We start from the raw sequence: 71,873 nt of genomic DNA, 5'->3' as shown, positions 1-71,873 counted from the left end.
AAAAATTTGCCGGGTGTGGTGACACATGCCTGTAATCCTAACTACTCCAGCTGAGGCACGAGAATCGCTTGAACCCAGGAGGCAGAGGTTGCAGTGAGCCAAGATTGCACTGCTGTTCTCCAGCCTGGATGACAGAGTGAGGCTGTCTCAAAAAATAAAAAAAAAATAAAAAAAAAAAAAGGAAGAAAGAAAAAAGAAAATCATTTAGTTTGCTAAGAGTTTTTTTTTTTCAATCATGAATGTGTTGAATTTTTTCAGATTTTTCTGAATCTTTGAGATGATAATTTTTCTCCTTTATCCTATAAATAAATGTGGTTAATTACATTGATTGATTAAATGGTAAACCAACTTATTTCTGGAACAAATGTAATTCAGTTGTGCTATATTATTTTATGAAATAATTATTAAATTATTTTATTATTAAATTGCGGGATTCTGTTTGTTAATATTTAGGATTTTCAAATTCATGTCATCAGGGCAATTGGTTATAATTTTCCTTTCTCATAGTTTTTTCAAATCTTGGCTTTGTAAAATGAGTTAGATTTCATTTTCTCTTTTTTTATTCTCTGGGTGAATTTATGCATGCTGATTTTTTTTCTTCTTAAGTGTAAAGTGAAATTCACCGGTGAAGCCACACTGGCCTAGAGTTTTCTCTGGAGAGAAGTTTTAAAATTATGACTCAATTCCATATATAGAATTTTTTATAATTTTATTTCTTTTGCCCATTTTGGTAGATTATAGTTTTCCCAGTGATTTTCCATTTAATCTAACTTTCCAAATGTCCTGACATCAAATTGTTCACCATATCATTTAAACATTTTGATGTCTACAGAGGTGTTCCCTTTTTTATTTCTTACATTGCTTTCTTGGTACCTTCTCCCCTTTTTTCTTTTGATTAGTCTCACCAGGGATTTATCAATTTTACTAGTTTTTCAAAAGTAACAAATTTTGGGCCTTATTGGTGTTCTCTATTTTTTATTTATTTTTTATTTCATCAATTATTATTATATTTAGTATTTTCTTCTGTACTCCTTGGGTTAATTTGTTCTTTTCTTGACTTCTTGAGATGGGTAATTCTTGGAGTGTTGACCATTCTCTTTTCTATTTAGCATTTAAGGCTATAAATTTTCCTCTAAGAATTGCTTTAGCTTCATCCCATAAATTTTTATTTGTAGTGTTTTCATTTTACTTAGTTCAAACTATTTTCCAACTTTGACTATGCTTGTTTTTTTTTTTTGACCCATGAGTTATGTACAAATATACTTCCTTATTTCCAAACATATGAGAATTTTGTATTGATCTTTAAGTTTTTGGTTTCTGGTTATGCTGTATTGTGGACACAGAACATATGTATTTTTTCACTTCTTTGAAATTTGTTTAGACTTGCTTTTTGGCCCAGAATTTGGTCGATGTTTGGTCAAATTTTTTCTGTACATTTGTAAAGAACATGTATTATGCATTGTTGAGAACAGTGTTCTATGTACATCTATTTGTTAATTATTTTATTTAACTCTTCTATATTCTTACTGACTTTCATTTTGGTTTGACTGAATTTTAATAATATAATTCTTTCCTTCTCACCTTCTGTCATTACCTTGAAAGTCATGTACTCCTTTTCTGTTTTTAGCGATTACTGTAAAGATTTCAACTTGCCTCCTTGATTTAGCTATTAATTTTTGTTTATGTTGAGCCTGCATCTAGAAATCTTCCTAAACTCTCTCATTAGACTAAGGAGTTATTCTACAGATTTACTTACTACACTGACTACACTGGTTAGGCTCTGCGGTATATTGTTAAATGGAAGCAATGAACCGAAGGCATTTTTGTTTAATTCCAGGCTTTAAAGAAAATGCTATCAATATTACATCATTAATATGATGTTCCTGGTAGGTATTTTGCTAGATTTTCTTTGTTGAGTTAAGGAAGTTTCCTAGTTTTTGTTAATTTTTAAAGTCACAGGTGTAGGCTGAATTTTAGTGAATGCTTTTTCCTGCATTAATTGAGATAATTGTAAGGTATGTCTTCTTTAATCTATGAATATGATAAATTATATTAGTATAGATTTCTGATATAGGATGATTCTCATATTCTTTATTTACTTGTTTTTTAATGGGCAGGAGACATCTTTTTCTTTTTGAGCTTAGTTTTTTTGGTATAATTTAACTTTTATTTTAGACTTGGAAGTACATACGCAGGTTTATTACCTGGATATATTGTGTGATGCTGAGGTTTGGGGTATGATTGATTGCATCACCCAGGTACTGAGCTTAGGACCCAATAGTTGGTTTTTCAGCCTGTGCCCTTTTCTGCTGTGCCCCCTCTAGAATTCCCCAGTGTCCATTATTGCCACCTTGATGTCCATGAGCACCTATTGTTTAGCTTTCACTTATGAGTGAGAACAAATGGTTATTTGGTTTTTTGTTCCTGCATTAATTTGCTTAGGATAATGACTTCCAGCTGCATACATGATGCTGCATAGGGCATAATTTTTTTTTTTTTTTTTTGAGACAGAGTTTCACTCTTGTTGCCCAGGCTGGAGTGCAATGGTGTGATCTTGGCTCACTGCAACCTCTGCCTCCCAAGTTCAAGAGATTCTCCTGCCTAAGCCTCCCGAGTAGCTGTGATTACAGGCACCTGCCACCACATCCGGCTAATTTTTGTATTTTTAGTAGGGATGGGGTTTTGCCATGTTGGCCAGACTGGTTTCAAACTCCTGACCTCAGGTGATCCACCCGCCTCGGCCTCCCAAAGTGCTGGGATTACAGGTGTGAGCCACTGCGCCCGGGCATGATTTTATTTTATTTTTTATGAATATGTAGTATTCCATGGTGTATATGTACCACTGTGCCCAGGCATGATTTTATTTTTTATGAAAATGTAGTATTCCATGGTGTATATGTACCACTGCACCCAGCCATGATTTTATTTTTTTTATGAATGTGTAGTATTCCATGGTGTATATGTATCACATTTTCTTTATCCAGTCCACCATTGATGGGCACCTAGGTTGATTCTATGTCTTTCCTATTGTCAGTGTTGCTGAGAAGCGCATATCAGTGCATGTCTTTTTGGTAGCATTTATTTTCCTTTGGATGTATGCCTAGTAATGGGATTGCAATGTCAAATGGTAGTTCTATGTTCTCATATGTTTGTTGGCCACTCATATGTCTTATTTTGAGAGGTGTATGTTTATATCTTTTGCCCATTTTTAATGGGGCTTTTTGGTTTTTGCCTGTTTAATTGTTTGAGTTTCTTATAGATTCTGAATATAAAACCTTTGTCAGATGCATAGTGTGCAAATATTTTCTGCCATTCTATAGGTTGTCTGTTTACTCTGTTGATAGTTTCTTTGCTGTGCAGAAGCTCTATAGTTTAATTAGGTTCCACTTGTCAGTTTTTGTTGCAATTGCTTTTGAAAACTTAGTCATAAATTCTTCTCCAAGGCCAATATCCAGAATGTTGTTTTCTAGGTTTTCTCCTGGTATTCTTATAATTTGAGGTCTTACAATTAAGTCTTTAATCTATCTTGAGTTAATTTTTGTATATGGTGAAAGGCATAGATACAGATCATTCTTTTGCATATGGCTAGCCCACTATCCTAGCTCGCCATTCTTTTGCATATGGCTAGCCCACTATCCATTTATTAAATAGGAAGTCATTTCCCTATTGCTTATTTTTGTTGACTTTGTCAAAGATCAGATGGCTTTCTGTGTTTGGCTTTATTTCTGTGTTTGGCTTTATTTCTGAGTTCTTTTTCTGTTCCTTTGGTCTATTTGTCTTTCTTTTTCCCCCCAGTACGACACTATTTTGGTTACTGTGGCCTTATGGTATAATTTGAAGTTGGGTAATGTGATACTTTTAGCTTTGTTCTTTTTGTTTAGGATTGCTTTGGCTATTCAGGCTCTTTTTTGGTTCCACATGAATTTTGGAATAGTTTTTTCTAGTTCTGTAAAAAAAATGATATTAGTAGCTTGACTGGAAAAATGTTGATCCTATAGATTGCTTCAGTAGCATGGCCATTTTAATGATATTGATTCTTCCAGTCCATTAGCATGGAATGTTTTTCCATTTGTTTGTGTCATCTATGATTTCTTTCAGCAGTGTTTTGTAGTTCTCCTTGTAGAGATCTTTCACCTCCTTGGTTAGCTGTATAACTAGGTATTTTATTTTTTGTGTGTGGCTGTTGTAAAGGGGATTATGTTCTTGATTTGGCTGTCAGCTTGGACATTATTGGTGTATAGAAATGCTACTGATTTTTGTACATTGATTTTGTATCCTAAAACTTTACTGAAGTCATTTATCAGTTCCAAGTGCCTTTTGGTGGAGTTCTTTGGATTGTGTAGATATAGAATCATATAGTTGATGAAGAGAGATAGTCTGACTTTTTCTTTTCCTATTTGGATGCCTTTTTTTTCTTTCTTTTGCCTGATTGCTCTGGCAAAAGACTTTAACTACTATGTTAAATAGGAGTGGTGGGACTAGGCATTCTTGTCTTCTTCCAGTTCACATAGAGAAGCTTCCAGCTTTTGCCTGTTACGATGTTGGCTGTGGGTTTGCCATAGATGTCTCTATTTTTGTTTTCTTCTTCTTGAGATGGAGTCTCGCTCTATCACCCAGGCTGGAGTGCAGTGGCATGATCTCGGCTTACTACAACCTCCGCCTCCCAGGTTCAAACGATTCTGCTGCCTCAGCCTCCTGAGTGTCTGGGATTACAGGCGTGTACAACCATGCCTGGCTAATTTTTGTATTTTTAGTAGAGATGGGGTTTCACTATGTTGGCCACGCTGGTCTTGAACTTCTGATCTCAAGTGATCCGCCCGCCTTGGCCTCCCAAAGTGCGGGAATTACAGACGAGCCACCGCCCCCAGCCGATGACTCTATTTTGAAGTATGTTCCTTTGATTCCTAGTTTCTTGAGTGTTTTTTTATCAAGAAGGATGTTGAATTTTATCAAAAGCTTTTTTTTTTTTTTTGCATCTATTGAGATGATCATATGATTTCTGTTTAATTCTGTTTGTGTGGTGAATCACATTTATTGATTTGTGTATGCTGAATCTTGTATCCTTGGAATGAAGCTTACTGGATCATGGCGAATTAACTTTTTAATGTGCTGTTGGATTTGGTTTCCTAGTATTTTGTTCAAGATTTTTGTAGCTATCTTCATCATTGAGATTAGCCTTTAGTTTTCTTTTTCTTTTTCTTTTTTTAATTGTGTCTTTGCTAGGTTTTGGTTTCAGGGTAATGCTGGCTTCATAGAATGAATTAGGGATGAGTCCCTCCTCAATTTTTTGGAACAGTTTCAATAGAACTGGTACCAGTTCTTCATTTTATATTTGATAGAATTCAGCTGTGAATACATCTGATCTAGGGCTTTTTTAGTTCATAAGTTTATTTTATTTTATTTTTTTTGAGATGGAGTCTTGTTCTGTCACCCAGGCTGGAGTGCAGTGGCAGAATCTCCGCTCACTGCAACCTCTGCCTCCCGGGTTCAAGTGATTCTCCTGCCACAGCCTCCTGAGTAGCTAGAATTACAGGTATCGTTCACCACGCCCGGCTAATTTTTGTATTTTTAGTAGAGACGGGGTTTCACCATATTGGCCAGGCTGGTCTTGAACTACTGACCTTGTGATCTGCCCGCCTTGGCCTCCCAAAGTGCTGGGATTACAGGCATGGGCCATTGCGCCCTGCTGGTTCATACGTTTTTTAAATTGTGGACTCAATTTTGGAGCTTGGTATTGGTCAGGTCAGGGTTTCAATTTCTTTTTGATCCAATCTTGGGAGATTCTATGTTTCCAAGAATTTATTAATTTCCTCTACATTATCCAGTGTGTGTGCACAGAGGTGTTCATAATAGTCTCTGAGGACATTTTGTATTTCTGTGAGATTGGTTGTAATGTCACCTTGTCATTTCTGATTATGCTTATTTGGATCTTCTTTCTTTATCTTTGTTAATCTAGCTAGCAGTCTATCAATTTTGTTTATCTTTTCAAAGAACCAACTTTTCGTTTCTTTGACTCTTTGTTTCAATTTAGGGGTCTCAATTTTGCTCAGTTTTGCTCTGATTTTAGTTATTTTTTTTCTTCTGCTAGGTTTGGGGTTCTTGTTTTTCTAATTTCTCTAGGTGTGATGTTATGTCATTAATTTGAGATTTTACTAGCTTATTGTGGTACACATTTAGCACTATAAACTTTCCTGTCCACACACTGCTTTTGCTGCATCTCAGAGATTTTGGTATGTTGTGTTTCTGTTTTCATTTTTTTCAAAGAATTTTTTTTATTATACTTTAAGTTCTAGGGTACATGTGCACAATGTGCAGGTTTGTTACATAGGTATACATGTGCCGTGTTGGTTTGCTGCACCCATTAAATCATCATTTACATTAGGTATTTCTCCTAATGCTATCCCTCCCCCATCCTCCACCTCAAAACAGGCCCCAGTGTGTGATGTTCCATGCCCTGTGTCCAAGTGTTCTCATTGTTCAGTTCCCACCTATGAGTGAGAACATGCGGTGTTTGGTTTTCTGTCCTTGCGATAGTTTGCTGAGAATTATGGTTTCCAGCTTCATCCATGTCCCTACAAAGGACATTAACTCATCCTTTTTTATGGCTGCATAGTATTCCATGGTGTATATGTGCCACATTTTCTTAATCCGATCTATCATTGATGGACATTTGGCTTGGTTCCAAGTCTTTGCTATTGTGAATAGTGTTGCAATAAACATACACGTGCATGTGTCTTTATAGCAGCATGATTTATAATCCTTTGGGTATATACCCAGTAATGGGATTGCTGGGTCAAATGGTATTTTTAGTTCTAGATCCTTGAGGAACTGCCACACTGTCTTCCACAATGGTTGAACTAGTTTACACCCCCACCAACAGTGTAAAAGCATTCCTGTTTCTCCACATCCTCTCCAGCACCTGTTGTTTCCTGACTTTTTAGTGATCACCATTCTAACAGTGAGATGGTATCTCATTGTGGTTTTGATTTGCATTTCTCTGATGATGAGCAATGATCAGCATTTTTTCATGTGCCTGTTGGCTGCATAAATGTCTTCTTTTGAAAAGTGTCTGTTCATATCCTTTGCCCGCTTTTTGAAGGGGTTGTTTGATTTTTTTCTTGTAAATTTGTTTAAGTTCATTGTGATTCTGGATATTAGCCCTTTGTCAGATGGGTGGATTGCAAAAATTTTCTCCCATTCTGTAAGTTGCCTGTTCACTCTGATGGTAATTTCTTTTGCTGTGCAGAAGCTCTTTAGTTTAATTAAATCCCATTTGTCTATTTTGGCTTTTGTTGCCATTTCTTTTGGTGTTTTAGTCATGAATACCTTGCCCATGCCTATGTCGTGAATGGTATTGGCTAGCTTTTCTTCTAGGGTTTTTATGGTTTTAGGTCTGACATTTAAGTCTTTAATCCATTTTGAACTAATTTTTGTATAAGATGTAAGGAAGGGATCCAGTTTCAGCTTTCTACGTATGGCTAGCCAGTTTTCCCAGCACCATTTATTAAATAGGGAATCCTTTCCCCATTGCTTGTTTTTGTCAGGTTTGTCAAAGATCAGATGGTTGTAGATGTATGGTGTTATTTCTGAGTCCTCTGTTCTGTACCATTGGTCTATATCTCTGTTTTGGTACCAGTACCATGCTGTTTTGGTTACTGTAGCCTTGTAGTTTAGTTTGAAGTCAGGTAGCATTATGCCTCCAGCTTTGTTCTTTTGCCTTAGGACTGTCTTGGCAATGCAGGCTCTTTTTTGGTTCCATATGAACTTTAAAGTAGTTTTTTCCAATTCTGTGAAGAAAGTCATTGGTAGCTTGATGGGGATGGCATTGAATCTATAAATTACCTTGGGCAGTATGGCCATTTTCACAATATTGATTCTTCCTATCTATAAGCATGGAATGTTCTTCCATTTGTTTGTGTCCTCCTTTATTTCATTGAGCAGTGGTTTGTAATTCTCCTTGAAGAGGTCCTTTACATCCCTTGTAAGTTGGATTCCTAGGTATTTTATTCTCTTTCTAGCAATTGTGAATGGGAGTTCACTCATGATTTGGCTCTCTGTTTGTCTGTTGTTGGTGTATAGGAATGCTTGTGATTTTTGCACATTGATTTTGTATCCTGAGACTTTGCTGAAGTTGCTTATCAGCTTAAGGAGATTTTGGGCTGAGACAATGGGGTTTTCTAAATATATAATCATGTCATTTGCAAACAGGGACAGTTTGACTTCCTCTTTTCCTAATTGAATACGCTTTATTTCTTTCTCTTTACTGATTGCCCTGGCCAGAACTTCCAACACTATGTTGAATAGGAGTGGTGAGAGAGGGCATCCCTGTCTTGTGCCAGTTTTCAAAGGGAATGCTTCCAGTTTTTGCCCATTCAGTATGATACTGGCTGTGGGTTTGTCATAAATAGCTCTTATTATTTTGAGATATGTCCCATCAATACCTAGTTTATTGAGAATTTTTAGCATGAAGTGTTGTTGAATTTTGTCAAAGGCCTTTTCTGCATCTATTGAGATAATCGTGTGGTTTTGTCTTTTGTTCTGTTTATGTGATGGATTACGTTTATTGATTTGTGTATGTTGAATCAGCCTTGCAGCCCAGGGATGAAGCCAACTTGATCTTGGTGGGTAAGCTTTCTGATGTACTGCTGGATTCGGTTTGCCAGCATTTTATTGAGGATTTTTGCATTGATGTTCATCAGGGATATTGGTCTAAAATTCTCTTTTTTTGTTGTGTCTCTGCCAGGCTTTGGTATCAGAATGATGCTGGCCTCATAAAATGAGTTAGGAAGGATTCCCTGTTTTTCTGTTGATTGGAATAGTTTCAGAAGGAATGGTACCAGCTCTTCTTTGTACCTCTAGAGAATTCGGCTGTGAATCCATCTGGTCCTGGACTTTTTTTGGTTGGTATCCTATTAACTATTGCCTCAATTTCAGAGCCTGTTATTGGTCTATTCAGGGATTCAACTTCTTCCTGGTTTAGTCTTGGGAGGGTGTATGTGTCCAGGAATTTATCCATTTCTTCTAGATTTTCTAGTTTATTTGCATAGAGGTGTTTATAATATTCTATGATGGTAGTTTGTATTTCTGTGGGATCGGTGGTGATATCCCCTTTATCCTTTTTTATTGCATCTATGTGATTCTCCTCTCTTTTCTTCTTTATTAGTCTTGCTAGTGGTCTATCAATTTTGTTGCTCTTTTCAAAAAACCAGCTCCTGGATTCATTGATTTTTTGAAGGGTTTTTTGTGTCTCTATCTCCCTCAGTTTTGCTCTGATCTTAGTTATTTCTTGCCTTCTGCTAGCTTTTGAATGTGTTTGCTCTTGCTTCTCTAGTTCTTTTAATTGTGATGTTAGGGTGTCGATTTTAGATCTTTCCTGCTTTCTCTTGTGGGCATTTAGTGCTATAAATTTCCCTCTACATACTGCTTTAAATGTGTCCCAGAGATTCTGGTACATTGTGTCTTTGTTCTCATTGGTTTCAAAGAACATCTTTATTTCTGCCTTCATTTCATTATGTGCCCGGTAGTCATTCAGGAGCAGGTTGTTCAGTGTCCATGTAGTTGTGCGGTTTTGAGTGAGTTTGTTAATCCTGAGTTCTAATTTGATTGCACTGTGGTCTGAGAGACAGTTTGTTGTGATTTCTGTTCTTTTACATTTGCTGAGGAGTGCTTTACTTCCAACTATGTGGTCAATTTTGGAATAAGTGCAATGTGGTGCTGAGAAGAATGTATATTCTGTTGATTTGGGGTGGAGAGTTCTGTAGATGTCTATTAGGTCTGCTGCTGCAGAGCTGGGTTCAAATCCTGGATATCCTTGTTAACCTTCTGTCTCGTTGATCTGTCTAATATTGACGGTGGGGTGTTAAAGTTTCCCATTATTATTGTGTGGGAGTCTGAGTCTCTTTGTAGGTCTCTAAGGACTTGCTTTATGAATCTGGGTGCTCCTGTATTAGGTGCATATATATTTAGGATAGTTAGCTCTTCTTGTTGAATTGATCCCTTTACCATTATGTAATGGCCTTCTTTGTCTCTTCTGATCTTTGTTAGTTTAAAGTCTGTTTTGTCAGAGACTAGGATTGCAATCCCTGCTTTTTTTTGTTTTCCATTTCCTTGGTAGATCTTCCTCCACCCCTTTATTTTGAGCCTATATGTGTCTCTGAATGTGAGATGGGTCTCCCGAATACAGCACGCTGATGGGTCTTGACTCTTTATCCAATTTGCCAATCTGTGTCTTTTAATTGGGGCATTTATCCCATTTACATTTAAGGTTAATATTGTTATGTGTGAATTTGATCCTGTCATTATGATGTTAGCTGGTTATTTTGCTCGTTAGTTGTGGCAGTTTCTTCCTAGCATGGATGGTCTTTACAGTTTGGCATGTTTTTGCAGTGGCTGGTACCGATTGTTCCTTTCCAAAATTAAACGAAAAGAAAACAAACAGCATACGAGATGAGCAATCAAGAATAATTAATACACTAGCTATTAAAATATTTGTTTTAATTCTCTACCTTTAATTTTGTGCGTATTGAATTAAAATTAATGTAGAATTGAGAGAAAAGCAATAAAAAATTAATTGGCTGAGAAACCAAGTCTTTGAGGAAATGCTAAAGGAAGTGAGTCGTTTGAATTGAAAAAAAGGGGCAAAAGAGCCTTTGTCCGTAAATATATGCTGAACACCACGGGAATTTTTGGATATAACTATCCCATATTTTTATACAGATTGCATCAGGAACTAGACTTAAACTAGGGCCAAAGTAGTTTAGACTACTGTATTTATTATTAAGAGTCATTGTGATTATAAGTCTGAAGAAAGCAACATATTAGCAGAAAAGGTTGCAAGTCACCTTCTCTAAATTTTTCCTTTTTTTTTTTCTTTTTTTTTTTTTTGAGACAGACTCTTGCTCTGTCATTTAGGCTGGAGTGCAGTAGTGTGGTCTTGGTTCACTGCAACCTCCGCCTCCTGGGTTCAAGCGATTCTCCTATTTCAGCCTCCTAAGTAGCTGGGATTACAGGCACGTGCCACCACGCCCAGCTAATTTTTGCATTTTTAGTAGAGATGGGGTTTCACCATGTTGACCAGGTTGGTCTCAAACTCCTGACCTCAATTAATCCATCCACTTTGACCTCCCAAAGTGCTGGGATTATCGTGGCGTGAGCCACCATGCCCAGCCCACCTTCCCTAAATATTTTTTCTGGAAAGATAAAGTGATGGTATTCTAAGTCTTTAAAGCTGAACTATATGTATTTTTTTTTCTACCCTCTAGTCTTATAAAATCTGCCTTAGGAGACAGAACTGGGCTTGAAGCCTTGTCTTTCAAAGACAAAATCCATGCAAGACCAAGTAAGTAACTACTGATACATTGTTAGCTTGGATAACTTTTTCTCTTTTTCATCCGTGATGTTAATTGGTGAGATATTTTGATCTTCGTGCTAACCAAGCTAACTTTTAAATTTCATTTAGGTGTTGGAGCAGGCGATGGATATGATCTAAAAGTCAAAATAGTGATGGAGAAAAAGGTTGTCTTTTCCTGTACTTACTTAATAAATTGTTAGGTAAGAGAAAACATGTGAATTGAAAAAAATCTGATGTTTGTTTTAAGGCTGAATGTCAAAGCAGCAATGTTCACCTCCCTAAATGATCACTCACCATAGAGAGTCCATAACGCTTTCTGGTTACCATCCAACTTGGTGTCACTGGGTTTGGATGCAAACCAGAGATAAATTAACCTCTTTGTTCAAAACAGTTTTTTCAGGGTCCTTTCCAGAATTTATTTCTGTTCAGTGTTGCTTTGCCTTTCACTTTTCCACAAATGCTGAGCATGTTCCCAGGAATGTATTAAGGATTTTAATTTACATATCTGGTCATTTTTAGCCATATTCTCTTGTTGTTCATTTTATCTTTTATTATATAGTACTGATTCTAAAATTTTAGTGTGCATGAAAACCACTGAGGAGGTTGTAAAGATTTACATGCTTAGGTTGTACCCCCAAAGTATGATTTGGGAAATCTGGAATGGGGGCCAGGAATCTACAGACTTAGCAATGTCCCAAGTGATTCTAAGTCAGACGTTCTGTGAGATGACCCTATGAGGAATAATGCAAGAGTGAATGAACTGGGGAGGAATCTCTTTATCCAAAGCAAAAGGGACCTGGTAGTCAATGTTTTGCTGCAATGAAGAAATGCCTAAAACTATATACCTTTTCTGAAACAATAAGAAAGCTTCCTTCATGGGTCTAATAACCATAAACTTTTCCTACCCAGGCCTTTGTCTCAGATTCTCTTGTTACTAACCCTATTCCTTCCCCCTCTGCATAGCCCCTCGCCCCTCTTTTTTTGGCCTCTCTCAACTGAGGGCATTCACCCAGGCCTGACCCTTGGCTTTCTGTTCTTAGCAAATGCTTTATTCTTGGTTGAAGAATGACCCATTCCTCTTAAACTATTATTTGTTCATTTACTGGACAGATGTTTATGAGAACCCACTGAGTTGTAGATGCAGAAGCTACAACATGAACAGTTTCCACTCCAAGTCAAATGCATTAGCCAGTCTGAATTATCAATGAGCTTTCTCTGCTTCTGCAAATGGCACAGGCATTCTCCGACTCAGGCCCTGTGCTTTGATTCTCTTTGCCTTGGCTCCCTAAATCCAGTTAGTTATCAATCCCTGTTGATTATTCCTTTGAAATTTTTCTGTGTTCTCCTTCCTTTCTGTTCTCACTGCCACTAACTGTCCAGAACCTCATTTGCTCATGCTTAGATTTCTACAATGGTCTCCTTACCTTTTCTTTCTCCTTATATAATGCAATGTATAGAATCCTGAAATATGCATCCTGAAATATTGCTCTCATTGTGAAAAGTTGTAGGTAGAGCAGCAGAAGACACACTGTGTGCCCATGGTCAGAGCCAGTTAACACCTTTGGCTCAACACCTTTATCTGTAAAATAAATATCACATCTCAAGTGTTATGGGAATTAAATTAGATAATATATATAAAGTTTCTTTGTAAATTATAAATCACTAAATAAGTGTTATATGTGATAATTATCAGGCATCTCTGTCACATAGGAAATGCCCCACCATATTCTTCAACAACTTCACTCTTATTTCTTTGGCTTTTGAGCTCTTAAGATGTAATAGCCCTAATGTAGTACCTGAGCTTATTTCCATCAGTAGCTTGACCAACAGACTTCATTCCAAATAAACTGGGTCATCCCCTTTGGCTCTTGGAATACAACTCTAATTTATTTAGTTAGTTACTTGGTTATTTCTTTCTTTCCTTCCTTTACTTTTTCTTTTATTTATTTATTTATTTATTTACTTTTTATTATTATACTTTAAGTTTTAGGGTACATGTGCACATTGTGCAAGTTAGTTACATATGTATACATGTGCCATGCTGGTGTGCTGCACCCACTAACTTGTCATCTAGCATTAGGTATATCTCCCAATGCTATCACTCCCCCCTCCCCCCACCCCCCACCCCACAACAGTCCCAAGAGTGTGATGTTCCCCTTCCTGTGTCCATGTGATCTCATTGTTAAATTCCCACCTATGAGTGAGAATATGCGGTGTTTGGTTTTTTGTTCTTGTGATAGTGTACTGAGAATGATGATTTCCAATTTCATCCATGTCCCTACAAAGGACATGAACTCATCATTTTTATGGCTGCATAGTATTCCATGGTGTATATGTGCCACATTTTCTTAATCCAGTCTATCATTGTTGGACATTTGGGTTGGTTCCAAGTCTTTGCTATTGTGAATAATGCCGCAATAAACATACATGTGCATGTGTCTTTATAGCAGCATGATTTATAGTCCTTTGGGTATATACCCAGTAATGGGATGGCTGGGTCAAATGCTATTTCTAGTTCTAGATCCCTGAGGGATCGCCACACTGACTTCCACAATGATTGAACTAGTTTACAGTCCCACCAACAGTGTAAAAGTGTTCCTATTTCTCCACATCCTCTCCAGCACCTGTTGTTTCCTGACTTTTTAATGATTGCCATTCTAACTGGTGTGAGATGGTATCTCATTGTGGTTTTGATTTGCATTTCTCTGATGGCCAGTGATGGTGAGCATTTTTTCATGTGTTTTTTGGCTGCATAAATGTCTTCTTTTGAGAAGTGTCTGTTCATGTCCTTCGCCCACTTTTTGATGGGGTTGTTTTTTTCTTGTAAATTTGTTTGAGTTCATTGTAGATTCTGGATATTAGCCCTTTGTCAGATGAGTAGGTTGTGAAAATTTTCTCCCATTTTGTAGGTTGCCTCTTCACTCTGATGGTAGTTTCTTTTGCTGTGCAGAAGCTCTTTAGTTTAATTAGATCCCATTTGTCAATTTTGTCTTTTGTTGCCATTGCTTTTGGTGTTTTAGACATGAAGTCCTTGCCCATGCCTATGTCCTGAATGGTAATGCCTAGGTTTTCTTCTAGGGTTTTTATGGTTTTAGGTCTAACGTTTAAGTCTTTAATCCATCTCAAATTGATTTTTGTTTAAGGTGTAAGGAAGGGATCCAGTTTCAGCTTTCTACATATGGCTAGCCAGTTTTCCCAGCACCATTTATTAAATAGGGAATCCTTTCCCCATTGTTTATTTTTCTCAGGTTTGTCAAAGATCAGATAGTTGTAGATATGCGGCGTTATTTCTGAGGGCTCTGTTCTGTTCCATTGATCTATATCTCTGTTTTGGTACCAGTACCATGCTGTTTTGGTTACTGTAGCCTTGTAGTATAGTTTGAAGTCAGGTAGTGTGATGCCTCCAGCTTTGTTCTTTTGGCTTAGGATTGACTTGGCGATGCGGGCTCTTTTTTGGTTCCATATGAACTTTAAAGTAGTTTTTTCCAATTCTGTGAAGAAAGGCATTGGTAGCTTGATGGGGATGGCATTGAATCTGTAAATTACCTTGGGCAGTATGGCCATTTTCACGATACTGATTCTTCCTACCCAGGAGCATGGAATGTTCTTCCATTTGTTTGTATCCTCTTTTATTTCCTTGAGCAGCAGTTTGTAGATCTCCTTGAAGAGGTCCTTCACATCCCTTGTAAGTTGGATTCCTAGGTATTTTATTCTCTTTCTAGCAATTGTGAATGGGAGTTCACTCATGATTTGGCTCTCTGTTTGTCTGTTGTTGGTGTATAGGAATGCTTGTGATTTTTGCACATTGATTTTGTATCCTGAGACTTTGCTGAAGTTGCTTATCAGCTTAAGGAGATTTTGGGCTGAGACAATGGGGTTTTCTAGATATACAATCATGTCATTTGCAAACAGGGACAATTTGACTTCCTCTTTTCCTAATTGAATACCCTTTATTTCCTTCTCCTGCCTAATTGCCCTGGCCAGAACTTCCAACACTATGTGGAATAGGAGTGGTGAGAGAGGGCATCCCTGTCTTGTGCCAGTTTTCAAAGGGAATTCTTCCAGTTTTTGCCCATTCAGTATGATATTTGCTGTGGGTTTGTCACAGATAGCTCTTATTATTTTGAAATATGTCCCATCAATACCTAATTTATTGAGAGTTTTTAGCATGAAGGTTGTTGAATTTTGTCAAAGGCCTTTTCTGCATCTATTGAGATAATCATGTGGTTTTTGTCTTTGGCTCTGTTTATATGCTGGATTACATTTACTGATTTGAGTATATTGAACCAGCCTTGCATCCCAGGGATGAAGCCCACTTGATCATGGTGGATAAGCTTTTTGATGTGCTGCTGGATTCGGTTTGCCAGTATTTTATTGAGGATTTTTGCATCAATATTCATCAAGGATATTGGTCTAAAATTCTCTTTTTTGTTTGTGCCTCTGCCTGGCTTTGGTATCAGAATGATGCTGGCCTCATAAAATGAGTTAGGGAGGATTCCCTCTTTTTCTATTGATTGGAATAGGTTCAGAAGGAATGGTACCAGTTCCTCCTTGTACCTCTGGTAGAATTCGGCTGTGAATCCATCTGGTCCTGGACTCTTTTTGGTTGGTAAGCTATTGATTATTGCCACAATTTCAGATCCTGTTATTGGTCTATTCAGAGATTCAACTTCTTCCTGGTTTAGTCTTGGGAGAGTGTATGTGTCGAGGAATTTATCCATTTCTTCTAGATTTTCTAGTTTATTTGCATAGATGTGTTTGTAGTATTCTCTGATGGTAATTTGTATTTCTGTGGGATTGGTGGTGATATCCCCTTTATCATTTTTTATTGCGTCTATTTGATTCTTCTCTATTTTTTTCTTTATTGGTGTTGCTAGCAGTCTATCAATTTTGTTGATCCTTTCAAAAAACCAGCTCCTGGATTCATTAATTTTTTGAAGGGTTTTTTGTGTCTCTATTTCCTTCAGTTCTGCTCTGATTTTAGTTATTTCTTGCCTTCTGCTAGCTTTTGAATGTGTTTGCTCTTGCTTTTCTAGTTCTTTTAATTGTGATGTTAGGGTGTCAATTTTGGATCTTTCCTGCTTTCTCTTGTGGGCATTTAGTGCTATAAATTTCCCTGTACACACTGCTTTGAATGCGTCCCAGAGATTCTGGTATGTTGTGTCTTTGTTCTCGTTGGTTTCAAAGAACATCTTTATTTCTGCCTTCATTTCGTTATGTACCCAGTAGTCATTCAGGAGCAGGTTGTTCAGCTTCCATGTAGTTGAGCGGTTTTGAGTGAGATTCTTAATCCTGAGTTCTAGTTTGATTGCACTGTGGTCTGAGAGATAGTTTGTTATAATGTCTGTTCTTTTACATTTGCTGAGGAGAGCTTTACTTCCAAGTATGTGGTCAATTTTGGAATAGGTGTGGTGTGGTGCTGAAAAAAATGTATATTCTGTTGACTTGGGGTGGAGAGTTCTGTAGATGTCTATTAGGTCTGCTTGGTGCAGAGCTGAGTTCAATTCCTGGGTATCCTTGTTGACTTTCTGTCTCGTTGATCCATCTAATATTGACAGTGGGGTGTTAAAGTCTCCCATTATTAATGTGTGGGAGTCTAAGTCTCTTTGTAGGTCACTCAGGACTTGCTTTATGAATCTGGATGCTCCTGTATTGGGTGCATATATATTTAGGATAGTGAGCTCTTCTTGTTGAATTGATCCCTTTACCATTATGTAATGACCTTCTTTGTCTCTTTTGATCTTTGTGAGTTTAAAGTCTGTTTTATCAGAGACTAGGATTGCAACCCCTGCCTTTTTTTGTTTTCCATTTGCGTGGTAGATCTTCCTCCATCCTTTTATTTTGAGCCTATGTGTGTCTCTGCACGTGAGATGGGTTTCCTGAATACAGCACACTGATGGGTCTTGACTCTTTATCCAATTTGCCAGTCTGTGTCTTTTAATTGGAGCATTTAGTCCATTTACATTTAAAGTTAATAGTGGTATGTGTGAATTTGATCCTGTCATTATGATGTTAGCTGGTTATTTTGCTCGTTAGTTGATGCAGTTTCTTCCTAGTCTCGATGGTCTTTATATTTTGGCATGATTTTGCAGCGGCTGGTACCGGTTGTTCCTTTCCATGTTTAGCGCTTCCTTCAGGAGCTCTTTTAGGGCAGGCCTGGTGGTGACAAAATCTGTCAGCATTTGCTTGTCTGTAAAGTATTTTATTTCTCCTTCACTTATGAAGCTTAGTTTGGCTGGATATGAAATTCTGGGTTGAAAATTCTTTTCTTTAAGAATGTTCAATATTGGCCCCCACTCTCTTCTGGCTTGCAGGGTTTCTGCCGAGAGATCCGCTGTTAGTCTGATGGGCTTCCCTTTGAGGGTAACCCGACCTTTTTCTCTGGCTGCCCTTAACATTTTTTCCTTCATTTCAACTTTGGTGAATCTGACAATTATGTGTCTTGGGGTTGCTCTTCTCGAGGAGTATCTTTGTGGCGTTCTCTGTATTTCCTGAATCTGAACGTTGGCCTGCCTTGCTAGATTGGGGAAATTCTCCTGGATAATATCCTGCAGAGTGTTTTCCAAGTTGGTTCCATTCTCCCCATCACTTTCAGGTACACCAATCAGACGTAGATTTGGTCTTTTCACATAGTCCCATATTTCTTGGAGGCTTTGCTTCTTTCTTTTTATTCTTTTTTCTCTAAACTTTCCTTCCTGCTTCATTTCATTCATTTCATCTTCCATTGCTGATACCCTTTCTTCCAGTTGATTGCATCAGCTCCTGAGGCTTCTGCATTCTTCACGTAGTTCTCGAGCCTTGGTTTTCAGCTCCATCAGCTCCTTTAAGCACTTCTCTGTATTGGTTATTCTAGTTATACATTCTTCTAAATTTTTTTCAAAGTTTTCAACTTCTTTGCCTTTGGTTTGAATGTCCTCCCGTAGCTCAGAGTAATTTGATCGTCTGAAGCCTTCTCTCAGCTCGTCAAAGTCATTCTCCGTCCAGCTTTCTTCCGTTGCTGGTGAGGAGCTGCGTTCCTTTGGAGGAGGAGAGGCACTCTGCGTTTTAGAGTTTCCAGTTTTTCTGTTCTCTTTTTCCCCATCTTTGTGGTTTTATCTACTTTTGGTCTTTGATGATGGTGATGTACAGATGGGTTTTTGGTGTGGATGTCCTTTCTGTTTGTTAGTTTTCCTTCTAACAGACAGGACCCTCAGCTGCAGGTCTGTTGGAGTACCCTGCAGTGTGAGGTGTCAGTGTGCCCCTGCTGGAGGGTGCCTCCCAGTTAGGCTGCTCGGGGGTCAGGGGTCAGGGACCCACTTGAGGAGGGAGTCTGCCCGTTCTCAGATCTCCAGCTGCGTACTGGGAGAACCACTGCTCTCTTCAAAGCTGTCAGACAGGGACATTTAAGTCTGCAGAGGTTACTGCTGTCTTTTTGTTTGTCTGTGCCCTGCCCCCAGAGGTGGAGCCTACAGAAGCAGGCAGGCCTCCTTGAGCTGTGGTGGGCTCCACCCAGTTCGAGCTTCCCGGCTGCTTTGTTTACCTAAGCAAGCCTGGGCAATGGTGGGCGCCCCTCCCGCAGCCTTGCTGCCGCCTTGCAGTTTGATCTCAGACTGCTGTGCTAGCAATCAGCGAGATTCCGTGGGGTAGGACCCTCTGAGCCAGGTGCGGGATATAATCTCGTAGTGCGCCGTTTTTTAAGCCCGTTGGAAAAGCGCAGTATTCGGGTGGGAGTGACCCGATTCTCCAGGTGCCGTCTGTCACCCCTTTCTTTGATTAGGAAAGGGAAGTCCCTGACCCCTTGCGCTTCCCGAGTGAGGCAATGCCTCGCCCTGCTTCGGCTCGCGCATGATGCGCGCACCCACTGACCTGCACCCACTGTCTGGCACTCCCTAGTGATATGAACGCGGTACCTCAGATGGAAATGCAGAAATCATCCGTCTTCTGCGTCGCTCAGGCTGGGAGCTGTAGACGGGAGCTGTTCCTATTCGGCCATCTTGGCTCCTCCCACCCTCCTTTTTCTTTTCTTGAGTCAGGGTCTCATTCTGTCACGCAGGCTGTAGCACAGTCATGTGATCATGGCTTACTGCAGCCTTGACCTCCTGAGCTCAAGCAATCCCGCAATTTTTTTTATTTTTTGTAGAGACTGGATCTTGCTATGTTGCCCAGGCTGGTCTCAAACTCCTGGGCTCAAGCAACCTTTACACCTCAGCTTCGCAACCTGCCGAGATTATAGGCTTGAGCCACACTGCCTGACCTTCTTTGTTGCTGCTTTTCTAATTTCTTTTTTTCTTTCTTTTTTTTCTTTTTTTGAGATGAAGTTTCACTCTTGTTGCCCAGGCTGGAGTACAATGGTGCGACCTCGGCTCACTGCAACCTTCGCCTCCCGGGTTCAAGTGATTCTCCTGCCTCAGCCTCCCAAGTAGCTGGGATTACAGGCATGCGCCACCACACCCGGCTAATTTTTGTATTTTTAGTAGAGATGGGGTTTCTCCATGTTGGTCAGGCTGATCTCGAACTGCCAACCACAGGTGATCTGCCCATCTTGGCCTCCCAAACTGTTGGGATTACAGGCATGAGCCACCATGCCCGGCCTATTTTTCTAATTTCTACTTTGCATTATTGCTGGTCTTTTTCCCTCTGTATGAACTAGATTCTATTTTCAGAGCCCTTCTTCCTTTATCTAAACTGTTTCATGTCCAATTCAATTTTTACCTCCTCAATGAAATTTTTGCATTCTGCACCTCCTGTTAACTAGCCCCCAACAGTGCATAACAGCACACCCAGTCTTCATTATACAGATTGAGTTATATACCATTCTACCTTTGTTTCTTATGTGTACAGCTCCCTGAAGGGACCGACTGAGTCTGTACCTCCTTTTGTGTTTTTCACAGGACCTAGACCTTTCTTATTGTGGGTGCCATTATTTATAGGAGAGTGAGTCAAAGAAATCGTATAGCTTCAAAGTCATTCATTCCAAAACTTGACCTATTTTTGGTCACTTCATCCAGCAGGCTGCAATGGTCAAGTCCAAAGATCCCATTGAGAAACACGAGAGTTCTGATAAAACATGATGAGCAGAGGAACCCCACTCTCCCCCTCCCTTGGGAGGAGCAGGTGGGCCCACTGCCCAAGTGTTACAGGCCCCTGTTGTTATTTTTTAAACTTAGAAAATAAAAAACCTTGGTGAGTTACACATTGCTTTTTGAATGTCAATGCTAGCTTTAAAATTGAGCTTCTTAATGTATTCTCAAAAGAGGCCCTAATGCATGAAAATCAAATGACACACATTAAATAATAATATTTAATTGATTAAAGTCTAATAGAAAATTCAATACTTTTTAAAAGTGAGGCATTTTTTTAAAGTGCCTCATGGCCGAGCATGGTGGCTTATGCCTCTAATCCCAGCATTTTGGGAGGCCAAGACGGGCAGATCACAAGGTCAAGAGATCAAGACCGTGCTGGCCAACATGGTGAAACCTGGTCTCTACTAAAAATACAAAAATTAGTTGGGTGTGGTGGTGCACACCTGTAGTCCCAGCTACTCGGGAGGCGGAGGCAGGAGAATGGTTTGAACCCAGGAGGCGGAGGTTGCAGTGAGCCGAGATCCCACCACTGCACTTCAGCATGGTGATAGAGTGAGACTCCATCTCAAAAAAAAAAAAAAAAAAAAAAGAAAGAAAAGAAAAGTGCCTCATGATAACCCTCAAACATGTTGGCCTTTAAAAAACGTGAACAACAGGACCGGTGCTGTGGCTCACACCTGTAATTTCAACACTTTGGGAGGCCCAGGTGGGCAAATCACTTGAGGCCAGGAGTTCGAGACCAGCCTGGCCAGTATAGTGAAACCCCATGTCTACTAAAAATACAAAAAGTAGCCGGGTGTGGTGGCATGTGCCTATAGTCCCAGCTACTCAGGAGGCTGAGGCACAGGAATCACTACAACCTGGGAGGCAGAGGTTGCAGGGAGCTGAGATCATGCCCCTGCACTTCAGCCTGGGTGACAGTGAGACTCTGTCTCAAAAACACACACACGCACACATACATACAAACAACAGTATTGCAAATAGAAAAGGTTATTAATAATTATTTATACATGTAGTGATTGGGCTGTGAGACCAAAAGTACTTGATAAATATTGGAAGTCATGATAAGTGAAAAGGAACTTCATTGTTATCATTAGTTAGGTTTATAGTTCTAAATTCCATGTGTTCATTCACAGGTATTTCATGATACTGAAATAGAGCAATAATTGATGTATTCAACAGTCCACCTCTGTATGATGATGTGAAAGTGCAATTTTTCTCTTTGGTGAGTAATCAAGAAACAGCCTCTGCCATTGTTCTTGTCTGGTCTTTTGAATGATTTTATTTAAGATTTGCTTTACTACACTTCCCAACAAGGGAGACGATAGATGTCATCGCACAGAGGGAGGGTGAGAAAAACAATAAATCAGATTTATAACAAATTTTTTTAAAAGAACATATGTAATTTGAATAATTTTTGTTCATTTGTTTTTTCTAAATTGTAAATTTTCTAATTTTTTCTAAATTTACATATATTAGTTATCAAATACAAAAAATACAAAATAAACACAAAAAATAAAAGCCAAGATGCTAAAAAAACCAAAGTTATGTTTTACTGCATAGCAATGATTACATTTTGTTTGCATCTTTTTTTAAAATTAAAAAATTAATCATGCCTATAATCCCAGCACTTTGGGAGGCTGAGGTGGGTGGATCACATGAGGTCGGGGGTTCAAGACCAGGCTGACCAACATGGAGAAACCCCATCTCTACTAAAGGTACAAAATTAGCTGGGTGTGGTGGCAAGCACCTGTAATCCCAGCTACTCGGGAGGCAGAGGCAGGAGAATCGCTTGCACCCGAGAGGCAGAGGTTGCAGTGAGCCGAGATTGCACCACTGCACTCCAGCCTGGGCGACAAGAGCGAGACCCAGTCAAAAAAAAAAAAAAAAAATTGAGACAGGGTCTCACTCTATCATCCAGGCTGGAGTGCAGTGGCGTGATCATAGCTAACTGCAGCTTCAACCTCCTGGGCTCAAGCAATCCTCCCACTTCAGCCTCCCAAGTAGCTGGAAGCACCGACTGGAAAGAGTTAGGTTTGGGTGACTCAGTTGGGTGAAACACAGAGAAGGCAGCACAGTACAACACATGAAATAACCGAAGCAGTTTTTTTATTAATTCCAGAGAGAAGAGGGCAGCACACTTTGCAGGGCTAACTGGAAGGGAGAGCCATCAAGAAGACCTGTGCTTGACTGATGGTTGGGGAGCAATAGCGAGAGAGAGGGAGGGACCTGGGAGTGGAAGCCTTTATTGGGATGTAAGGTGCTATGTGAGCAGGTTTCCTACAGGGAGGTCCACTTTGGTTTAATGCAAGCAGCCGTGAGTCTCTGCTGTGACTGAGAGGTGGTCACTGATATATCCACATGGTTCATGCGGAGTATGGGGGTCTGTGGGGTGAGTCAAGTAGGTTATATCTAGCTGTCCCATGATGAAGTGGTCCCCAGGAGAAGGCTGAATAAGGTAGATACCAGGATCAGTCACACTGAGAAACTGGGAGGAGGTGAACTGGAAACTGCTGAGGGTGACTGAACCCCACTTTTGATATCACAAAGTCCAATTTATATTTAAAAGGGATGCTGAGGCAACAAAAAAATTGTAAGAATTCACAATAATATACTTAGGTATATATAGGCATAGGTCCTTAGTAGATTCTGTTTAGCACTATCTAAACCAGATTCAAATATCAGCATTTAAATTAAATATCTAGCATGGAAAAAATACTATTCCTTGAAAATTTTGATAGAAACAGCAAGAGAATGCAATAGTATTTTCTTAAGCCTCCTCCTTTGTGTCTTGAGTTTATTGTTATAGACCGCAGAGTGCTATGTATTTAATGGTTATAATTGTTTGATAAATATATAAAGGAATAAAGGAATGAACTTTAATTTCTTTGGAATGATTAGTTCTTGGTATCAGTTTTATTTTGAAATTTTTTTTTCTTTTTAGGATCTTCCTAAATACTATGACAATTGTCCTTTTTTCTTCTGGTTTAACATACCTTTTATACAAAATAACAGATATGGATATAATACAAACCTACAGGAACAGCCTAATCTTCAGTGTCTGTGTATAAGATATAATGGCAAGTCTTTTCCTGGTTGTCATGAACTTTATAGAAAGCAAAAAATCCTCGAGCCACCATTGACCATTGCCATACTCCTCTTAATTTGGTTATTTTAAAAACACAGTTGTTCTTGAGACCCACTGTTGCAGTATCCTCAAGGTCCATGCCATAGGACTGTGTTATGAGTTCAAAAGTATTATAACCAGATCTTAAGTGTGGTAGTAAATTCTTCCCAGAGAAGTTCAGTATGAGTCTGTTCAGTACCTTCAATATGTCAGGTCCTCAGTAGGCACTGATTTACCAATGACAAACCACCACCAAAGTTTGTGCTAAAATAAGGCAGGACCTAAGGAGGCTTCAGCTAGCTGAAAAGCTGACTGACACACTTATATCTACGAGAAGTTGTAAGACACAGTAAGTATGAAGGAGTACAGCTAAAAAATACCATTAAGTAATAGCTTCCCATTTAAATGTGGCTTTCTAATAACTGAATGGGGGAAAACTTTCTGAAAAATTATTAATTGGATTTGAAGATTATTGTTCCAAAAAAACTTCTGCCATATTTGGAAACTCATTTTTCAATCTAGAAGTTCTCCACTATAAGTAGCATTTGTTCTGTGGTGGTGAAAAATTGAGACTTTTTCTAATCAACCATACTCTTCAATACAAAAGGAGAAAATATTTTTTAAATGATTTAGGTGAGAGTTGGAGAAGTGGCTATGATTATATGTAGCATGAATTGATAGTTATTGTTACATCCAGTCCTAATCTTTTCTTCAGATGTGCACTCGATCTAATAACTCCTTAAGTCCAGCAAGGCAACGGTAAATTAAACCTGTGGTCTACACACTTGTAATGCATATACATTTAATGGATTTTGATAGAGTGAACTTTGGATTTGATGGAAATTTTTACAATTTTTTTTCTTGGATGCATAAAAACAATAAGCTTTTTCTTCTAACATGAGCAAAGTCCCTCAAATAGTGAGAGCTGGGTGGAGCTTCATTTGATGCTGTTCCTCAAAAGTGGTTCTTGCTAAAGGATACAGTTTTTTCCTTTAAAATACCATATTCATTTTGAAGAAGCAGTAAGTTAGATCACTTTTATTCTCAGTTGTATATAAATTTCTAAAGATTTCTGTAACATTTAAATTTATATACTACTTGGTATAGCTGTTTTTGTTATGAGATTGTTGTTTAGCCAAAAATGCCAACTTCTATCATTTAGAACATTAGGCATAAATGGATTAATAAATTTATGCCTAGTGTTCCATTATTGGAACGCTAAGCATGTGGGAGTTATATGCTACTGCTCAAGGTCCTCTCCAAGGTCTGATCGTAAAAATTCAAAAAATTGCAACCTCACACATAAATTTAAAGGGATATAGTATTTTATTACTGGGTTTTCATTCATACCTAGCCTGACTGATTTCTGAAATTTAGATATTTTATTAAACCTGAATGTCATTAATTCCATAAAAAGCAGTGTTAAAAGAATCAGCGGCTGGGCAGCTGAACGCAGTGGCTCACACCTGTAATCCCAGCACTTTGGGAGGCCGAGGCGGGCGGATCACGAGGTCAGGAGATCGAGACCATCCTGGCTAACACGCTGAAACCCAGTTTCTACTAAAAATACAAATACAAAAATTAGCCGGGCGTGGTGGCGGGCGCCTGTAGTCCCAGCTACTCGGGAAGCTGAGGCAGGAGAATGGCGTGAACCTGGGAGGTGGAGCTTGCAGTGAGCCGAGATCGTGCCACTGCACTCCAGCCTGGGCGACAGAGCAAGGCTCCATCTCAAAAAAAAAAAAAAAAAAAAAATCAGTGGCTGGGCATGGTGGCTCACGCCTGTAATCCCAGCACTTTGGGAGGCTGAGGCAGGCAGATCATGAGGTCAGGAGATGGAAACCATCCTGGCCAACATGGTGAAATCCCGTCTCTGCTAAAAATACAAAAATTAGCCGGGCGTGGTGGCGAGTGCCTGTAATCCCAGCTACTCAGGAGGCTGAGGCAGGAGAATTGCTTGAACCAGGGAGTCGGAGGTTGCAGTGAGCCGAGATCACTGCACTCCAGCCTGGCAAGAGAGCAACACTCGGTCTCAAAAAAAAAAAAAAAAAAGAATCAGTATGAGTTAGTGATGTGTTGCTGGAGCCAACTGAGACACAAAAAAAGGGGCTGAGGTTCTATTCATGGTAAGGTTCTTTTTTTGTTTCTTCAAGCTCTAACAAGGGTACCCAACCGCATGGCTTTTCAGTTAGCCCCAATATAAAAAGGCAATAATTTTTTTTTCTATTCTTAGGCTTAAACCACAAAGAAATGAATTGGATAATCCACATAAACGAAAGACATGGAAAATTTACCCACCAGAATTTGCAGTAGATTTTTTTTTTTTTTATTAGAAATGACTTACAGTTACGTTGTGGCTGGTATCTGATGAAGTATAGTTCCCCTTCCGGGAAAGAATTATGTTGTTTCCAACCCCTGCCACATACTTATATGTTCTAAATCTTCCTTGATGATATATCTAGATTTATATATGTTTACATATATATAAATATAGATTTATGTATGTTTACATATATATAAATATAGATTTATATATGTTTACATATATATAAAACATGTTTACATATACGTTTACATATGTTCTTGATAAATCTATTAAATAGATATAGATAAAATGTCAGGTTTTTTTTTTCTTTTTTGAAGGCATATGCTTCATAGTTTCCATCTTGTATTTATATAAATTTGGAACACAGTATGCAGGAACATTAGGCATCATTTTGAAGAACTTTGAAATAGAACTTTCATATCAAAATAATTGAGGTATTTAAAAATTGTGATTCCCCAACACCCACTTACTTACATACTTTTGGTCAAGTATTTATTCCCTGCTTTGTTTCACATATGTAATTTCAGATTTATTAGAAAGCTAATTTATATTTTTTTCTTCTACTTCATTTACAAACTGTTAACAGATTGGCAGCAAAGACTAAGTTTTAAATCCAGAAGAGAGAAATGTTTCACACGAGCAGTCCCCCAATTCCCAACGCACGCTCTTCTCTCATTCCAAGCACTAAATGGGTAGCTTACTTAACAAGCTTCCTTTAATTACACACAGACATGGGGGTTGGGGTAAGAAGATCGTGGTAAATATCGAGGATAAATAATCTTCAGTAACTTCTGCTTTTGCATAAAATTGTAAGTGAATCAGAAGAAATATTTGTTCTTAGAGTAATCTAGGTGTATTATCTTGAAATCCGCTACTCCTGCTCACAACCAACTTCACCTAAGCCTGGGGGAACTCTGAAGGGAGGTAATCTTTTCATTATAAACACTGGTTAGCCTTATGTCTATGGGAAATCATTATTATTTCCTCTTTGGTGCTGGGTGCTAGTTTTTTAAAACAAATTTTTTATTTTTATTTTTTATTTTTGAGACAGGGTCTCACTCTGGTTGTCGAGACTGGAGTGCAGTGGTCTGATCTTGGTTCACTGCAGCCTCGACCTCCCAGGCTGAGGTGATTCTCCCACCTCCAGCCTCCCGAGTAGCTGGGACTATAGGCACACGCCACCACACCTGGCTAACTTTTTTGTATTTTTAGAGATGAAGTTTTGACATGTTGCCCAGGTTGGTCTCGAATTCCTGAACTCAAGCAATCTGCCTGCCTCAGCCTCCCAAAGTGTTGGGGTTACAGGCATGAACCACCATGCCCAGCCCGTGGGTGTTACTTTATTCAAAGTACCTTCATTGCCACTGTATCTTCAGGCTATGATTGTCCTTGAAAAATGTTATATTTTGGCTTCATAGAAATTATTCTTATTCGAATGATTTTCCTTTTATTGGTAAGGCTCTCAACAATCTAAACGAAGATGAATTCATCAGGAAATGAAAGGTAGCAACTAATAAGACAAGGGTAACTGCTAAAACACGATATACTATTCCTGAAAAACCTTGCACTCTACAGAAAGCACTAAAAAAAGAAGCAGTTCATGAAAATATAGGGTTTGAGAGTTCAAGACAAACCACTCCAGCATAACAACTTTGTAACCAACACACTAACCACTCGGACCACCCACATCAGCAGCTCAATGTCTGGAGTTTACCATAGGAGCTTTTTTATTTTTGAGTGGAAATAGAATACTTTATATAAGAGCTGCGGGTACCAGAGTGGCGCAGATGAGAGTAGAGCCCCGAGCCATGGTGGGCATGGAAGGCAGCAACCTGCCAGGAGCGAAGAGCTCCATGAGGCTGGTGAGCAGCCTAGCTGCAGGTGATTTTTTCTCCTCTAAATATTCCAAAAAAGGTTCCAACTGCCTGTGCAGCAGCCCAACTAAAGGCTTTTGTTTTTTACTACCGCTAATCTGGTTCCCCCTTTGAAGAAAAGATCATACAACATGCTTTCAAATTCCCTTCATGTTATGATTATTAATATTATACATGTAATATTAATATTACATGTAATATGGATACATGTATCCATATTACAGAAACATGTATAGGCACAACATAGGACTATTTCATTTAAAATTCACACAGCAGTAATCTACAGAGGGCAGATTATGTCCTGGGTTTAGGTGAATAGGGAGGAAAATACTTAGCTGGCTCAGGGAAGAGTAAGATCTGTCTTTTTCAATACTAGCAATACAGGAAGGAAGGAAACTCCCTTTTTTATTTTAAGAATTTCACTTTTTGAAATAAGGAGGTTACCATTAACGTATCTCTTCCCCAAACCTCCAAGACCCACCAAAATTTCTGGAAATTATGAGTTGTTATACTATTCTGCTTTTGCTTATTCGAAGAAAACTTGTTTAAGACCTCTTTGGGTATTGCTTTCTCAGAATGCAAAATGAATGATTATTTGAACAACTTAAGAAACATATCAGAATGATACTCATGTTTTAAAACTAACTTTAATTTTAAATATGGGGGTATGTGTGCAAGTTTGTCACATCAGTATATTGCACCCTGGTAGTAAGCATAGTACCCAATAGGTAGTTTTTCAACCTGCACCCCTCTCCCTCCATCCCCCTCTAGTAGTCCACAATGTCTGTTGTTCACATCTTTATGTCCAAGAGTACCTGTTGTTTAGCTCTCATAAGTGAGAACATGTGGTATTTGGTTTTCTGTCCCTTTATTAATTTGCTTAGGATAATGGCCTCCAGCTCCATCTATGTTGCTGCAAAAGACATGATTTCACACATTTTAATGGCTGCATAGAATTCCATCGTTTGTATGTACCATCTTCTCTATCCAGCCCACCACTGATGGGCACCTAGGTTGATTCCTTATCTTTGCTATTGTGAATAGCACAGCTCCCATATCTTTGCTATTGTAAATAGCACAGCAATGAACATATCATTGTGCGTGTCTTTTGGTAGAATGATCTTTTTTCCATTGGGCATATACCCAATAATGGGATTACTGGGTCAAATAGTAGCTCTGTTTTAAGTTCTTTGAGAAATCTCCAGACTGCTTTCCACAGTGGCTGAACTAATTTACATGCCCACCAACAGTGTATAAACATTCCCTTTTCTCTGCAGCCTTGCCAGCATCTGTCGTTTTTGACTTTTTATTAATAGCCATTCTGACTAGCGTGAGAGGGTATCTCATTGTGGTTTTGATTTGCACTTCTCTGACGATTAGTGATGTGAAGCATTTTTTCATATGTTCATTGGTCACTTGCATGTCTTCTTTTGGGAAGTATGTGTTCAGGTACTTTCCCCATTTTTTAATGGGGTTATTTGGTTTCTGCGTGTTGATTTTCTGTAAGTTCCTTATAGATTCTGGATATTAGACCTTTGTTTGATGCATAGTTTGCAAATGTTTTCTCCTGTTCCGTAGGTTGTCTGTTTACTCTGTCAATCATTGCTCTTGCTGTGCAGAAACTCTTTAAGTTTTTTTAGGTCCCACTTGTCAATCTTTGTTTTTATTGCAGTTGTTTTTGGGGACTTAGTTAAAAATTCTTTGCCAAGGCCAATGTCAAGAAGGGTATTTTTGAGGTTTTCTTCTAGGATTTTTATCATTTGGGGTCTTAAATTTAAATCTTTAATCTATCTCCAGTTAATTTTTGTATATGATGAAAGGTATGGGTCAGTATCATTATTCTGCATATAGCTAGCCAGTTACTCCAGCACCATTTATTGAATAGGGAGTCCTTCCCCCATTGCTTGTTTTTGTCAGCCTTGTCAAAGATCATATGGTTGTAAGTGTAAGGCTTTATTCTGGGTTTTCTATTCTGTTCCATTGGTCTGTGTGTCTGCTTTTGTACCAGCACCATGCTGTTTTGGCTACTATAGCATTTTAGTTTGAAGCCTCTGGCTTTGCCCTTTTTGCTCAGATTTGCTTTGGCTATTCAGGCTCTCTTTTGGTTTCATATGAATTTTAGAATACATTTTTCTAATTCTGTGAAGAATGGCATTGGTAGTTTGATAGAAATAGCACTGAATCTGTAAACTGCTTTGGGCAGTATGGCCATTTGAATGATACTGATTCTTCCAATCCATGAGCATGGAATGTTTTTCTATTTAATTGTGTTATCTCTGATTTCTTTCAGCAGTGTTTTGTGGTTCTTGTAGAGATCCTTCACATCCTTTGTTAGCTGTACTCCTAGGTATTACATTTTCTTTACGGCTATTGTAAATGGGATTCTGTTCTTGATTTGACTTTCAACCTGGACGTTATTGGTGTACAGAAATGCTGTTTTTGTACATTGATTTTTTATCCTGAAACTCTGCTAAAGTTGTTTATCAGTTCTAGTAGCCTTTTGGCAGAGTCTTCAGGGTTTTCTGGACATAGAATCATATCATCAGCAAAGAGAGATAGTTAGACTTTTTCTTTTTCCTATTTGGATGCCTTTCTTTCTTTCTCCTGCCTGAGTGCTCTGGGTAGGACTTCCAGTACTATGCTATTCGAATAGGATTGGGGAGAGAGGGCATGATTGCCTTGTTCCATGTCTCATGGGATTGGTTCCAGCTTTTGCCCATGCAGTAGTTTGGTGGCTGTGGGTTTGTCATAGATGGTTCTTATTATTTTGAGGTATGTTCCTTTGATACCTAATCTGTTGAGGTGTTTAATGTGAAGGAATGTTGGATTTTATCAAAAGCTGTTTCTGCATCTACCGAGATGATCATATGGTTTTTGCTTTTAGTTCTGTTTATGTGGTGAATCACATTTATTGATTTGCGTATGTTGAACCAGCCTTGCATCCTTGGACTGAAGCCTTCTTGATTGTGGTGTATTAACTTATTGATGTGCTGCTGGATTCTGTTTCCTAGTATTTTATATAGAATTTTTGTGTCTATGTTCATCAGAGTAATTGGCCTGAAGTTTTCTTTTTGTGTGTGTCTCTGCCAGATTTTGGTATTAGGCTGATGATGGCTTCACAGAATGAGTTAGGGAGGCGCCCCTCATCCTCAATTCTTTGGAATAGTTTCACTAGAACCAGTACCAGTTCTTTGTATATCTGGTAGAATTCAGCTGTGGCTCCATCTGGTCCAGGGCTTTTCCTTGTTGGTAGATTTTTTATTAATGATTTGATTTCAGAAATCAATATTTGTCTATTCAAGGTTTCAATCTCTTTCTGATTCAATCTTGGGAGATTTTATGTTTCCAGGAATTTATCCATTTACTTTTTTTTTTTTTCGAGATGGAGTCTCGCACTGTCGCCCAGGCTGGAGTGCAGTGGCGCGATCTCAGCTCACTGCAACCTTTGCCTCCTGGGTACAAGTGATTCTGCCTCAGCCTCCTGAGTAGCTGGTATTACAGGCGCCCGCCACCACGCCCAGCTAATTTTTCGTATTTTTAGTAGAGACGGGGTTTCACTATGTTGGCCAGGCGGGTCTTGAACCCCTGGCCTCGTGATCCACCCACCTAGGCCTCCCAAAGTGCTAGGATTACAGGCGTGAGCCACCATGCCTGGCCTATCCATTTCCTCTAGATGATCTAATCTGTGTGCATAGAGTTGTTTATACTGTTCTCTGAGGATCTTTTGTATTTCTGTGGGATTGATTGTAATGTCATATTTCTTATTTATGATTGTACTTATTTGGCTGTTTATTTCTTTGTTTAGCTATCAGCCTATCAATCTTGTTTATTTTTTGAAAAACTAATTATTGGTTTCATTGATCTTTTGTGTAGATTTTTGCATCTAGACTCAAAAACAAAACAGCACCTCAAAAAGCACTTCATTTAGTGGTTCTCTAATTTCTCTTCTGCCAGCTTTGGGGTTCATTTGTTTTTTTTTTTCTAGTTCCCTTAAGTGCAAAGTAGGGATGTTAATTTGAGATATTTCTAACTTCTTGATGAAGGCATTTAGTGCTATAAACTTTCCTCTTAACACTGCTTTAGCTGTATCCCAGAGATTCTGATATGTTGTGTCCCTACTTTCATTAATTTGAAAGAATTTTTTTATTTCTGCCTTAATTTAAATGTTCACCCCAGGAGTTATTCAGGAGCAAACTATTTAATTTCCATGTATTTATGTATTTTTGAAAGATCTTCTTGATACTGATTTCTATTTTTGTCGCACTGTGGTCAGAGTGTGTTGTTGGTGTGAAATCAAACTTTTTGAATTTAATGAGGCTTGCTTTATGGCCAAACGTGGTTGATCTTAGAATATGTTCTGTGTGCACGAGAATGTTATCTTCTGTGTTTATTGGATAAAGTGTTCTGTAGATGCCTATCAAGTCCAATTGGTCAACTGTCAAGTGTAAGTACAGAGTTTGTTAGTTTTCTACCTCAGTGATCTGTCTATTGCTGTCCGTGGGGTGTTGAAGTCTTCTGCTATTATTGTGTGGTTGTCTAAATCTTTTTGTAGGCCGAGAAAAACTTGTTTTATGAATTTGGGTGCTCCAGTATTGGGTGTGTACATATTTAGGCTAGGTCTTCTGATTGGACTGTGTCCTTTAACATTCTATAATGCCCTTCTGTCCTTAATTTTTATTGGTTAAAAATGTTTCATCTAACCTAAGAATAGTGACTCCTGCTCTTTTTTGTTTTCCATTTGCATGATAGGTCTTTCTTCATCCCTTTACTTTCACCCTGTGGATGTCATTAGGAGTGAGGTGGGTTTCTTGAAGACAGCAGATGATTGAGTCTTGTCTTTTGATCCAGCCTGTCACTTTTTGCCTTTTAAGTGGGGAGTTTAGCCCATTTACATTCAGGGTTAGTACTGACATGTGATTTTCATCCTGTCATCATGTTGTTAGCTGGTTGTTTTATCGACTTGTTTGTGTGGTTGCTCTGTGTTGCCTATGAGCTATGTGCTTAAATGTGTTTTTGTGGTAGCAGGTTCTTTCAATTCCACATTTAGCACTTTCTAAAGGATCTCTTATAAGGCTGGTCTAGTTGAAATGAATTCCCTCAGTGTTTGTTTCTCTGAGCATTTTATTTCTTCATCACTTATGAAGCTTTTTGGTGGGATATGAAATTCTTCATTGGAATTTATTTTCTTTAAGGAGACTGAAAGCAGATTCCCCAATCTCTTCTGGCTTGTAAGGTTTCTGCTGAAAAGTCTGCTGCTAGCCTGATGGGCTTCCCCATGTACATAACCTGGCTCTTCTCTTCTGCTTCTTTTAAGATTTTTTCCTTTTCCATTGACCTTGGTGAATCTGATGACTATGTGCCTTGAAGATGACCATCTTATATAGTATCTATCTTGGGTTCTCTGTATTTCCTGGATTTGCCTGTCAACCTTTCTAACAAGATTAGAGAAAGTTACATAAACTGTATCCTCAAATATATTTTCCAAGTTGTTTATTCTCTCTTCTTTTCTCTCAGGAATGCCAATGAGTCATAGATTTGGTCTCTTTACATAATCCGCTATTTCTCAGAAGTTTTGCTCATTTTTTTAAATTCTTTTTTTATTTATTTTTGTCTGAGTTGGTTAGAAGAGCACTGAGATTCTTTCCTCAGCTTGGTCTGTTCTGCTGTTAATACTTCCAATTGTATTATAAAATTCTTATAGTGAATTTTTCAGCTATGGAAGTTCAGTTTGGTTCTTTCTTAAAATGGCTATTTCATCTTTCGGCTCTTGGATCACTTTACTGGAATCCTTGGATTAGTTTTCAGCTTTCTTCTGAATATTGATGAGCCTCCTTGGCATCCAGATCCTGTATTCTACATCTGTCATTTCAGCCATTTCCAACTGGTTAAGAACCACTGCTAGGGAGCTAGTGGACTCATTTGGAGGTAAGGGGACACTCTGGCTCTTTGAATTGCCAGAGTTCTTGTGCTGATTCTTTCTCATCTGAGGGTTGGTATTCTTTTAACTGTGGTGTAAGTTGAGCACAGTCAGTTGGCTGAATTTATTCATGTTTTCCGAGGGCCAAGGCTCTGTGCATTTGTGGTTGAATTCTTACCTTGGTTTTACAGGAAGGTATATTAGCAAACTATTTTTGTAGTTTGCTACATCTACTGAATTCCAGTAGATGGCGCTTAGGAGTAATGGTCGGTAGATAGATCTTAGCCACTTTGCTCCTTTGGATTTCCTGGTGTTTCTGGCTGTGCTCTGCGGTGCGGTGGGAAGAGAGGTGACCACCTCATCAGGACCGCTCCTGGGCCCTGGGGGAGCCCCTTCCAACCAATGGCACTGTGCCTGTGTTTCTTTTGTCAGGTGCACTCCCTCAGGCAGAGGCTGAGGTAGGGAGATAGGCCATCCCTTTTCCAGCCAGCTGGCCCTGCATAGGGAAGCATGCCCACTGCTGTGGTAGCCCACAGGTTCATGTAACTCAGCACTCTCAGTACTCTGAGAGTGTGGGCTCCTCTCCTGCTCTAGTGCCTGCTACAGATCTGGCCTTGGCACTTCCAAGCTGCCACACTGCAGCCCCAGTGCAAGCTCAGGCTTTTTGTTCCCTCCTCAGCTTAGGGACAGCAGGAGTGGAGACCTGGACAGTGGCAATGGCAGAGGGCCTATCAGTTGCCTCTGGGGACTCTACCCCAGACAAATGCAAAACCACAGCCAATTGTTATCAGCCAGGGTTGGGGCAGCTGTGCTGCTGGGCCCAAGCTGGGGGCCCTGCCTGAAGAGCAGGGAGGTCAGGCAACTCAACCCGGAAGACAGTCTGGCCTCCTCTCTGTAGGATGCTGACAAAGTAATCAGGCCCTTTGTTCCCTCCCTAGCCTGGGGGAAGCAAGGGCAGGTACTGTGGTGGCAGCAGTGGCAGAGGCCTGTCAGTTGTTTCTGGGACCTCCATCCCAGAGAAACACAGAGCCACCACCAACTGATCAGGCAGGAGCTGTGCTGGGGGCCCAAGCCAGGAGGCACCCTGCCCAGTGAGCAGCAGGGCCAGGGACTCGTGGAAAACAGTCTGGGCTGCCTTTCCATATGTCAGCTATAGCAGGCTGGAGGCCCATGACCGCTATTGGGCTTTTTGCTCCCTCTCCAGCCTGAGGGCAGCAGGGGCACAGGCTACGGCAGGGCAGAGGGCCTGTTGGTTACTTCTGGGAGCTTCATCCCAGAGAAATGAGGGCTGTGACTAGCTGGAGTGCTCAGGTAGTGGGTAGCATGGCTGCGATGGAGGCCCAGGCCAGTGGGCCTTGCCTGGCAAGGTGCAGTGGAGGTGAGGCCTGCAATCTGTCTGCTCCTCAGCACCATGGATATGGCCCCTATCCTAGGGGCACACGAGAGAGCCTGGCCTACCTTGTTGGCCGGACTATGGCAGCCGGGGCCATAGCAGCTCAGGGATCCACATTGGCTTGAGCAGTGGCTCTGCCCAGACTCCAAGCAGCTCTCTTTGTCAGTCTAGAACCCCAGGGTGTGTGTGTGGGGTGGGGGGTGGGGCGGGGAGGGCAGGTGGAGTCATGGAGGATCTCCTGTGCCTGGGGATTGCCAAGGTCCATGGCAGAAGTGTGAGTCCCCAGGAGCCTTCACTCACTCACACTTTCCCTGCTGTAGGGAGCCTCCCCTTGCTCTGCACCAATCCCAGGTGGACAGCTGTCCTTCCTTACTCCCCTATGCTCTCCATGACTCACCACTGCTTCCTTGATGAATCCCAACACAGCCTGCTGGATGATCAACCTGAAGAGCTTGTGTTCACTCACCACTCTGTCTCCTCTTGTGAAGGCTGCGCACACTAGCTGCTTCTAGTCAGCCATCTTGGCACTTCAGATACTTGTTTTCTTAAGTAGAATTTAGTAACTTGGAATGGAATCATCCAAAACTTAAAAGCAGACAGTTTAACTATTTTTTAAAATAGAGGGAAAGAGGTGGAGGGAGAAAGTAATTCTAGTGAGCCAAGTTCCATAACTTCAGAGCATAGAAATATTTTTGTCACCTTACCTATGGTGAAATTATTTTACATCAGGTGTCCTGCTGACAGAAAACAATGCTTGTTGCAATAAAACCACTGCCTTGAAACACTACTATACATAACTCTTTAACATTCCTGACAGTTGTTTCCCAACATGGATGTAAAGAACTTCAATGAAATTCATCAGACTCAAATATTAAGTAAATAATTTAATGATAGAACACTGAAATTTCTTTAGACACAGTATTTTCAAGTTATATTTCTGCCTGGAGTACAGATATGAAATAGCACAAACTGTACTCTGAATTAAGCAAACAGAATGAATAAAAAAAATATATTCTCCCAACCTAAGTTTCCATTCCTCACTCCCACTTGCCTCAGACTCTTTCTATTGAAGATATCTAGTTAAATCTCTAATGGACGGCCTGTGGGAAGATTTACTGCCAACAGGGATGACTGACTTGTTTCCGGACACTGAGCAGGGGACTGTGGGCTCTGAAGCAGTTTACTTCCTGTGGAAAGCCAGTCCCATTTCTATTTTACTTCGATCCAGGCCTATTCAGATAAAGCACCACTCAGTAGCTACTGACCATTTAAGTACAGAGAGAAAAGCAAAGTAGAAAAATGGTTTTCACTTAAAGAAAAAGCAAATGGAAGATCAGCCATAATAGCTCCATGGCACAAGAGACATGACAGGGATCTCCTCCCCAGATGTCCCCTGATGTTTGTCAGCCTCTCATATCCCTGGCCCTCTGGCTTCTGGCTCTGTGACTACAGTTGCCACAGAGGATTCATGGACAGCAAAAAGCTTAAGGAACCTGGAGGTTTTGTACAACATGTACATTCTGCTGACAGAAACACATACATGGTATGGACTATTATTAAAATTGTTAGCCTGCTTGCACTCAGTATACAGGCTGCTTAGGAACACTTTATTGGGAGATACCCTGCTGGTCTTGGAGCAGCACAAAATGATGAGGCTAACTTTAGTAGTGACAAGAATGATCCCCTTATACCATATGGCCAAAGAATAGCTGTCCATCCCCAAGTCTATGGGGGATCAGATGAAGTGTGGAGTTTGGTTGGTTGGTCAGTGAATTTTTGGTCAGTGAATACATACATATGGCATAGTTAAGTACAATTGCTTTTCTTTTCTTTTTTTTTTTGAGATGAAGTCTCGCTGTGTCACCCAGTCTGGAGTGCAGTGGCGCAATCTCAGTTCACTGCAACCTCTGCCTCCCGGGTTCAAGCGATTCTCCTGCCTCAGCCTCCTGAGTAGCTGGGATTACAGGCGCGTGCCACCACGCCCAGCTAATTTTTGTATTTTTAGTAGAGATGGGGTTTCACCATGTTGGTCAGGCTGTTCTCGAACTCCTGACCTTGTGACCTGCCCGCCTCAGCCTCCCAAAGTGCTGGGATTATAGGCGTGAGCCACTGCGCCTGGCCTACAATTGCTTTTCTTATGTTCCATTGCTTTATAAACTCATATCACATATACAGTCATCATTAAGACTTACTGACTGTCAGTACCAAATGTAGAAGCCTCCAACACTGTAAAAGCATGGCAAGACAGGCTTCAGGATGGGTCAGACCTGACATTACTCACTGTGGAGTACAAGCACTGAGTTCTTTCTAGTTCTCTCTGAGAGAGGATTTCGCCCACTGTCACACAATCACCAAACAGGGAAGAAGGCTTCTCTTGGCTTTGGCTCTCACTGTTCCTTGGAAGGGTTTCTGATTGGTGGAGGCAGAGCAGACAGTGAGTGGCCCAAAGTGGATTGATGGCCCCAGGCCAGGACCCAGAGACAAAAGGTAAGCGCTGTTGCTAGCCACATGGGTCTTCATCAGAGCACAGTAGCACCACCTACCACTCAGCCCCTTCCTCAATCTAAAGCCCAAGAAGGGAAGTTCTTTGGGAGAGAAGGGAAGCTGGTAAAGGCCATGCTATTTCCCAAAGGCCTGACCCTCTGGGCCACCCCTAGCAATATAGTCAGTGTGGAATATGATCCCACCTAGAAAATGAATGGCACTATTTTAAGAGTAGAGCATCTTGGGGAAATCTAGGATACCTACTCTGAAGCTTTTACTCAAGTGTGGAAGCCACACCAGTATGCAGGTATACTGTCTTACAAATCTAGAAGGATATTTTAGTTTTCAAGCACCCCATGAACACTTTTTAAAAAATTCAACCACTGGCTGGGCATGGTGGCTCACACCAGTAATCCCAGCACTTTGGGAGGCCGAGGTGGGTGGATCACTTGAGGTCAGGAGTTCGAGACCAACCTGGACAACATGGTGAAACCTCGTCTCTACAAAAAATACCAAAAAAAATTAGCTGGGCATGGTGGCGCATACCTGTAATCCCAGCTACTCGGGAGGCTGAGGTGAGAGAATCGCTTCAACCCAGGAGGCGGAGGTTGCAGTGAGCCGAGATTGTGCCACTGCACTCCAGTCTGGGTGACAGAGTGAGACTCCGTATCAAAAAAATAAAAAATAATCAACCACTTAGAAAAGTACACACATTAAGCAGACCCTACATCTAGAATGGGTTAAGCAACCATTTATAAGCATCTTCATGAGAAATGATCACCTCTGGGTTTTTCTGATATTTGAAATAAACATGGAACCAAACTGTATTTCCCTCAACACATAACTGTCCAAATTGCATGTATAAGTGGAGGTTTACGTAAAAGCCCTGACAGAACTATATTCCACCTTTTGAATTAGGTGCATAAGGCTACTGACCACTCTATATTTTACCAAGAGCAAGAGTGGTCACTTTTCTATTTCAGTACAATTATGGACAGAAATGATATGATGCAAAATAGAAGTTCCTCCATAAAGTTTAAGATGTAGGGTAGAGGGAAGACAAAAAGCAAAATTCCCAAGAAATCAGAATAACTTCACACTGGTCTTGTACTCCAAGAAACCCTGAGATGAACTGTAGTCCTCAAACACCTGTGCTTGGCTCAGGCCCACCAAGACACTTCAGTATGCTTCCAACTGGTTCATCATCAACTTCCTGCTATATTCGTAGGCCAAAAAGAGTGCTCCATTGGCAGGGAATGCTCGAATCATAGTAGGTTTCAGTCCAGAATATAAGGCCGTTATTCCTAGCAAATAAAAGGGCGATCAAAGACTGCAACAATCCCTCCTTTGGGGATACCCACACAGCTGCATAGCATAGGTATATTTACACATGCAAACCCAGACAACAGTGCTAAAAACCAACAAGTCATAGAAAGATGCATTCCCAGCTTTTCCTAAATAGACTAACGGAAACAAGGACAAGTATCAGGTCTCCTGGCAAAACTGACTGATGCTCAGGTAACATACCCCAATTCCATGCTTGGTTAACTCTTAGTATATGGATGGGGCAGAGCTGAGGCCTGAAATGGCCAGACAGAGGCAACCATGGAGATAGAGGTGGCAGCAGCTTTGCAGCTTCACCTGGGCAGTGGCAGGAACACCAACCTTGAAGTTGGAGACCTGTGTATAGTATTAGTACTGCCCAGGGTGGTTATGAAGATTGAATTAGATAAGGGAAGTGTAAGTACTTTGTAAAACTTTACATGTTATACAAATGTAAGGGAGGATTACTATGAGTAACAGACAAGGTATCTGTCCTCTATTTGGGACACAAAGTTTCTGTGTTACTGTCCTCTTTCTTTTTACAATCAAAACAGAGTTCATATCTCAGATTTTTTTTTTTTTTTTTTTTTGAGACAGAGTCTCGCTGTTGCCCAGGCTGGAGTGCAGTGGTGCAATCTCGGCTCACTGCAAGCTCCGCCTCCCAGGTTGATGCCATTCTCCTGTCTCAGCCTCCCGAGTAGCTGGGACTACAGGTGCCTGCCACCACGCCTGGCTGATTTTTTTTGGTATTTTTAGTAGAGACGGGGTTTCACCATGTTAGCCAGGATGGTCTCGATCTCCTGACCTCGTGATCCACCTGCCTCAGCCTCCCAAAGTGCTGGGATCACAGGCGTGAGCCACCACGCCCGGCCCATATCTCAGATTTTAAGATGTATATAGATGCTTGAAAAACAGGTATTTACTCACCTTCATCTTTCACAACACTTATAAAGGTTCTGATAAATCCTGCCTGTTTTCCAGACATGGAAAGAACTTGAATTCTGGATTTGATACAATCCACTGGGTATACCGCAAGCCAGAGGCAAATCCCACCAACTCCACCACTTAACATCAAAGGTACAGGGCCTAGAGAAAAAAAAAAATAGCAAATGGTATTTTGTCTCAAGAACAGCTGATGTGACACTTCCAGAGGTCAATGTAGTAATGGCTGCAGGTAGATGAAAATAAAAATGCTAATGCTACAGAATACAATTCTTTGAGGAAAACTGTCAAAGCTCTTGTTCCCAAGCTCTAAGAACACAAGGTTTTGTTTGGTAGCCCAGGTCTACTCCTGGGTCTTGCCGAGTACAAGAAGCCTTAGTGAGGGTTATATTTCGCTTGGTCACTGAGGTGTCAAGGGCTGGCCCACACAAACCAGCAGGCCTCCAGCTGAGTGGCAACCCCCTACAGTGGGGAGAAGACAGGCCAAACACAATCTATGTCTTTTTTCAACTTTCTCACTCTTAAGTATTTTAATAGCCCTGATTCTTCCTTTATCATTAAAAGCCAGAATTGTTTTTATTAAACATAGCAATTAAGTCTGGGAGCTTGACTAACCACAGAATAGATTCAACACACACTGAGGGAGATGGTAAGAAAAACTCACTTATGTGAGCCAAACATTGCATGTAGTTGTACCAACCAGCTAAACACGATAAGCTACAAAGAACTATGGTTTTCACTGCTCTCAAAACACTATTAAGATTTCCAAGTTTTAACCTTATTTCAAGATTATTTATAGGTGATTCCCCAATTGGGAAAGTAATTTCTGGATTTCTTCTCCCCTAAAATAGATCCAGAAAAATTAAAAAACTTTATTCCAGTAAGAAAGTTTGGGATGTACTGCTTCAGGCCCTGTCCTAAGGAAATTATCAGGCCTGGAGGGTGGGTGCTATCAACTGCCTGCCACCATGTTACCTTCAGGCATCCAGAAGCTTCCCTGTGCCAGATGGAGCCACCAATGTGGGGAGGAGAGCACAAAGGGCAGAGAATCCACAGAAACCATACCTGCAGGGAGCAAACACCATCACACCCCACTGCTGTCAATGCAAACACATTTACCTAATTCATCTTTTGATCTCCCTGATGCAAAAAAGGACCGGCTCAGTTCATAGCCACCGAAGAAGAAGAAATAGCCTGGTACTTCTCGAAGTAAAGTGCTTGAGAGTCCATGGTAGAACCCCAAGGGGCCATCTTTCCTAAGAATACTTTTGATGACAGACCACACTGTACTGGGAGGAGACACAGAGAGATAGCACGGTTATGGCAGGTGGGAAGGAAGAAAAGACAAGGGCATTTGCAACCAATTAACAGATCTGATCAAGCACTAGTAAGGAAGAAGCTGATTTTGTAAATGAAGAGCCAGGAATTAAGACTAAAAGGCATCCTTCTGTGGGAAGGAAATTTATTTACAGTAAGGAATTATCTAAACTCAGCAAGCATAAAATGGCATTGTATTGCCCAGTCCCTTATCGCCGTGATTCCTATTTCCTCAATCTTTCTGGTGTGTTTTTGGGAAATTTGTTCAGGTGTTTATAGGATCTGTTTTGTTTTAGTGCAGAGAAATGAGTGAAGGAGTAAATGTTGTTTGAAGGCGAGACAAATTCTGAGAACAAGTTATATAGCTCCTGTTATGCAGAAGCACCAAGAATTTATTTCTCAGAGCACCAGGGATGCAGGATAATTTCTTCTAAGCAGCCCTGCTCCTGTAGCAGCCAGAACACAGGACACTCTTTGTCTGACTCCCCTTCATGACTGGGGGCAACCAGGGCAGGTTTATCCCTGCTAAGAACAGGCCAAGAAATCACATACTCAGTGCAACTTAGTGAATCCCTCTCTCCTCACTTTGTTCTCAGCAAGAAGGAGACTTGGCTTGGACAGATGAAGGATCAAGTCCCAAGGTAATAAAGGCCACAGACATTTAAAAACTATTTTCCTTCTGAGAGCTTCAGAAGACACTGTCAGGTATTCCCCATCAGCCAGCCCTTCCTGCAGCACTGCTACATGGAATGTAACAAAGTAATCCAGCTCAACACAATTAACCTCCCTTCCAATCCGAGTCTTAGCCCCAAGCTACCATACCATGCCTTGTGTGAACACTGCTAGACCTCAAATACAAAGTCAACTGATAATTCAAGGTGTCGATCTGCCTAAGTCCTTTGGATATAACTATTACTATCTTTTAATTACCTTGAATTACTTCCAAGGGACATGAGGGCAGCTTTCTGGGTGTTGTTAATGTTCTATTTGTTAATCTGGACACAGGTTACAAAGGCACATAAATTGTGTCACTATTTATAGAACTGCATACTGTGACTTCAATGTGCATTCATGATACTATGTGTATTATTTCAATAAAAAGTTTTAAAGACTTACACTCTTGGACTTCTAGGCAATGAATATTAGATTCAAGTTGGTTGTAATGAATCTCAAGGGTGCAGAAAATAGGGCACTTTTCCAAACCCCATTCTCACTGAGTGGGGACTGATCCTTGAAAATGGTCAATTTATCTACTGCTTTTTCCCAGCAGATTTATAGGCTTTGAGTTAACCACAGCAATATCCTTGGTCAGAACTCGGCCAGATGTCAAGATAAGTAAGCAAGTTTTGCAATTAATAAGGATAATAAATTGCTTTCCAATTCAAGTAAATCAAATTGTGTATGAAACAGTACTCTCAAAGGATAATGAGAATGTGTTTTCAAGAGTGAGCTAGAGAGTGATTTAATCATTGAAGAGTAGCTATGCTTATAAAAGTATTGATTAATGTTCTCAGAACTTGGGCCATCTGCAGGTACACTTGAAGGACTGGGGATAAGTGGGGTAAGAATAGTTACCTCTAGGATCTGGGTCAATCAGCCTGAATACCCATATGAAACCTGAAGTGGGAATCAAATATTCATCTCAGAATCCAAATTGGCACTTATGAAGGCTCAGGTCTAAGGCAAAGTTCAAAAGCCACCCACTATGTACCTCCAAAAATGGTTGAAGATCATGCCTTATGTTTCCAAGAGGCCAAAAAGGGTGTTAAGCTCCTGGCTTCTCCAGTTCTGGGGTATTAAATATCTGTCTAAGACTTTTTATGCAGTGGGTGGTGGGTCCCATCACAGCCAATCCTTTCAGAAAATCTCTGACAGGGGAAAGCATTCTAGAAACAATATTTTGGAGTAGATAAATTGGCTTCCACATCTGCCACTTTAGTACAATGTAAAATGAAAAATCATCCAATACACTACGGCAATAGAGACCTGACGTTTGTGCCCAAGTGGTGCTTACTTCTGGCTCTTGGCTATCTTCCCTGATGTCTCCATCTCATACATGGTCTGCAGCCGGCACTTCACAAGCTCCGTGGGGCAGAGCACCAGTGCAGCAAAGGCAGAGGCGAAGGAACCGGCAGCTGCATTCTGCAGATCACTGAAAGTACACAAGCAGACAGTTACCCTCAGTTTCTTCATTCCTTCGGCACTCACCACACAGACAGCACTTTGGTGATAAAGCAGGGTAAGGAGCCGGGCGTGAGGGCATGAACCTGTGATTACAGCTACTCAGGAGACTGAGGTGGGAGGATCACTTGAGCCCATGTGTTCTAGGCTACAGTGCTATGACTGCATCTGTGAACAGCCACTGCATTCCAGCTTGGGAAACAAAGAGAGACCTCCATGTCTAAAAAAATGACGAAAGGGCCGGGCGCGGTGGCTCACGACTGTAACCCCAGCACTCTGGGAGGCCGAGGCGGGCGGATCACGAGGTCAGGAGATCGAGACCATCCTGGCTAACACGGTGAAACCCTGTCTCTACTAAAAGTACAAAAAAATTAGCTGGGCGTAGTGGCGGGTGCCTGTAGTCCCAGCTACTCAGGAGGCTGAGGCTGGAGAATGGCGTGAACCCAGGAGGCAGAGCTTGCAGTGAGCTGAGATTGTGCCATTGCACTCTAGCCTGGGCAACAGAGTGAGACTCCGTCTCAAAAAAAAAAAAAAATGATGAAAGGAAGGAAACTTGCATGTGCTGTTTCATCTAAGGATCCCACAACCCTGTGAAGCAGACAGCAGCACCCCAGTTCCCTATGGGAAGTGACACTTAGAGATGACATAATGTGGCCAGTCACACAGCTACTAAGTGGCAGTGCTAGGATGTGAACCCAGGTCTTCCTGACTGCAACACCCATATTCTTTTGATTACACACAGCACTATGGACTGAATTTTATCCCCCCAAGGTGATGGTGTTAGGAGATGGGGCCTTTGGGAGTAATCAGGTGTAGATGAGGTCATGAGGATAGGGCCATTGTGATGGGATTAGTCCCTTAGAAGAAGAGGCCAGAGAGCTCGCTCACTCTCTGCCATATGAGGACACAGTGAGAAGACGGCTATGTTCAAACTAAGAACAAGCCCTCATCAGACACCAAATCTGCTGGAACCTTGATATTAGACTTTTCAGACCACAGAACTGTGAGAAATGTTTGTTTAAGCCACTCAATCTGTAGTATTCTGTTACAACAGCCAAAGCCAAGATACATCGTGACATGACAAAATAAAACTCCACAAAAAAACCTAAAGGAAAGGAGGAAAATATTGCCCATAGTCCCCCATTGAAAAACATGCACTATTAATACTTCAGTGTGTCTGCCCTAAGTTTTAAATAAATCTAGGTTCTAAGCCTATCCCCACATGCCCACAATCCAACCTGGAGCAACCAGATGTGCAATGTAACTGCCACAGATGAAAACCCAGAAAAAACGTTTAACCAAAAGTTGCTGCATCACGAAAAGATTTTCCAGTTCAACTGATGACCTACCACCTCAGCAACACAGACGACGGTAAAATGGTGCCACAGGAGTGGGTGAAGCCAGTACAAGTTTGCAAGCTCAATGGTATTAGGTGAAATTGCTAAACTGGAAATCTAAACTAGGCAGAGGGATGAATGCACAAATACAAAACAGAAGCATTCACCTCATGTATGGATTTAGTACCAGCAGCCAAACGTCACCAGCAGGGTTGTGAAACTGGAATCCAGTAAGAGTTTAAGAATATAGGGAGGCCAGGCGTGGTGGCTCATACCTGTAATTCCAGCACTTTGGGAGGCCAAGGCAGGCAGATGAGTTGAGGCTTGGCCAACATGGCAAAACCCCGTCTCTAATAAAAATTAGCCATGCCTGGTGGTGCACACCTGTAATCCCAGCTACTCTGGTGGCTGAGGCACAAGAAGCGCTTGAACCAGGGAGGCAGAGGTTGCAGTGAGCTGAGATCATGCCACTGCACTCCAGCCTGGGTGACACAGTGAGACTCTTTCAAAAAAAAAAAAAAAGAATATGGGGAAAAGTCTGAGAAGTGTTTCAGAAGAAAGGCTTCTCTGCGAGTTCCTGGTTCATGGGAGCTGGGATAGAAGATCCCTTCCAGCCCCAGAAGAGTGTTGTGTCATGGGATCATGACTGGCATTTGGGGTAGGACAATCCTTCATTGGGCAGGAAGGACTGAACTGGTTCCCTGACACCCATTCAATGCCAGCATCATGCTCTCACTGGACAGCCAAGATCACCCTCAGAGATTTCCAAAAACCCCTATGGGTGGGTGGGAATCTCCTCAGCTAACTACTCAGGTAGAGATATAATCCCCTAACAATTTTTCTCCAAACTGTGAGCAAAAGCACAGATGGGGCAGGGCACGGTGGCTCACACCTGTAATCCCAGCACTTTGGGAGGCCGAGGTTGGCAGATCACGAGGTCAAGAGATCAAGACCATCCTGGCCAACATGGTGAAACCCCATCTCTACTAAAATACAAAAATTAGCTGGGCATGGTGGTGGGCACCTGTAGTCCCAGCTACTCGGGAGGCTGAGGCAGGAGAATTGCTTGAACCGGGGAGGCGAGGTTGCAATGAGTTGAGATTGCGCCACTGCACTCCAGCCTGGGCGACAGAGTGAGACTCCGTCTCAAAAAAAAAAAAAAAAAGCACAGATGGACTTACCATATTCAGGGGTACTCAAGTTTTTCCAGTGTTAAAGATTAGTATAAAATCAAGGTGGCACCAGTCTTGGCCCTGGTTTGCTAGTCCCTGGTGGTCTAGCTTCTGTGCCATGGCCAGAGGCAACTCTTTCAGAAGACTTGGCTTAGAGTGGAGCTTTCTTTCAGTAGGAAGACACTGTTTGCAGTAAGGACTTCCTTTTGATGTTAGAGAATTAAGCCTAAAACCATTAGCAAAGGAGAACCAGGTACACAAATGTACTTGCACACGCTTTTATGGGGTGTGGAAACCATCCAATGCTGTTTAGTCCACTCCTTTCCCCCACTTCACTCCTTAGCAGCTTGTTAGAACTGAAGCTTAAAATGGTTTCTGCTGTCTTGCAGCCAGCCTGCAGATCCACAGTTGGCCTCCCTCAGGGACTCTCTGTTAACCTGTTGACAGGCAATAGTCAATTAGGAGCATTAACCAGGATCTGCCAAGTTTGCCAGGACAAAGGTGGCAGTCAATAAATGTAGAAGTCTATTGAGTTTAAGATATAATAATGGCTCAGACATCTGAACGAACACCAAGCACATTATTATAGTGCAAGGTCACAGTCAAATCAGATATGCAGTGGACTTTGGCTTTCCAATAAATACTTTCATTGACCAGTGCACAGAAGGAGGTGCATGGGCCCCGGGTTCTGCATGTAGTATGAGTGTGTAGAACTGGAATTGAAACAGTAATAGGTATAGGATGGGATTTTGTAAGAATCATCCATTTGTCATATGTTCAACAAACATGTACCTGAGCACTCCTGCTATGTAAGACCCTGTCCAGCCAAACGTCAAACTAGAACACTCTGGGTCATGTTGAAACCGGGAACAGACAAATATTTACAATGTGATTGCAGAAATTCACCACAGGCTCTCACAAGCAGTTCTTTCCTTTCACTGCTCCTGATTAATCTTCTCTCTAGAACTGACCCTTATAAAATATTCCAGACCCCCAACTGTGGTCTGATGGAAAGGAGACTGGGCAGGAGCTCAGAGGACACAATTTCAAGTCCTTAGCGGGGTGACCTTGAGCAGGTCAATATCGGCACCTCAGTTTTCCATCCCTAAGAGAGGTAACATCTGCCTTGCTCTTCTCACAGGATCACGGTGAGGGCTATAGAGACATGATATACATGTCAGAGCTTTGTAGACTCTAAGAGAGCATTTCCCCAACAGGTAAGAGGCAAACACTGTTCCTCAGGATGGAAAAAAAAAAAAAGGGCCCAAGCTCAAAAAAGATGAGTGCTGGATTAGACAAGGTTAATCAGGATGGTTTCTTTTCTTTTTTTTTTTTTTTTTTGAGAGACACGGTCTCGCTCTGTTGCCCAGGCTGGAGTGCAGTGGCATCATCTCGCTGCAACCTCTGCCTCCTGAGCTCAAGCAATCCTCCCACCTCAGCCTCCCCTGTAGCTGGGACCACAGACATGTGCTACCACGCTCAGCTAAGTTTTGTATTTTTTGTAGTGACGGGGTTTTGCCATGTTGCTCAGGTTGGTCTCAAACTCCTGGGCTCAAGTAATCTGCCCACCTCAGCCTCTCAAAGTGCTGGGACTACAGGCGTGAGCCACTGTGCCCAGCCTTACGCATCTTTAATGAACTAAATAACACATACACTATATGAAATAAATGTACCCAGAGTGATTCTTCACGAGAGAGACACTGTGACGTAATTTCCCAACCCTTTCTTAAGGACACCCAGCAATTCAATGTTCTGAAAGCAGTGTGGGAAAATGCAGCTGTAAGGTATTAGATTGTTCTCAGCAGAAAAGCAATATGCTCTTACCTGTCCTTCACTTTGTTCACAGGCTAAGGAAGCAAGAAAGTGGAGGGGTGGGCAGAGCCAGATCCAGTGGTTTCACTCATGCAAGACAGAAGTCACTGTCTATCCTGTGGCTGGAGGGGCTGCTTTGCTCAGAAGACACAGGTCTTCCCCAGAATCTCACGTGGCTGCTTACTGTTTCCCTGTCTTCTCTCCCCATTTTGTCCTTTGCTAAGGAAACTGAACTGAAGTCCAGGTCTTCTCTAATAGAGTGTCTCTCCTTCAACAGGGAACAAAACTACTGTTGCCTGTAGTTTTTGCTTCTGTTCAGTCTCCATCATGGCATGCCATACTCTCCTGGTTTGTGCCCTGCTTGTTTCTTTACTGCCTTCCTGCCTGCCCTTTCTGTGCTGGAGGCTCATCCCATTCATGCTCAGCCCTCCTCGCTGTCTACACTGTCTTCTTGGGCAATCGTATCCAGTCCCAAGCCTTTATAAAAAACAAGCTCTACCCATCATGGTGGAATTCCTGTCTATAAAAGGGCACAGCTTCAGACCTCCAGGCACCTCCAGAGAACACTGCTGTGCACAAGAAACCGAATTCAGTTGTGTGGGACCTGCAGCTGCAATTGGGTTTCAAACTCCTACTGAAATAACTAAGACTGCCCTTTGCAATCTTGAAGCTTATATAATAATTTTAAGTGGTATAAAATAAATCAACGTTCAAAGCAGGGATAGCTAAACATCCCAGTGGTTTCCAAATTCTGTTTAGTCTCTATATAATAAATACCCAAGGCAAGACCAACAACGAGGCAAAGTCTGATGTTTTGGGAAGATTTGGACAGAGAAAGGTGGGTTCCCTTGCATCTTCGCAGACATTTCCGACCCTTCCTAAAACTCCTCAAGTTCATCTGGCTCAGACAACCTCTTTCAATACTCTGCTTTTTGCTAATGAAAGAAAAGCTAAATCTTGGATCATAAGCAGCATCTACAGTTTCAGTGCAGCATGTCTGCTGACGAGAGGTAGCACCGCCAGCTGCATTTGAACAGCATTCTCCTGGACAAAACTGAAACAGAAGGGCGGTTCATTCTCAGTGGTGGATGATGAGCAGGTCTCCTCTGTGGTGTGCCTATGTGGTTTCTAAGTTTTATATGATGACAATGTATAACTTCATAAATAAAAGGAAAGCAGTTATTTTTAAAAAAGGAAATGTTCTTCCACATAAGGCACCAGTAAAATTGTGACCATACAACAGTAGATTTTTTTTAATTTTTATTTTTTTGTAGAGATGAGGATCTTGCTGTGTTGCCCAGGCTGGTTTTGAACTCTCAGCCTCAAGCCATTTTCCTGCCTTTGCCTCCCAAAGTGCTGGGATTACAGGCATGAGCCACCATGCCTTGCCAGTTTTGTGGGGTTTTTTTAAACAAATAAAAAAAGTGTGTGTCCTTGACTCACCTCAGCTTTGCCTGCTTGTCCAATCCAGCCACCTTCCGCACCACCTGCTGGCAGAAGCCGTAGCACATGAAGAGGACTGAGTTCTCAGCGATGTTGGCGATTAGTGCTGGACTGGTCCCCTTGTAGAAGCCACGGAAGCCCACCTGGGAGTAAGTCTTCAGGCAGCAGTCGGTGAGGCCCCGGTACAGGTCAGGGAACGTCTGCATCTTCACTTTCATTGTGTCAAAGGGCTGCCCGGTCAGTACACATGCTGTACCCCCTGGAATCAGGATAGATGACTGCTCTAGTATGAGGCTACAGTTCCATTATCCATGGAAGGAAGGCACAGGCAGCCTACCCCAGAACTTACCCCTGCTTCGGTTCATTTCAACCTCTTTTCCTCCAAAACCTTCCAGCCATGTCCAGTAAACAATTTAGAGCAGGTCCTTGATGTGCCTGGCATCTAAGTCCCACCCTGAAGGAGCTCATGCCAGGCAGGGGAGAGAGACAGACATGTGTTCAACAGCGGCAAGCACAGGATGCAACAGTGCAGTGAATATGTAGGAGCCTGGGCAATAGGGTCAGAGGGACTACAGCTTTGCTGTGAGATCCTGGACAAGCCATGTAACTTCTGAGCCTCAGCTCCTCATCCATGCCACCTCACAGGGTTAGCGTGAGGATTAAATAAAAATGGAGGAGACAGGCTTAGCACAGCATCAGCTACGTAAGTGGTCAGTAAACAGCGGCTACTGTGTGCACAAGAAACGGAAACCACAGAAAGGGAGGGGAAACCTGGGAAGACTTCATCACTCACTTTGCCTAATGCCCAGTGGGACTGATCAGACCCAGCACCACGGAAAGGAAACAAGGAGTCTGGCTAATTAATCCCCAAAGAGCTAAATATTTCATTCTATAGAAAAACCTCTTTAATATGAGCTCTACCGATTAATAACGTGTATTTAGATAGAGAATGAACTGAAATTTATTTATGCTTAAATCCTTTATATACTTCTATAAGATTAAATACAGCAAAGTCTACATTGCACAAAATAATTTTTTTTTTTTTTTTGAGATGGTGTCTTGCTCTGTCACCCAGGCTGGAGTGCAGTGGTGCAATCTCAGCTCACTGCAAACTCCACCTCCCAGGTTCAAGGAATTCCTGTGCCTCAGCTTCCCAAGTAGCTGGGATTACAGGCACCCACGACCACGCATGGCTAATTTTTGTACTTTTCATAGAGATGGGGTTTCACCATGTTGGCCAGGCTGGTCTCTAACTCCTGGCCTCAAATGATCCTCCTGCCTTGGCCTCCCAAAATGCTGGCAGGCATAAGCCACCATGCCCATCCACGTGAAATCATTTTAGTAAAAATTCAAAACAGAAGAAAAGAATGAACTGTAACCACCCTACAACATCCCCACACCCTGTAGTAGGGTTGGCGTCATGTGAACTGCCAGTGATTAGTGTTTACCGTCTCCTTCTGGACCTGAGAGGAGCTCTTAAAGCTTCATCAAAATGCAAAAGAAGGCTTACAGAAAATATTTAAGAAATGCAACTTCCTGAATTTGATGTTATACATAGTTATTCCATCTAAACTCTGGAAAGTGGAGTTGGGGGAAAGGACATTAAGAATAATTCTCAATTATTTATGGGCAAATAAGCCAACAATTCCAGAGTCTGAAAACTGCTTGATCTCTTTTTTAAGCAACAAGCAATATGATCTCTGTGAGCCCATCATTACTGTTCATTTCTTACAGGAGAGGAATGACACACTTCCGCCTTTAATTGCCAAATTATCCCCAATTCTGAATTAGTGGAATATAATTTAATATGATTTTATTATGATTAATCCTGAGTCATTCTCTCCCAGGTAATGCTGGGCTAGGATAAAAAGAGATCTGAATTACATTAAAATAATTTAATTATTCCAAGAGAAAAGGTGACAGGATATTTTAAGTGGGTGCGTAATTCAGAGAGCCTAGATGCAGATAAGCTGAATAAAGCATTTAATTCAGCACATTCACATTTTAACTTGATCATCTTGAACAGTTCAGGCATCACAGGTTACTAGAATACCCATTTGCTGTGTATCTGGGACAGTTACATTTCCAACAGGGAGAAGGGGGAGGCTAATGAATGTACAAATGCTAGCAACAACTGTCTCCCGTCCTCTGCAAGGGTAAGCTAACTTCCCATGTAATTTACCACAAATGATATGGTCACGGCGCTCACTGTGCCCTCAAGTGAGAGAAGACTGTTCTGAACACCAGTACCAACCACAGAGACTGACACCTAGTAGGTTCTCAAAGACCTATCAAGTCCATAAAGCCATGAATAAATATTATATTTCTCCACTTGCCTAGAAGTCAGACTTCTGATCTTATTCTCCTTAAAAGACAAATAACAACATTCTTTCTGCGATATGGTGGCCAGCCAAGCATCTTATTCCGCAGGAAAGGCACTCAGATTATGTCATACCTAACACTTTACCAAGGGTGGTGGTTTGGATTTTCAGTCCTTGACATAGAGTCAGCAAATCACGAGATACAGAGGAAATCTATCAGGGCAGGGACAGTGTCTCAGGGAAGGGACAGCTCTGAAGAAGGCAGAGAGGTGAGAAGAGAGAAGCAGACTCACACCACAGGACCAGGCCCACCAAGCAGAGGTGAGACCCTCAAACCCCTCTGGAGGCCATCGTAAAGGTTTAACAGGGCAGGGAAGTATATCATTTTCAAGAAACTCCAATCAAAAAAGGTTTGGGGTTGTTTTTAATTTTGGCATTTGAGAAGATAAACTTCAATGATCTGAAATGCCACATTCTCCAACTATGCTAAACAAGGTAAACTGCAACAGTAGTCAAAGTAGTGACTGCATTGTTTTAGAGTTGCTGAATGACTATTAAAGTGGTACCAAGTTTCTCTTTAAGGCTATTTAACTTTTGGGATCCACGCACCCCCATTTCAATAATTACCTAATCACCTAAGTTCTTGAAATCCTCCTTCATCCTAGCTGTTTAGGGATCTAGATGTCTTACAGCCATTGCAGATAGGGAAATGGGAACTTCCCAGCACTTTAGAGTAGATAAGCTGGCTGAAAACCTGTGTGGTGGGGAAAACGTTGTTTAAAGGAAAAGAAGAGACACACACAACACCACATTTAAGCTCCATCCACATCACCTCGGGCTGCAGCTGGCTCTGTGCTTACAGTTGGATCGCTTCCATGGGTGACCTCTGCCACAAAACACAACAGGTCCTCTGCTCCTATCAATGGCTGGCAGAAAATTCCCAAAGCCCAGCAAGTTCCACATCCAGAAAGGCAGGGCCCAAAGGCTCCAAACTAACCCTCCCCTCCAGTGTGCTGCAGACGCATTACGGAGTACTAAAGCAGAGACAGCAACGACACCAGACAAGGGACCCCAGGGACCACAGTCCTGCCCTGTCTTCACACCATCTTGCTGTGTAACCTTGAACAAATCTACTGCTCCTCTGTGGGCCTTTTTCTACATATCCAACGAGCATTGGAGCCAACAATGTCTAAAGGTCTCTCTAGCTCCAGCACTCCAAGACTCCAAGATCCTCAAAAGTGGGAATCTACTTTCCATTTGCATTCCATAGGCCTCACAGCAGAACAGAGGTTTCTGTGTCACTGCTAGGCACCTCCTCTGCCCAGCCCCCAACCTATAGACCATGTCTCGCTCCCCCTCCCCATCCCGTCCCCCCAGGAATGGGCTTCGTTGTCCTCAGAAGTTAAGACTACCCACAGCAGCTCTACCTTAGTGAGGGGCGTCCCTGTGTCGCCAGCACAGGGAGAAATACCTGTCCAACAGTGATGGGGACAGTGTGTCAGTATACATAAGGGATCAATACATGTTCAAAACATGCCCACCAGCAAATGCCTTACATACCAGGCTCCCAACCATACTGTTGCAATTTCTATCTTTCAAACTAACTGTAAATTATACATGTGGTACCCAAATACCTGTATGCACATAAATAGGAAAAGGTAAACTTTTAAATTCTATCACCATAGGTTCTAGATCTTTGACAGATTGACTGAAAGACATAAAATGTCAAAAGCTGAGACTATATGTGGCTAAACACCCTCCTTCTGCAGAGACAGAACTGAGCCCAAGAGCATTCACTCGCTGGTGAGAGGCGGCCTGGGGCAGGCAGATGTTTGCACCATTCTCAGGGTCAGCGTCCTCCCCAGTGTGGCATGGGGGAGGGGAGGGGGAAAGGGGCTTGGGAGGCTGTAGCCTAAAGGCACGCAGTGGGCAAGAGACTACTGGGCAGACCCCCACTGGCCTTCAGTTCCCTGGGCATCTGGGGCTGGGACGCTCTTTGTGGGTTCTGCCCTGGGAGAAGTGCCCTTGCCCAGTGCTCCTCATTAGGGTCGGTGACGGTGACGCGCTCTCTCCAGTCTTCCTCATTAGCATACCCTGGCCGACCTTTGGCTCATGGAAAAACACTTTGCTCTTCTCTGAACAATTTCTTTTTCACAATTGAGCAAATGACTGATGAGGTGACCACATTCATGACCATACTCATCCGTTGGTGGTGGGGGTGGGGGGTGTGCTGGATAAGGACAGCATTGGGCAACACCCCCCCTGGCCTCCCCACTCCAGGGAGCTGCAACTACTATGAGAATCCTGTGGGAGCCCAGGGTAGTCCAGGGTTTTCCTTTGGGCAATCAGTATTCCAGCCACTCCTCCTACTTCTGGACTCTGGAGAACCAAATTACCACCATGCACTTCCCATTCCGCCCTGTTTCCCAGCCTGAGGGTCCTGCTCTTCCTGCATGTTCAAGCTGATCTTTCTAAGGAGTAGCCTGCATGGTGCCAGCACTACCCCTTATCACAGGTAGCACCTCCCTGTGCTGGGGGAGCCTCAGGCTCTTGGGCTCAGGCCCCTAGGCTCAGGTTAGCTGACATTCCCAGCAAATCCTACAACTTTCACGGCTCTAAGACACAGTCCATTATCAGTCTCATTTTCAAAGACATGTCTTTTTTTTTTTTTTTTTTTTGAGACAGAGTTTCACTGTTGTTGCCCAGGCTGGAGTGCAATGGCGCGATCTCGGCTCACCACAACCTCTGCCTCCCGGGTTCAAGCGATTCTCCTGCCTCAGCCTCCCAAGTAGCTAAGATTACAGGCATGCACCACCACGCCTGGATAATTTTGTATTTTTAGAAGAGACGGGGTTTCTCCATGTTGGTCAAGCTGGTCTTGAACTCCTCACCTCAGGTGATCTGCCTGCCTTGGCCTCCTAAAGTGCTGGGATTACAGGCGTGAGCCACTGCGCCCCGCCTTTTAAAGACATTTCTAAGAGTGTCCTCCTTTCTTTCCCAACACTAGCAGGGACAGTAAGTGGTGTTTCCCAGGAGATGCTATGGTGTTATTTTTGCGCTACAAGGGCTCTGAAGACTGCCAGGCTTGAAGTGAAGAACCACGTCACCTGCATATCCCAGCCAGGTGACAATGGACACGTGGCTTCACCTCTGAGCTGTTTTCCAGCTGTACTGGGCACCTTCCCCCCCATCACCCTGACTGACAAGGTGTTAACAATAACGGACACTCCTCTACCTTCTGCTACTCTCTGAACAATACTAAACTTCCATCAAATGGATTAATCCCAAAGGTAAAGTACTGGAGGCAGAAAGGTAGTATTTTCATACCACTTTCATTTGATCTCATTTAGAGAGTAGTTGAGGAATAGAGAGAACTGGGTTTTCTCTGGGATTATAGTTAGGCATTGCTTAATGACCGGGACATGTTCTGAAATACGCGTCATTACACAATTTCGTCATTGTGCTATCATAGAGCATACACACCTGACCCTAGATGGCGTAGCCTACTCCACACCTAGGCTATTTGGTATGGCCTGTTGCTCCTAGGCTACACACCTGTACAGGATGTTACTGTACTGGATGTTGCAGGCAACTATAACACAGTGGTATTTATGTATCTAAATGTATCTAAACACAGAAAAGGTACAGTAAAAATATGGTAGTATAATCTCATGGGACCACCATCAGATACACCATCCATCACCGACAGAAACATGGTGATGAGGCACATGACTGTACCTGCAGCCCCCGCTGTGAGGTCAATGGCAGCCTGGATAGCAGGATTGGATTTCATGTTTGCCCACTCTTCTGCTGGTCTTGTGGAAGGCAGCTCTCTGGAGCTTATGACAGGCACCACATATCCCTGGGGGGAGGCAAGAGTTCACCATTAGTCCAAGTCTGCAGCATCCTGTTCTCTAGGCCTGCAGCCAAATTACAGAACCTAAACTTCTGGGAGCCATGACCTGGGGTCCACACTGTTCCAAAGGAAAGGAGCTCAAGGTATCAGTGCAGCTTAGCAACTGCCCCCTAGAAAGCTCACAGATCAAAAACCTCCCCTGTGTATCAATGCTACAGCCACCAGCAGCACTTCAACTGACCTTTCTGAAAACTGAAAAAACGAACACCAAATAAGTAAGCCAACCACAGGTGTACCAAACCGCATCAGACTTGTTTTTTTAGAGGCCTATGTTGAGCCATCAATTGAACAGGCTCAGTTCTAAATTCAGACAGCAGCCTGTGCTGGGTGCCTAAGGGGATCTCACAAGACAGTAGGTCTGGAAAAGAGCACCCAGGCAGCCAAGGGTGGGAGCTGCACCCTGGGATCACACACGCCTTGGTGAATGCCTGCTCTACCTGCAGCGTGGCTCCTTCAGCCTCTACAGCTGGGAGTCCTCATCTGTACAAGGTGAATAATAAAAATATTATAAAACAAACGCAGTCACAAATAGCCACATCAGACTGATGGGACGCCACACCGTGCACAAGCATCATGTGTTCTTAGAACAAGGCCCTGCACAAGCATCTTCCTGTCACACACATCTTCCCGTCACCACAGTCCACCAGCCCTTCAAATGTAAACATGTGCAGGAGTAGCCTGGGGGCCTTGCTAAATAAAATGCAGCCTCTGATTCAGTAGCCTTGGACAGGACCAGAGATTCTGCCTGTTTTGATGAGTTCCCAAGTGAGGCGGACAATGCCAGTCCACAGACTCACACTTTGAGATACAACACCTGCGCCGTTGTGTCCAAATCCACTTGATAACCTGGAGCACTTATTAAATATCCAAATTGCCAGGACTTTCTTCTGGAAATCTTGATTCGGTATGTTTTGGTTGGAGCCTTGGGCATTTGGGAAAACTAGAATTTCTTTCTCTCTCTTTTTTTTTTTTTTTTTTTGAGACGGAGTCTCGCTCTTCCGCCCAGGCTGGACTGCAGTGGCGCTATCTCGGCTCACTGCAAGCTCCGCCTCCCGGGTTCACGCCATTCTCCTGCCTCAGCCTCCGAGTAGCTGGGACTACAGGCGCCCGCCACCATGCCCGGCTAATTTTTTCTATTTTTAGTAGAGACGGGGTTTCACCGTGTTAGCCAGGATGGTCTGGATCTCCTGACCTCGTGATCCGCCCGCCTCGGCCTCCCAAAGTGCTGGGATTACAGGCGTGAGCCACCGCGCCCGGCCCTTTCTCTCTCTTTAAACAAAAGTCAACTACTGTTGAGGCATGGGCTTAATAAATGTTGACTAAAATATCCAACTCAACAACCAATCCTGTACAATTTTCAAACGGTGTTAGTAACTTATTTGCAAATAATAAGGAACAACTTATTCCTCATCACACTGAGGAGCTGTGTGACCCATCGTGCTGGATCAGAGATGAACACCAAACGCACTCCTAACACCAACGTCACCCTGAACGTCAATAGGAAACACTGGCCATGGAGAAGTTGTTTAAACCTCTTGAAGCATTTTGCCAATGACGAGACTTCAATAATCCTCCTTTATTTACAAAAAATTTAAAACCAGTGGCAACAACGGCACATTACTTAATAAAGCAACTAAGTTAGAAGTGCAAGACACTGATTTATATGCTGTTGATAGGTCTGGAGAGACAGGACCATTCACTAGGCTGAAAAGGTGGTGGCCATCTGGTATCTTCCTAAAAAAGTTTATCAGGGTCCTGGCCAGGCGCGGTGGCTCACGCCTGTAATCCCAGCACTTTGGGCCGGCTGAGGTGGGAGGATCACGAGGTCAGGAGTTTGAGACCAGCTTGACGAATATGGTGTAACCCTGTCTCTACTTAAAATACAAAAATGACCCCAGTGTGGTGATGCACACCTGTAGTCCCAGCTACTCAGGAGGCTGAGGCAGAAGAATCACTTGAACCCGGGAGGTGGAGATTGCAGTGAGCCGAGATTGTGCCACTGGACTCCAGCCTGGGCAACAGAGCGAGACTCTGTCTCAAAAAAAAAAAAATAATAATAATAGAAAATAAAAAATAAAATAAAATAAATAAATAAATAAAAAGTTTATCAGGGTCCTAATCCTTTCCCAGAAGGCAAACTAAAGCCTGGAGCAAGACAAGGTCTTCTCCAAGGCCACACAACTGTCAGTGACAGAGGATTCAGTTCAAAGTCCTGTCTTTTCAGGCCTGTGCCTACAAACCAACCCTTAATCTGAGTATTTCAACCTGGCCAAAGGCAACACAAAACACCCAACCCTATATTTTAGGGAAAGAAAAAAACGGGGGCAACTGAGAAGACAGACAGAGGCAAGTACAATGTGGCCTCCTAGATAAACCTCAATGCGCTTATTTCTTTTGGCACAGACACTTCCTTCTTAATTTTGAAGGAAAGTCACATCACATTACATTCTATCTGTCCATAAGAATTAAACCCTGTTAGGTGAGCCAAACTTAAACACATTAAATTCTACAAATAGGCCAGGCACAGTGGCTCAAGCCTGTAATCCCAGCACTTTGGGAGGCCAAGGCGGGCGGATCACCTGAGGTCGGGAGTTCGAGACCAGCCTGACTAACATGGAGAAACCCCGTCTCTATTAAAAATACAAAATTAGCCTGGCGTGGTGGGCCATGCCTGTAATCCCAGCTACTCGGGAGGCTGAGGGAGGAGAATAGCTTGAACCCAGGAGGCGGAGGTTGCGGTGAGCCGAGATCGCCCCATTGCACTCCAGCCTGGGCAACAAGAGCGAAACTCCGTCTCAAAAAAATAAACAAATAAATTCTACAAATAGCCACTAGAATTATTAGGATAGAAAACGATGATGGGTACTAACAGATTCACTCAGAAGGAGTGGGCAACTAATTCACATTATGTGTAGCTCTGGCTTGGAGAAGACACAGGGCTTGGAGGAGGCATGACTGTTCAGCATGAATTAAAATTGATTTATGAGCTTGCTGTAGCACTTGGAATAGAAAAAAGAATCTTTTCAGCGCCTTTGACCCCTCTCTCAAATTACACCAGGGTGCAACTGAGGAACAACAGTGCCGACCACCCACTTTTCTCGACCCTTGGGGAAAATAACTTTTTTTTGGAAGGGAGAGTCAGTAGATGAGGCTGCATTTTCCACCAGGGAACACGAACTGCTGCGGGAAGATCCCAGCTTCTGGCTAAAGCTGGGGCGGTAGGAGCCGCAGGCCAGCTCGCCATCCAGTCCCCAGAGCCCGGGCTTTAGGTAAAGCGTGGAGATGCAAATCAGTTTCGCCGCCAAGGACCGGCCAGGCGCGTCTCCTCCCGGTCCTCGCAAGGAACAGGTCAGGGAGACGACTTCCAACTTTCTTTGCCGGACCCTAAACGTTCGCCGCCCCTGCCCAGCCGCCCACTCCTGGGCAGCCAGCAAGTCTCCATTCACAAGCGGCTCCATGCTGCCCAGCACTGGCGCCCCTGAGGCGCGGAGCCCCGCAGCCAAATGACACGACTTGGGGGCAAACAAGGACAAAAGTTCCCACCAGGTGGGCACTGCGGGAAGGAGGCCGACGACCCCGAGATTCTCCGAGTCCCGCGGCACGTGCGCTGCGACGCTGGCCGCTTCCCCCGCCGCTCGGGAAGGTCACGCCGCCCGGACACCGGGGCCCGCCCCGCGCCCCGCTCCCCGCTCCCCGCTCCCTCCGCCTGGCGCGCTCCCCGCAGCTGCAGGCGCCAGACCGGGCTGCGCTCACCGCCGCGCCGGCGTGGCCGCGTCCAGCTCAGGCTCCGCCGCCCGCTCTCGGCTCCGGGTCGCCGGCTGGGGCGGCCACTTAACACCCACGTCGGCAACGGCCGGCCCTCCGCCCCGCCCTTCGCGCAGGCATCCCGGACTGCGGCCCCGCGAGGCTCAGGAGCGCCCCTGCGGCTGGGGGGCGGGCTGCGCAGGGCCGCGCCCGGGCGAGACCGGGAGCCGCCACCGCCCACCGGCCCTGCCACCGCCCCCAGCACGGGAAGCGGAAGTGGGCGTGGGGCCGCGGCGCGCACAGCCAGCCCGCGACCCGGCGTGGTGCTGCCGCCGACCCTGGTGAAGGTGGAGAGCGGGGCCTGCGCCTCCGGAGACTTTCCCACCTCTGGGATCCCCGAGACCCTCTCTGAGGCCGGACCCTTGTTAGCCCGCTGGGCTGGGACTGGGGGCTGGGGGCTGGTAACGTCAGTGGTTGGGAGGACTTACTTTTTAGCTACTTTGACCTTGTTGGGAGGCTAAGGCCTTATTTATAAGTTATATTTGAGTACAAAATTATACTTGGGATCCAAGGCCCTAATAGGAAATGCAACTAAGTATGAAAATACAGGAATTAGCCGGGCATGGTGGCTCACGCCTGTAATCCCAGCACTGTGGGAGGCCGAGGTAGGCGGATCACCTGAGGTCAGGAGTTCAAGACCAGCCTGGCCAACATGGTGAAACCCCGTCTACTAAAATTACAAAAATTTCTCCAGCGTGGTGGTGCGTGTCTGTAACCCCAGCTACTAGGGAGGCTGAGGCAGGAGAATCGCTTGAATCTGGGAGGTGAAGGTTGCAGTGAGCCAAGATTGCATCACTACACTCCAGCCTGGGCTACACAGCGAGACTCTGTTTCATAAAAACAAACAAACGACGACAAAAAAAAAAGGTGTGGTGACACATGCCTCTATTCTTAGCTATTTGGGAGGCCAAGGCGGGAGGATCGCTTGAGGCCAGGAATTGGAGGCCGCAGTGAGCTATGATGGCACTGTTGCACTCCAGCCTGGATGACAGAGACCTCATCTCTCTCTCTCTCTCTCTCACACACACACACACACACACCCTCCACACAGTGTAATTTTATTTTACAACTTTAAGTCTTGTTTAGATGTGCTGTTGGATTATTATTTTTTTCTTTTTTTTTCTTTTTTTTTTTTTGAGACAGAGTCTCACTCTGTCACCCGAGCTGGAGTGCAATGGTGCAATCTCAGCTCACTGCAACCTCCCCCTCCCAGGTTCAAGCGATTCTCCTGCCTTAGCTTCCCAAGTAGCTGGGATTACAGGCATGCGCCACCACACCCAGCTAATTTTGTGTTTTTTAGTAGAGACAGGGTTTCACCACCTTGGCCGGGCTGGTCTCGAACTCCTGACCTCAGGTGATCTGCCTGCCTCGGCCTCTCAAAGTGCTGGGATTACACGTGTGAGCCACCACGTCTGGATGTGCTATTGGATAATTACCTACGTTATTTAAGTGATTTAATTGGTGTTAGTGCTTAACATGAATGCACACTTGAGTAGACCTCCCAGGCTGTAGTAGATGCTATGATGGGATCAGAGTGCCTGGTACATGGACACTCATCAGAATCAGCACTTTAGAACTCGGGCTTCTGGACCGTAATCGAGTTACAGAAACAAGCCAGGGAGTTGGGATGACTTGTCCAAAGTGATGGGGAACATAACTAACTGAAAGCAGATCCAGCAGCTGAAACTACAGTTACAGCAGCTTAAAGGGGTTGGCAATATCACCTGGTCCAATAGCTTTTGCAGCTTAAGAAAATGAGACCCAAAGGAACCCTGATTAAGGACAGACTTGGCTGGGTGTGGTGGCTCATGCCTGTAATCCCACCATGTTGGGAGGCTGAGGCAGGAGGATTGCTTGACCCCAGGAGTTCGAGTTGAACCTGGGCAACACAGTGATGTAACTGCCCAATGGGTTCTTCTCGCCCGCTGCCTCAACTGAGCCAATTTATCAAGATGGGGGAATTGCAATAGAGAAACAGTTTAATTCACGCAGAACCAGCTGTGCAGGAGACCAGCGTTTTATTATTACTCAAATCAATCTCCCCAAGAATTCAGGGTTTGGAGTTTTTAGGGATAATTTGGTGGGTAGGGGGCCAGTGAGTGGGAGTACTGATTGGTCATGTTGGAGATGAAATCATAGGGAGTCTAAACTGTCCTCTTACGCTGAGTTGGTTCCTGGGTAGGGGCCACAAAACCAGATGAGGCAGTTTATCAATCTGGGTAGTGCCAGCTGATCAATCCATCAAGTACAGGGTCTGCAAAAATATCTCAATCTTATCTGTGATCTTAGGTTTTACAATAGTGATGTCATCCTGAGGAGTTATTTGGGGAGGTTTAGAATCTTGCAGTCTCCAGCTGCATGACTCCTAAACCATAATTTGTAAACTTGTGGCTAATTTGTTAGTCCTACAAGGCGGCCTAGTCCCCAGGCAGGAAGGGGGTTTGTTTTGGGAAAGGGCTGTTGTTTCGACGCTAAACTATAATCTAAGCTCCTCCCAGAGTTAGTTGGGCCTACACCCAGAACAAGGACAGTTTGGAGGTTAGAAGCAAGATAGAGTCAGTTAGGTCAGATCTCTTTCACCATCATAATTTTCTTGGTTATAATTTTTGCAATGACAGTATCAGTGAGCCCCTGTCTTTACTAAAAATCAAAACAAAAAAAATTTTTTTAAAACCTGGTGTGGTGGCGCATGCCTGTAGTCCCAGCTACTGGGGAAGCTGTGGCAAGATCTCTTGAGCCTAGGAGGTTGAAACTGCAGTGAACTGTGTTCATGCCACTGCAGTCCAGGCTGGGCGACTGAGCAAGACCCTGTCAAAAAAAACAAAAAAAAAGGAAAGACCCTGTTATAGATTAGAAAGAGCACTGGACTTGGGGCCAGGATGTTTGTGTAAATGTCCCTGTGTGACCTTTAATGAGTCACTTAGCCTTTTGTAAACCCCAGCCACAGCATGACTGCATCACTGGTTCCTTTGAACCCCCTGTGCTCCATCAGCCTGCTGGAACAGTCCATGCAGGGCGCTTGGTACTCGAGCCATTGGGCCCTAGCCTAGTGCTTTGTCTTGTCTTCCTTGAGCCCCTTCCTCTCCTATCCTGACAAGGGCTGTTCCAAACTCTCATCACTCCCAAGCCTTCCACATTTCTCCTCTCCATGCCTCCCAATTTGTTCTATAAGAAACTATCGGAATTTTGCTCAGATTTTTAATCCATAGTCTACAAAGTTACCTTTTTTGGGTTTTTTGCACAAACTCTCATTTATTTGTCTTCTGTCCAACTTAGTTGCTGTGTCCCCTTGCCTAGCCCAATGGCTGGTGAGAATGAGGTTGGAGAAGAAACCAAGGTGTTGGGAGGCCACATTACACAGGCGCTAAGAGAAAAGCAGGGACTCAGCAAAGTTCTGTCCAACTCCAAAGGTCAGGCGCTCAGCTGGTACACTGTGCAGTGCTCCCTCCCAGAGGCTTTTTTTCTTTCTTTCTTTGAGACGGAGTCTTGCTCTGTCGCCTAGGCTGGAGAGCAATGGCGCGATCTCGGCTCACTGCAACCTCTGCCTCCCGGGTTCAAGCAATTATCCTGCCTCAGTCTCCCGAGTAGCTGGGATTACAGGCGCCCGCCACCATGCCTGGCTAATTTTTTTGTATTTTTAGTAGAGATGGCGTTTCACCATGTTTGCCAGGCTAGTCTCAAACTCCTGACCTCAAGCGATCCACCTGCCTTGGCCTCCCAAAGTGCTGGGATTACAGGCATGAGCCACTGAGCCCAGCCGAGGCTTCTTATTAAAAGCAAGAGGTGCCAGATGTGGTGGCTCACGCCTGTAATCCCAGCGCTTTGGGAGGCTGAGGCGGGTGGATCACGAGGTCAGGAGTTCAAGACCAGCCTGGTCAATATGGTGAAACCCAGTCTCCACTAAAAATTCAAAAATTTAGCCAGGCATGGTGGCAGGTGCCTGTAATCCCAGCTACTTGGGAGGTTGAGGCAGAGAATTGCTTGAACCCAGAAGGTGGAGGTTGCAGTGAGCCGAGATTGGGCCACTGCACTCTGGCCTGGGTGACAGAGCGAGACTCTGTCTCAAAAAAAAGGCAAAAGGGCTGCAGGAACTGGAAGTTCTTTCTTCTGAAATACATCTCCTTCTATAATATTTTATAAAAGTCACCTCCACAGCTTAAAATCCCCCACAACAGTGGCTCTTTCTGCTATCTTTATTTTAGGAAGAAAGAAATAAATATATAGATGTTAAAAATGCTTCCTATCTCTCAGATGCTCAGAGAAGTGATTGTAAAATCATCTGGTTGGCACTAAATTAAGAAAGTGTCCATGCAAACTTTGTTCTGAGTGTAATTTCCTAGGAATCCTGGCCGGGTGTGGTGGCTCATGCCTGTAATCCTAGCATCTTGGGAGGCTAATGGGGGTGGATCACATGAGGTCAGGAGTTTGAGACCAGCGTGACCAACATGGTAAAACCCTGTCTCTACTAAAAATACAGAAATTAGCCAGGCTTGGTGGCACGTGCCTGTAATCCCAGCTACTCGGGAGGCTGAGGCAGGAGAATCGCTTGAACCTGGGAGGCAGAGGTTGCAGTGAGCCAAGATTGTGCAACTGCACTCCAGCCTGGGTGGCAGAGTGAGACTCCATCTCAAAAAAAAAAAATTCCTAGGTATCCTATGGCCTCTTGAGAACAACATTTTAGAGACATGGATCACTGCTGTCTATAGAGGTAGCTCAATTCAATGGTATTTCAGACCTAGGTTCCAAACAGGAAACACGTCAACACACTGACCTCTCTGCTCCGGGTAACCGTTTGCTGTACTTGGAATTGCACGATTCAGAGATTTCAAAGCAGCTGGCTTTGTGATGGGTGGCAAGTGTGACGCAGGTCAGAGGTGAGAGGACAGACTTGGAATGTCTGCATGGAAAAGCAAGCATTTGCTATTTCAACAAAATTTCACAATGCACTGGTTAATGACACTAAAAGGAGAAATAATTTCACAAAATGTATCCCTGGTTCTTATACCACATGGGGCATGTTTTCACAAAGTGAGTTAATTGGAGTTGCAAGCAGATCAACAGCATAAAACATCTCTGACTCAAATGTATTTATAGTTAATAAGAAAGAAAATGGGAGGCTGAGGCCAGCAGATCACCTGAGGTCAGGAGTTTGAGACCAGCCTGGCCAACATGGAGAAACCCCATCTCTACTAAAAATACAAAAATTACCTGGCCATGGTGGCGGGTGCCTGTAATCCCAGCTACTCAGGAGGCTGAGGCAAGCAAATCGCTTGAACCCAGGAGGCGGAGGTTGCAGTGCAGTGAGCTGAGATCGCACCATTGCACTCCAGCCTGGGTGACAGAGCGAGACTCTGTCTCAAAAAAAAAAAAAAAAGAAGAAGAAGAAAACTTGCTTTTGATTATGCAATTTTAGTACCCATTAAATATTCTTGGCTTGCTGATGTAACTTTTATTGAAAACTCCCACAAGTCTTTTTTGGAGTCAGGTAGAATTTATATGTTATTTTATTTGTTCCTTTTATTTCTAGTTGACATATAATAATTGTACATATTTGTTGGGTAGAGAGTGATATATTAATACATGTACACAATGTGTAATGGTCAAATCAGGGCAATTAGCATAGGCCTCACCTCAAACATTTCTCATTCTTTGTGTTGGGAACATTCAAAATCTCTTTTCCAGCTCTTGGAACATACACAATAAATTATTGTTAACTATATTCATCCTACAGTGCTAGAATTTGTTCCTCTTATCTAGCTTAAATTTCATCTCTGTTGACCAATCTCTCCCTATCTTTTCCTCCCTCTGCCTTTCCCAGCCTCTAATAACCATAATGGAATTTCTATTTTAAATAAATAAACATGGATTTGGATTTCTGTCAGTCTACGTAGAATAAGAGGGCGATCTGCATCCAGTAAAAAACTTGTTAGAACAGTGTTTTGGGGTGGGCAATTTTTATAATTTGTCTTTTCCTTGGCAACGTTTTAATGGTACAGGGAAAGAAATGGCGAGCGGAAGAGGGAGCAGAAGGAAGCAGAAGAGGGAGAGGGAGAAGGCACTAGCTGAGGCACATATTTTATGAGCCTTAAATTTGTTTTTATTTTATTTCTCTATGTTCCCTCTGACAGTTAATAAGCCTTAAATTTGAATTTGTAAGATATATATTTTTTAAAATATAAAACTTATAATAGCAAATAAGGGAAAATGCTCATAAATGGTTAAAATTTTATGGTTCATCAATAAGAGGAAATACTCTTCTCACATCATATGCTTTAGGACAAGTTGGCCACAATTAACAGAATGCCCAACTATCAGTTTATTTGTTTAGAGACAGGGTCTTGCTCTGTTGCCCAGGCTGGAGTAGTGGCATGATCATAGCTCACTGAAGCCTTGAACTCCTGGGTTCAAGCCATCCTCCCACCTCTGCCTCCCCAGTAACTAGGACTATAGGTGTGTGCCACTATGCCCAGCTAATTTTTTTTTTTTTTTTAGAGACAGGGGTCTCACTATATTGCCCAGGCTGGTCTCAAACTGCTGGGCTCAAGTGATCTTCCCACCTCAGCTTCCCAAAGTCCTGGGATTACAGGATGAGCCAATGTGCCCAGCCTAGTGTATTTATTTTGAATGTTAAAAAAATCCTAGAAGTAGGAGGTTCCAGAGCTGGTTAATTTAACAGCTCAATAATATCTGGGGCAGCTTCTCTGTGATTCTCCTAGCTTTTCCCTCATGACTACAAGATGGCTGCCACAGCTCTGCCTGTCACATCCTCACAGGCAACATCCAAAGGCAGAAAGGAAGCACGCTCACATATCTCCCTCTCATCAGGGAAAACAATATTTCCCAGCAGCCCTCTGTCAGGCTTCCTTTTGTATTTCATTGGCCGAGAAATAGATCTCATGCTCCTCCCAAATATCAACACTTGGAGGAGATTGGCATTAGCATGATTGCTTGAGAACAGGGTGAGCAAGCTTCTTCTGAAGAGAACCAGCCAGTAAATATGTCAGGCTTTGCAGGGCATGCGGTCCCTGTCACATATATTCAGCTCTGCTGTTGTACAGCCAAAGCAGCTAGAGATACCGGAAACAAATACGTATGCCTGTGTTCCAGTGTCTCTGTGGACATTGAAACTTGAATTTTATATATATTTTTACCTGTCGCAAATAATTTTTTTCCCCCAACCATTTAAAACTATAAAAAGCATTTTGTATGGTGTGAGGCCATACAAAAACAGGTGGCAGGCCAGATTTGGCTAGCAGGCTGTAGTTGGTCAACCCCTGGTTTGGAGCAATGAGGACTCATCCCATTGGGGCTGTGGGAGGGTCCACCTTCCTGGAGACATCATCACCCAAACCTGAAAAAAAGAAGGGCAAGGAAAGGGTTGTTGGACAACTGAGAATGTCCCATACAGCATATTAAGGATACAGGAAAATGCTGAGGGATATAGTAATTTTCAAAAAGCGGATTACATGTCATATGCAGGATGATCCCCACCAATTCCGCCTGTTGAAATCCCTGCCATTCACCGAGATCTATGTTAGACGCAGTCACCTCATAGCACCTGTTTCTGATTCCTGGTTCTCAGAAAGCAAATTGGAGCGTTCCTTCCTATCAGTAACAAACTTCCCTTTAGTACTTATCCTGTGTTGGATGGTGTCAACCCAAACTAACTGCTGGAAATGCAGAAGTGAAAGAATCAACGGCTAGCTTGAAAGAAATCATGGCCCAAGCAGAGGAGGAAGAAACAAGCAATTATAATCCAGGGGGGCATGCGGCGAGAGGCGTGTGGGTAGTGAGGGCATCCCAGGGGGGCATAAATGAGGGATGGAATAGAAGGTTTCAGGGGAGGCCCACAGGAGACCTCCATGCCAACATGGATTTTGCAAAGCAAGTGGCCTTTCATTAAGAGGATTAATGTAGGTTGGTGTATCACCTACCACAGGGGCTGGAAGACTTGCAATTAGGCCAGGCTCTTAGTTGTAATCAAGAAAAGCACAAAAAGGATTGATTAAAAGGATTACAAGGATATAGAGTGACTCTTCTGCTTGATGGATGGGGAGGTAAAGTGCCGTGAAGAGCGTCCTGAAACAAGGCCCTACACCCACTGCAGACCTGGGCTGCAGTGGAAGCCACTGCCGCTGCCCCTTTAGAGCTCTGGATGTGATGGTTTGTGACGCTGCCCCTTCTTGTGCCAGGGCCACAGCCTGGTAACTATTGCTCCTCCAAAGCCTGGTGCCTGCGTTACCAGCATTGCCTGATACATCACTTCCACACCGCGTCCACTGCCTTGAGTTGCTCATCTCTAAGTTGGTATCTCGTGTAGACGAAGCTGATGGAGGGAGGCTCAGTCGTGTGCCTGTAGCCTGCTCTGCAAAGAAGCCTGGCTGAGTGAGATCTCTGGCATCTGGCAGGACTCATTCGTGTGTTAGGAAATTCCCAGAACATAGGCAGGGTTTTCAAACCCTGCTAAGCAGCCAGAAAACATGACGCATGTCCACTCTGCATGGACCGAGCATTCCAGTCCGAGGAAACATGCAAAGGCATAGAGGTATGAACCAGCAGAGCACGTTTGGGGAACGGTAGGCAGTTTGGTTCTGCAGGAGAGTAGAGCAGGGAGTGCTGGGAGAGTGGCTTGGAGCAGCCGGCAGGAGTCCCTGCTGAACTCATGCCCCCTGTGGCTTCAACCACAAGTGCAAGTAACTATTTTTTGTTGTTGTTGGGGGGTGGGGGCGAACAGGGCCTTGCTCTGTCACCCAGGCTGGAGTGCAGTGGCATGATCACAGCTCACTGCAGCCTCGAACTCCTGGGCTCAGGCAATCCTCCCACCTCAGTCTCCTGAGTACTACAGGTGTGCACCGCCACCCCCAGATAGTTTTTGTATTTTACTGTAAAGGTGGGGTTTTGCCACGTCACCCAGGCTGGTCTTGAACTCCTGGTTTCAAGTGATCCTCCTGCCTTGGCCTCCCAAAGTACTAGGATTACAGGTGTGAACTACTCCATCCAGGAAGGGCAAGTGCTTGTATCTTAGCGTTCCCTGCTGAGGCCCAGGAGCTGTGACTTCTCCTTGACTGGCCCAGGGCTCTGCCCCTGGTGAGTTTTAGTATCTGTCTAAAGGGATCATTGTCATAAATCTGTTGAATTGTATCATTGTTGTGAAGTAGCAAGTGTACACAGCTTCTCTCTCTCTCTGTCTCTCCCCTCTCTCTCTCGTGTGTACATATCTGCAATGTACTATTTTATAATTACATTAATAATGGTTCCTCCAGTAAAAATAATCTGAATTTAGACCCTTTGTATCTAAATATTTATATGGCACCCATCACTAGATACTTAGCTGTTTATAAACATTTTTAAAGTGCTTTCATTAAATTAATTATTCTGGTCAAACATAGGCAGATACAACCATTGAAAGGACACACAAATAAAGGCCCAGCACAGTTGAGACACCACCTTAGGACTTAGCATGAAGGCTCTGGGTCAGACACCTGAAGGGAAAATCCTAGCCTCTCTGCTTCCAGCTGGATGAGTCAGAAAAGTCTCTTGGGGTGGGAATAAGAGGAAAGATCAGGTTCTGCCAGGTGACGCTCTAAGTACTCCCTGCTCCATGCCGCTGCTTCTCAGCTTCATGTGATTGCACTTTTGAGGACTTCCATGGGCCACATTCTAACCTTCTTATTTTATTTTATTAATTAATTTATTTCTAGAGACAAGGTCTTGCTCTCTTGCCCAGGCTGGAGCGCAGTGGCTTGATCATAGCTCACTGCAGCCTCGAGCTCTCAGGTTCAAATGATCCTCCTGCCTCAGCCTCCTAAGTAGCTGAAACTATAGGCATGTGCCACCACACCTGGCCAATTTTTAAATTATTTTGTTGGTGTGTTTGTTTGTAGAGAAGGGGGGGGGTCCTCATTTTGTTGACCAGGCTGGTCTCGAACTCCTGGCCTCAAATGATCCTCCCATCTCAGCCTCCCAAAGTGCTGGGATTACAGGTGTGAGCCACTGTGCCCAGCCCTAACCCTCTTATTTACAATAGTATTCTTTTCCTCACTGTGCCTAAAGTTGTAAAACATGGCCAACTCCCAAATGCACCATCATTCAAAGCATTTTGCCAACCTCTCTGTTCCAATTAAGCACTGGAAATTTGGAGATGAAAAGCCACACCTCATTCCATTCACTAAGAATCACAGAGCCAGGCACAAGGAGCTGGGAGCAGCAGTGCATGGGCACCCAGAGCACCAGGAAAGGGTCTGGAGGGGGCAAGAGCTGAGCCTTGAAGCAGGAGGAGGAGTTAGGCAGGGCAGGAGGGAACACACCATAAGATTGCAAGGAGGTGGGGAAGCCATGACCATGTCCCCTGTTCGGGAGCTACAGGGGCTCTGGTCAGGGTAGGAGGAGAAGTAACAGGAAGGAGACTAGCAAAGGAGGCGAGGCTGATCTTGTGGGGTCTCACAGGCCCTGCTAAGAGAGTGTAGAGTTTCTTTAGAAGATGGTAGAGGGAGCTGCTGAGTGATGCAGACATCATGATGTGAATGTGGCTGTGTGGTGGAGGTTGACAGCATGGACTCTGGGTCGACTGACCAGTCCCCAAAAGCTGGCTCTCCCACCTGATGACTTTGCGATGGTAAGAAGCTCCTGTAAGCCTCAAATTACTCATCTTAAAAAGAGAAGAATGGGCCGGATGCAATGGCTCACACCTGTAATCCCAGCACTTTGGGAGGCTGAGGCAGGTGGATCTCTTGAGGTCAGGAGTACGAGACCAGCCTGGCCAATATGGTGAAACCCCCGTCTCTACTAAAAATACAAAAAAAAATTAGCCGGGCGTGGTGGCGCACACCTATAGTACCAGCTACTCTGGAGGCTGAGGCAGAAGAATCGCTTGAACCCAGGAGGTCGAGGTTGCAGTGAGCCGAGATTGCGCCACTGCCCTCCATCCTGGGCAAAAGAGTCAGACTCCGTCTTAAAAAAAAAAAAAAAAAAAGGAAGAATGGTGTTACTTGCCTCAGAAAAATTTGTGAAGATGAGACAATACATATAAAGCACTTATAGCCTCTAGTACTTAGTAAGTGGTCAACAAATGCTAACTATTGTTGTTACTGATCATTTGAATAATAATGATGTATATAATTTGCCTCATTTTTTATAGTTGTGATAATGGAATGAATTAACTTTGTCACGGCAAAAGAAGTTTAAAATGTTAGTTGTGTATCCTGATAGAAAATATAAACTTAAAAAACAATTTTTTTTAGAGATGGGAGTCTTGCTATGTTGCTCAGGCTGGTGTTGAACTCCTGGCATCAAGGTATCCTCTTGCTACAGCCATTGTGCCTGGCTAATATAAACATTTGTTTATTCATTCCACAAATATTGATTGACCATGAAGGATGTACCAGTCACAGTTCTAGGCTCTTGGGATAAAGTAGTGAACAAGGCTGACAGAGGTCCCTGCTCTCCCAGAGCTTACATTCTAGCCGGGAGGGTGATGATGAAAAAGGAAACCATGTAATTCACAAGGCCTGTAAATTCCACTAGGATAGAGAACGTGTTGTATTTGTACCTTGATCTATCTCAACTGCATAAGACAGGGCATATGATCAGGCAGTCAATGAATGTGTTGAATGAATGGAAGGAGATTATTTCAGATAGTGCTGCATGCAGGAAGACAAGGAAACAGCATGACATGACAGAGTGGGAAGGTTGGCTTGGCTAGATGTGGTGCACTCCTGAGAAAGCCCTGCTGAGCTAAAGTGGATGATGTGAAGGAACCAATCGTGGGACAGTCTTTAGAATGGCTATTCCAGGCCAAAGAAGATTCCGTGCCTAAGCTGAAGGCCCGGAGGCAGGGCTGTGCTAGACCTGCACAAAGAAAGATGGAAAGGAATGAATGGACCCCATAGCACAGGGACCAATCATTTGTGGGTGTTTGGCAGACCTGTCTTTTATCTAATAGGAGACTGTTTTTGCCTCCAGAGGGCACTTGAACATAACAAATGCATCTAAGGGCCAGCTTGGGTTAGCCCTTAGAGAAGCAGTTTCCCGAAGGCATAACTTGAGAGGGCCGGGAATGCAAAAAGAAAATAATCTCAGACGAAGCCTTTGCTTATTGAAATTTGCAAGCACCTCTTTTAAAAATTAAATTTTCTTGAGATAGTTAGTACAATAAGCTAGCAATGTGGGTTTTCGTACATTAGTGTTAGTTGAATAATATAGCCCTCCCCCTGGTGGACAGATGACAGAGAAGTTTGGCAGGTAGGAGAGGGGATGAAAGGCTAATTTAGAGAGGTCTTGGCAAAGGTGTCAGGCCTGGGTGAGACCCAAAGCAAGGAGGCTCTGAGAAGCTAAAAGGCAACATAGAGACGGGCCAAGGGACAGGAGAGAATGAGTACAAGAAGTCAAGAGGATGGGCGGGGGGAACCAGAGTACTTTGATGTACTTTAGAAATTGACCTGAGGACAGTTCTGCCTGGTCATATCTCTGTCATCTCCAAAAATTATGTGCTAAGCACAGTTTCAGCATAGTTCTATGTCATATGCTGTGCAATACACATTAGTGTGACATGATCCTGGTCTTCCATGCACTTAAAATCCAAAGCAATTTTAAACATGAATATACTAAGAATGAGTCATCTTACGTAGAGGGGAAAGACAAGTATCTAGACAATCTAATTTGAAGGGCACGAAACCACTTCCTCTTCCGTCCCACCTCCCGTAAGTTCTGCTGCTGCGGGCCTCTCTGTGCCCCTCCCCCTTACTTTGTCCTTTGGTTTTGGGCACTAAAGACCTTG

General features: G+C 42.9%; 1 protein-coding gene across 2 annotated transcripts; it reads right to left on the bottom strand.

Annotated features, from left to right (window-relative positions):
• Nucleotides 1-35,915: 35,915 nt before the first annotated feature.
• SLC25A15 (solute carrier family 25 member 15) lies at nucleotides 35,916-59,281 on the bottom strand. Of its 2 annotated transcripts, XM_034936623.3 has the most exons (7): nucleotides 59,048-59,281; nucleotides 55,117-55,240; nucleotides 49,058-49,316; nucleotides 43,127-43,264; nucleotides 40,915-41,084; nucleotides 39,781-39,939; nucleotides 35,916-38,834 (listed from the first exon to the last, which is right to left on the bottom strand). In XM_034936623.3, the coding sequence occupies exons 2-7, from the start codon at nucleotides 55,169-55,171 to the stop codon at nucleotides 38,710-38,712; spliced, it is 906 nt and encodes a 301-aa protein (XP_034792514.1). In that variant the 5' UTR covers nucleotides 55,172-55,240; nucleotides 59,048-59,281; the 3' UTR covers nucleotides 35,916-38,709. The 2 variants fall into 2 exon arrangements, with proteins under 2 accessions (XP_034792514.1, XP_054952640.1); XM_055096665.2 differs by lacking the exons at nucleotides 55,117-55,240; nucleotides 59,048-59,281 and adding an exon at nucleotides 49,407-49,692.
• Between the last annotated feature and the right edge of the window lie 12,592 nt (nucleotides 59,282-71,873).

This window comes from Pan paniscus, chromosome 14, assembly GCF_029289425.2.
Source record: "Pan paniscus chromosome 14, NHGRI_mPanPan1-v2.0_pri, whole genome shotgun sequence".
Taxonomy (NCBI): Eukaryota; Metazoa; Chordata; class Mammalia; order Primates; family Hominidae; genus Pan; species Pan paniscus.
Note: the sequence above shows the minus strand (reverse complement) of the source record. Positions and strands in the feature narration are given on the sequence as shown.

Coding starts and splice junctions, on each gene's coding strand:
- SLC25A15 (XM_034936623.3), bottom strand. CDS start 55,171: ATGAAATCCAATCCTGCTATCCAGGCTGCCATTGACCTCACAGCGGGG. Junction 39,940..40,914: donor GAGATCAAAAGATGAATTAG/GTAAATGTGTTT, acceptor TTTTTTCTCTAG/GCCCTGTACCTTTGATGTTA. Junction 38,835..39,780: donor AAGTGTTGTGAAAGATGAAG/GTGAGTAAATAC, acceptor TTTATTTGCTAG/GAATAACGGCCTTATATTCT.